Below are 72,089 nucleotides of genomic sequence, written 5' to 3'. Positions count from 1 at the left end.
CCACTGATGTGATGTACCATTTTGAAGGCACTTTGTTTTGCAGTTTCATTGATCCTCCACTGAGGCAGCTTCCTGATGGTTGCCTTTAAGCTGTTGTGCCCTGAGGCAGGTTGGTCAAGCAGTTAATGATCTATAAATAAACACTTTAGGGCACTAGGGGAGATGCTTTTTAAAGGAACCCCACTGCTAATCCTTTTGTACTGCCAAGAACCCTTTTGTAATGGACACAGACACCCCTTAATGGAACTGTTTGGTAAATTCAGATTTTTATTTCAGGTTTCATGTGCATTATCAAAGTGACAATGTATGGAAATGTGTACTGAATGTGTAAACAGTAAGCACTCAGTAAACAGTAGGTGACACTATCATTTCTTCATTCGTAGTCCGCCCACATTATTTTGAATTCAGATCACTTTTAACGCTTGCCCAGCCACCCTGGGTTTGAATCTTGCTCTTCTTCCCTCCCATCAGCCTGTGATCTCTCCAGAGCCTAGAGTTCTTTCTATTTCTTTGACTATAATTTCTTTATAAAATATACTAAGTTTCACTCCTGCCAGAGAACCAGGTAGGCAGACTGCCCATCTTCATCTCACCCTGTTCCTCCGGACCCAACCCCTCAGTCTCAGCCCCAGCTCTGCAGCAGTACACCTCCTGCACCCTTCCCTGTCCCCCTGCCCTCACCCACTGTGGATCCCACAGATCTTCCTCCTAACCTCCCTCCCTGCGACTCATCCCAGTATCCCAGCCTCCACCACCAGCAGGCATTCCCTGCAAACACACCAGCTGAGCAGGTCAGGGAAATGGTTAAGCTAACTGCAGGCCTTCACCATGTCCTCCTCTCCTCCAAACTCAATTCCCCAGTCTCATCCCTATCTCAGCAACAACACATTTGCCGCAGCCTTCCTTCCCCCTTGCCCACATCTTCAGTGGATCCTACAGATCTTCTGCTCCTTACCCTCCTCTCCCCACTTGTCGCTTTATCCCAGCCCCCACATCCAGGAGGCACTTCCTGCTAACCCACAGGCCGTCTTGGCTAGGGAAGCAGATAGGGAAGAAGATAGGATCTTCCCCTCTCCTTCTGTTCCTATAGATCCAATCCCCCAGTCTCATCCCCAGCACCATAGCAGACCCTCTGAGGTGACCTCTTTTCACTGTTCTTCATTCCAAGGAGATGAAATAAGCAGATCCTGGTTGATCACTCTATTTTCCTCCCTCCTGTGAACCCCTTCAGACCCCCAGCCTATCCTTATTCCTAAGTGTCAGCTCCCAATACCTAGAAACACATTTTGCCTGGAACCCCCAGTGGCCACACTTACCAGATCAAAAGGAATTTCCCTGCCAGGCAACACACAGCCATCACACAATCCAAAACTCCAGAAAAGACACAGAAACTAAGGAACAAAATACCCACCCAACAAAGACAATTCCAGAAATCAGCACCTAGACCTATAATCATCCCAATCCAAGAGGCCAGAGTAAAAATGCAGTCAATGACAGCCAGAGCAATGTGTCTCCACTACAGCCCTGTTGTCCTAACACAGCAGGCCCTGACTATTCCAAGATAGCTGAAGCCAAGAAAAAGACCTTAAAGCTGCCCGTATGAGGATGATAGAAGTCCTTAAAAAGGAAATTAATAAATCACTTAAAGAAATCCAGGAAAACACAAACAGTGGAAGGAAATGAATAAAACTATTCAAGACCTTAAAATGGAAATAGAATATATAAAGAAAACCCAAACTTAGGGAATTCCGAAAAATGAAAAATTTTGGAATTCGAACAGGAACTACAGAGGAAAACTTCACCAACAGAAGACAAGAGATGGAAGATAGAATCTCATTCACTGAAGTTACAATAGAAGAAATGGATGTATCAGTCAAAGAAAATGTTAAATCTAAAAACCTACTGACACAAAACATCCAGGAAAACTGGCACACTATGAAAAGACCAAACCTAAGAATAACAGGAATAGAGGAAGGAGAAGAATCTCAGCTCAAAGGCTCAGAAAATATCTTCAACAAAATAATAGAAGAAAAATTTCCTAACCTAAAGAAGGAGATGTCATATAAATATCTCTCTCTCTCTCTGTCTCTCCCTCTCTCTCTCTTTCTTTCTCTCTCTCTCACACACACCCCACATATGCTTTCTCTCTCACACACATGCTTATACTCTCATCTACCCCTCTCTCTCCCTCCTTCTTTCTCTCTTTCTCTTTCTCACACACACACTCCACACATGTTCTCTCACACACACATGCTCTCTCACACATACATATGCTCACACATACACATGCTCACACATGCACACATGCTCTCTCTCACACACACATGCTCCCTCTCACACACTCACACATATGCTCTCTCACACACACATACTCACATGCACATGCTCTCTCTCACATATACATACACATGCTTTCTCTCACACATACATGCTCACATCCACATTCTCTCACACACATACTCACACACACATGCTCTATCTCTCACACACACATGCTCTCTCTCTCACACACACACACACATACTCATACACACACATGCTCTCTCACACACACATGCTCTCTCACACACACACATACACACACATGCTCTCTCTCACACACATATACACATACATGCTCTCTCTCTCTCTCTCTCTCTCTCACACACACACACACACACACACACACATACACAGTCCTTTTCTCAGTTATTTCATCAAAGGCTAATCTAATGGCGGCTGTAATGGATTTTACAGATGTAATTAATATCCCTAGCCAGCTGACTTTATGTATAAGAGATTATCTTGGTGAGACTGATCTTATCAGTGGAGGAATTTAAAATAAGCTTACTCTGTCCCTGAGGTAACTTGAGAAAGAGGATAGGCCTATAATTATTCTTCCCCTTTAGATTGCCCTGTCTATAGAGAACAGCTTTGGTGTGTGTGTGTGTGTGTGTGTGTGTGTGTGTGTGTGTGTGTGTATTTCTCATCTGCTCATGATCTCTTCTTGATTACCAGACACATGTCTGTCACACTTCCTTTACCAATGCCACAGTCAGCTAAGCTGGGACTCACAAGTCAGTTTGCCTGCCTTCCAATCTTGGTGTTCACATGTGTGCCCATGCATGTATGTTAACGTGTGAGTGCATGAATGTGCACAAGTCTGTGTGTCTTGTGCACACACCTGTGCATTCTGCTGCTGTTCTTCAATAACTGAACACTGGATGACACAAAGGGAATAAAAACTCAATGAAAAAGGAAATTATGTTCTTAAAGGACCCCAAATAAACACTTCCAAATTGTGGACTTTAGCCCTATAAGTAACTTAGGAAATTGGACTAATAGTGTAAAAATTTCTCACAAAGACAGTCCTAGCCTTGGAAATTTTTAATGGTGAAGTCTATCACATATTTTTTAAAATAAATAATACTCTACACATTTTCAACCTTCCTAATGCTGCAACCCTTTAATACAGTTCCTCACATCATGGTGACCCCAACCATAAAATTATTTTCGTTGCTGCTTCGTAACTATAATTTTGCAACTATTATGAATTGTAATGTAAATATTTGATATTCAGGATATCTGATATGCGACCCCTGTGAAAGGGTCATTCAAACCCCAAAGGGGTCTCAACCCACAGACTGAGAACTGCTGCTCTACACAAACTCAGAAAACCACAAAGGAAGAAAGGCTTCCCAACGTCTCCTTAAAGCCAGGTTACACTGCCATCAAAACCAAACCAAGGTATTACCAGGCAAAAGAAAAACCATACACCAATGTTTCTCATGAACAGAAACTTTACAAAAACAGCTGTAACAAATCAAATCCAATGATATATATCAAGGACAGCAATTGTGCAATTCTAGAGATTCTAGCCAGTGCAATAAGACCAGAAAACTAAACAAAGATATCATGACTTGAAGCAATGGAATCTACAAAAAAAAAAAAATTCCAGAATTATTGAGTTTAGCAAAGAAAACACAAGGTCATATAAAAGTAATTTGTAATTTCGCATACTAACAAAAACTTAGAAAATAAAATTAAGAAGTCAGTGATATTTCCAATAGCAACAGAATATAAAATGTTTAATGATATATCTGAAAAATAAGATTGTATGATCTATATAATGAATATCCAATCACTGAGAGAAATTTAAAGATCTAAATGAGTGGATAAATGCCTTTATTCATAGATTTGGAGACTCAGATTTATCAAAGAATCAATTATCTCCAAATCGATGTATAAATTCAATTCAATCAAAATTCCATAAGTTTTGTAGAAATTCACAGGCTGATTCTAAAGCCACATGAAAATACAAAGGATATGGAAAACATAAAGAACTCAGAAACAGGACAAGATTTGAAGGGATCCCATTTCATGGCTGATTATAAAACTGCCTTTTATAAGCCCACCAACCTAGCTACCCATCCCACAGGCTCCTTTTCCTCCTGGTGCCGGAACCATAAAGCAGACACAGAGATCCACAGCCAAACATCAGGCAGAGAGAAAGCCCAAAATGGAGACCTCCATCTGGTCCCTCCCCTTTGAGCCTGAGCAACCTCACAGAAGAGGGGGAGAAAGGATTGTAGGAGCCGAGAGGGGTTGAAGACACCAAGAAGACACAGCCCACAAAATCAACTAAGCAGGCTTCACAGGGGCCCACAGAGTGGGAAGCAGCAATCGTGGACCCTGCATGGGTCTTAGCTAGGTCCTCTGCACATATGTTATAGTTGTTAGCTTGGTGTTTTATGGGACTCCTAAAAGTGGAGAGTGGAGGTATCTCAGACTCTTTTCCCTGCTCTTGGAACACTTTTCCTCCTACTGGGATTCCTTGCCTAGCCCTGATACAAACCTGAGGGTTTGTATCTAGTCTTATTGTACGTTATACCATACTTGATTGATATGCCAGGGAGGTCTGCTCTTCTCTGAAGGGAAACAGAGAAGGAGTGGATCTGGGGGAGAGAAGTTGGAGGAGGGGCTGGGAAAGTGAAGGAGGAGAAACTGCAGTCAGGATATATTGTATGAGAGATAAATAAATGAATCTGCTTTTGACATCAAAATAGACAGATAGATTAGAAGACAAGAGATAGACCCAAATATTAGTGGGGAGCTGAACTTTCATAGTGGTACACAGGTAACACAGTCTGGAAAAGGCTGACTTTTCAACAAATCCTGCTGGACAGTAGATATGCACAGTCAACACAAATGAACACACACACACACACACACACACACACACACACACACACACTTTGGTCCATTCCTAGTGTCCCATGAAATATTTACCTAAATGAAATATCAAAACTATAGATAAATCTATGTGTTTTGACATGTTTTTTTTTAATTTGTACACACAACTTTCTCAAAGTTAAAAACTTTTGTTTTTTGAAATTCACTATTAGTAGAATGGAAAGGTAAGCTACAGAGTGGAGTGAAATATTTTATAACTCCAACAAACTACTTAAATCAAAATATGTAAGTAAATCTTAAAATTCAATAATAAGAAAAAAATCAACCCAAGCTTGATGATACATACCTGTAATCCCAGCACTCCAAAAGCCGAGACAGGAGGATGGCAAGTATAATACCATCTTGGGCTAGAGCATGAGCTTCTGCCTAAAAAACAAAATTCAAAAAGTGAGCAAAATGATCAAAAATTAGTTTGCTTTTCTGTTGTTGTGATTAAAACACTGACCAAAAGCAACCTGGGGCAGGAGATGCTTTTACTCACAGGTTATGGGTCCACCATCAAGGGAGGCAAAGGCTGTTACTCGGGGCAAGGACTGAAGCAGAGACAAGGGAGGAACATAATTTACTTGTTCACTTCCCATAACCTGTTCATCTTACCTTCTTATATAATCCAGGACCATCTGCCCAGGGGTGACATGGCCCACAGTTAGCTGATCCCTCCCACATCAGTCATTAATCAAGAAAATGACCCAATGAGCGTGCCCAGAGACCAATCTGATGAAGTCAACTTCTCAGTTGACATTCCCTTTTCCCAGGTGAGTCTAGACTGACAAAAGTTAAACAGGACACCAGTGATATCCTGGCTGCAGTATTTTATATATTTTACAAATATTCAAGGTACAGAAGAGATGGATCATCAGTCAAGAAAACTCGGTGCTGTTGCAGAGGGCTGGTGTTCAGCTCCTAACACCCATGAATGGTAGCTCACAACTGCCTGTAACTCCAACTCCAGGAGGTCCAACCCCTCCCCTGCCTTCTGTGGGCACACACATGCACATACATGTGCTAAGACACAGAAATGCACACATACACATAAAAATACCAATCTTCAAAAATGTTGTGTTCAATGTCATTAGTCATTCAGATGCCTGAATGAAAATCACCATGACTTACTACTGCGAACTCGTAGGTGGCTAGCGTTAAAGGTGAGCAAATGGTGACAAGTTTCTGGAAGAGGTGGAAATCTTCTTTACTGATATCACAATTGGCACACTGCGTGCTCCGACCCCTTCAGAAATAGCCTGGCAATTTCCCCCCAAGTCAAGCTTACACCGGCTGGAGGAAGGATGAATCATCTCACACTTCGGTTCACCTACAAAGGCTTGTATACAATGTTCATGGAAGCGTTACTATAGTAACCCCACACTGAAACATCTACTGACAGATGAATGAGTAACAGGGTGTGTGACAACCAGGATGGAATACCACTTAATAATTAAATGGACTGAACTACTGGTACACTCAAAAATGTGCTTTCAAGGATGGACACTAAAGCGTATAAAATTAATTTCAAAAATATACTTAGCCCAATATATCTAAAACACTTTCAGTTTTACACACAACAAATACACAAACTACCAATATAAATTGAACATGGATAATTATGACTAAAGTTGAACACCTGCTCCTCAGTCATGTGAGCTACTTTTCCCAACAGTTCTCATGGCACATGGCTACTGTGTGAGAGAATGCAGATTTGAACCATGAGAGAACACTCTGGAGTCACAGTGCCATCTGTATTGATGTGAAAACAAAGCCCTGTGTCCCTTCACCACCTACCACAGATGACTGAAGCTTCCATCCATAGCAGCAAAAAGTGAGGCAGCCACACCTTTTCTCCTCTCCGTGTCTTAACACCTCATTTTTAGAAAGAGATTGCAGCGGACACATGGGAAGCAGCTGGGTGTGTTCTGCTGATCCTGGTTCTTCAGACTCGTCCTCCCTCACCACTGGAAGGGACCCAAGCTCCCTGAGAATGGCCATTTATTTCTGAGAGTTGTGGTTCCCCCAGCACAGTCAAAAGTGAAGCTCCCATGCTCCAGAGGCACTTTACAATCCCACAGAGGCTTTCCATCTCCCACTGCAGGGAAATTCTTACAGGAAAAGCTACCCCATTGGAGTTCTCTTTTATTATTGTTGTGTTTTGAAATTTAGCCAGCTGTCTAGTGGTTTCCACAAGGCTTTTTTATACCCCTTAGTTTTGGCTAATCCACCCACCCGTTATCCGCCCCCACTTCCCTTCACCCACAATAGTGGCATGACTATTAAGGGATAACTAACTGCTTTCTGGTTGCATATGAGGCCTGCTCCACAGAAGGGAACTTTATCCCTGGTGCTGTAATCCTGATAAAGAACCTGCCATTGTTATTTAGCTAAATGGTCACACTGTCAAAATGCCTTCTAAGTATTTGCATTTATAGACATAGATCTGGGCTGCTCTCAGCCTCGGTCTGAGAAACTTCTTCACGCTGTGGGCAGCAGTCAATGGAGAGAAGACTAACTGGTCAAAGTGTTGAAAATAGGAGAGAGAGTGCTCAGTCCTAAACAGCAGGTCTATATCATTCCCACACACCAAGGCTCAGGGACTGCCACACAAGAGGAGGCAAAAGTGGACGTGCTGTAAACGCTGTCTTATAGACATAGTAGAAGTGTCAAAGGCATGGACTCACAGTAGCCGTGGTTGCCTACACAGCCCTGCACAAGATCAAGGCGGCCCAAACCCTGGCATTAGTGGTGAAATGATCTCCAGGCCCTGCTGAGAAGCTATCACAGTGGATACTGCTGAGGGAAAGAAGGAGCACCACTCTTGTGTGAGAACTCGGGAGGTTTCCCATGCTCGAGCGGATGGCCCCACGCCTAGGCACATGTGGGCAGCACTAACCGGGCTTAGTGGGTGCATTAGTCAGGGTTCTCTAGAGAAACAGAACCGATAGAACATCCCATTTATATGGGATCTATTTGAGTGAGAGCAAGCAGACAAAAAGCAAGAGCTTCCTTCTTCCATGTCCTTTAGCTGAGCTTCCACCAGAAGGTGTGGCCCAGATTTATGGTAGGTTTTCCCACCTCAAATGATTCAGTCAAGAAAAATCCCTCACAAGTGTACCTAGCTGCTCAGGTTTTAGTTAATTTCAGATGTAGTCAAGTTGACAACCAAGAATAGCCATCACAAGTCCACCCCTTGTCACCTTGACACATAATCATAGCTCCTTATGCCATGCTTAATTTCAAAACGAAAATAACCAGGTCACAACTATGCCTAACATGGTATGACTATCCACATACAACTGCAAATGCATTATATATTTAACCAGGTCAGAGGGCTATAAAAACAACAACAAACAAAAAAAATTATGTGAATTCTGGGAGGTGGATGTGTTTGGGGTGATAATGGAGGGAACTGGAGAAAGGAAATGGGGGGCGGTATTGACCATATCTAGTAAGATCTATTTCATCATACACATTATGAAATTCTCACTAATAAAGAATTTTTAGAAGCTAAAACTGCCCGAGGCTTCAACACCTTCTCAAATAAACCCTGCTTTACCCTCTCCAATGCAGTCCCCTGAATGCAATTCCACCCAAACAGTGAATGAGACATAAAATGAGAGAGATTTCCTAGAGAAATCCAATAATTACATGTTCTGAGTCACCAAGTCAGCCCCGGGCAGGTGGGTCAAAGCCTGGCATTAGTAATGCAGAGTTGCTGAATTTGATGAGCAGTTTATAAGGTAAACATTGTCTCCATACACTTGCTGTGGCTCTACAGGCTGGTTTGTGTGTCAACTTGACACAAGCTAGAGTCATCAAAGAGGAAGGAGCCTCAGCTGAGGAAATGCTTTGATGAGCTCCAGCTGTAAGGCATTTTCTCATTTAGTGGTCATTGAGGGAGGGCCCAACCTATGGTGGGTGGTGCCATCACTGGGCAGGTGGTCCTGGATCTATAAGAAAGCAGGCTGAGCAAGCCAGGGGAAGCAAGCCAGTAAGCAGCTCCCCTCTATGGCCTCTGCATCAGCTTCCACTTCTGGGATCCTGCCATTTTGAGTTCCTGTCCTGACTTCCTTCAGTGATGAACAGCAATGCTGAAGTGTGAGCCTAATAAACCCTTTCCTCCCCGGCTTGCTTTCTGATCATGGTGTTTTGCTGCAGCAATAGCAACCCTGACTAAGACAGTGGCTCTTCCTTTTATTTATTTCCCTAAATGGAAATGCAGGCCCACCAGTGCTCAACAGGAGAAGCACTGTTATTGGGTCCCAGTTTTTGTCTGTGTCCTGGGGTTTGCTGTCTAAGACATTTTTCTCAACAACTAAAATCAGATTCTGAGCCCCCCTCCTGCCGTCTCTCTCCTGCGTGGCCCTTCCCAGTTCACTTCTCCAAACGCCCTGGGTGGGCCCTTCTCATCTCCCTGTAGCTGGACTTTCTTTTCAGACTTTCTTTTGGACTGCCAGATCCCAAATAATTGAGACTTACTACTAATTATGAAAGCTTGCCCTTAGCTTAGACTTAGCCCCAAATAGCTCTCATAATTTAAATTAACCCATTTATATTAGTCTACATTCTGCCACATCACTTGTTACCTATCTTCCATAATGTACGTCCAACTTCTTCAGTGTCCCACTGGGGTCTCCTGTGCACTTAGATTCATCCAGAGTTCCTCCCTCTGCCCAGAAGTCCTGCCTATTCTCTCCAGTCTAGCTATTGGCCATTCAGCTCTTTATTAAGCCAGTCACAACAATATATCTTCATACAGTGTAAACAAATAGCATGCAACATTTCCTCCTTTTTGTCTAAATGAAAAGGAAAGGTTTTAACTCTAACACAGTAAAACTATACACAGTAGGAAAATTATCAAGTAAGGATTACATTCACAATGTCAAGTCATTTGTATTTGGCAAATTTTGAGAAATACCTTTATTAGCTATCCTATCTTAATGAGTCCAAAGTTTTATATCTAAACCATTTTCTATCATAACTTGTATTGCCATCCTAAAAATACCTTTTTAGACTTTAAAACATCTTAGATAAACAACAACTTAAGCTTTGATGTCTCTCAATCTTAAAACCTTTACATCTTTTTTTTGTAAGTTTCTTTTCTGAATTTGGTAACAGAGAAAACTGTAAAACTATAACTATCTCATCTTCAACTCCATCAGAGACCCGAAAAAATATAATATTACCTAAGTAAAATAGGAAGTGCAGAGCAAGCAACTTTCAAAACTATAAAAATGACAAAGACATCTGGCTGCCTGAACAGTCACGCAAGGTTTTTCTGCATCTTGGGGCATCCATCTTCTGCCTACAGGACCAGAATATCTGACACACTTCTCTGTGAAGCAAAAATTTTTGAAGGACTGTCCTACCTTGTCTTGGCCAAGTTTGGCAGTCACCTTTTGTGTTCTACTTGTCCAATTTGGACAGCATACTGTCAGTAGTTAAGGCAAAGACAGTTTCTTGACCAGTGGCTAACTTTGCCACAATGAAAGCAAACCCCATATGGAGGTTCTTCAATGCCCATCATCCTTTTTTAAGTAAATTGGTGCTGCCAGGAGCAGATGTGTATTATTGTCACGAAAAGCCTTATATTATTAAAACGTCTTAAATGACATATTACATAGATCTCTGAAATGTTTGCATACCATCTATCTATCTAAAACAAATCTATGTTTGACCCTGAAAACATACCTAACATGACTACAAGTTTGATTGTTATAAATGACTAACAACAAACATGCACTTTTTAATTATCCTAAATAGTTTATAATAATAGCTTTCAAGGACTAGAACTACACATTACATTTTTAAATGAGCTGCATAGGTACAATACCTTAAACAAGAATAAAAACATACATATAGTATGTTATAACAAAAATAACCTTAAATTTCTATTAATATACAAAAATCCATACCAAAGTAAGATATTTGATATTAATAATTGCTTTTTAGTTTAAAAGGAGATTCAATAATGTACCCTTTTATTCTATCATTCCTATATTCCCCCTTTCTTATATTCTCAGAAAGAGATCCCTGAATCTAACCTTCTTTGCTTAGTTTCTTCCCTGACCGTGAATGACAACAACTTGCAACTAACCTCCCTAAACAATAATAAACATCCATAACCTACCAAACAACCAAAAACCACGTACCCTACCTCTTGAAAATGTGGATGTCATGTTCTCTAGACTGCTTTCTGCTGGGGGCAGTAACATCTTTAGGGGATCCTGAGATAATTGGGATAATGATCAAGTCCTGGGAAAGCTAACTGTATCATTTTTTGTCTAGTCTCTGTGTGATGGGAAAGTGTAGAGCTTATCTGAAGTCCTGGCTAGAGTAGTCTGTGAGGCTGGATCATCTCAGCTAGCAGCTTCAAAGTTGTTCTGGATACAGATTGTTGAGGAAACTTCAACAGAGGCATTCTGAGAGGTTGGATCACTGGGGCTACTTGACTTCAGTGGTGTCTGGTCCTTTTTTTTTTTTTTTTTTTCCTGAAAACACACAAACTTTTAAAGCTAACATACATATCTACATTAACACAAGTATGGAATTGCAGTGTACACAAGTTAGTTAAAGATGATTTTTTTCTTTGTTTGAGCAGGTAAAAGGCATCTGTCAATGTTATAAGTCTGTTTGGACTGTATAACCAAATTGTCATGTGGACTCTGTAGCCAACAAGATTTATCATGTCTGTCTTAGTTATGGTTTCTATTGCTGCAATGAAACACCATGACCAAAGAGCAAGCTGGGGAGGAAAGGGTTTATGAGGCTTACACTTCAATGATACTGCTTATCCACTGGAGGAAGTTAGGACTGGAACTCAAACAGGGCAGGATTCCAGAGGCAGGAGCTGATGCAAAAGTCATGGAGAGGTGTTGCTTACTGGCTTGCTTCCTCTAGACCACTTCTTATAGAACTCAGGACCGCCAGCTCAGAGATGCACCACCCACCATGGGCTGGGCCCACCCCAGCTGATCACTAAAGGAGAAAATGCCTTACAGTTGGATCTCATCAAGACATTTCCTCAACTGAAGCTCCTTCCTCTCTGATGACTCTAGCTTGTGTCAAGTTGGCAGACAAAACCAGCCAGTACAATATCTCACTCAGTCTCAGAGCTGGTCCCATGTTTCCATCAGCCTATACATTGCCTGTCTTGTAGTTTGTCTTGGCTTATTTTTTTCATGTCTGCAGCCAAGATATCCAGGGGGTCTCCCCCAATCAAATTTTATCTTTATTAATTTTTAAGAAATCCATAGCTTTTTGTTTCTTGTGGTAACAAAAGCATAATCTCTCCTCTAATGCAATACATTTTCTGACTTCCATTCTGAAGTTGAGACATTCTTAAAATATATAGGCTGGTTTAATTCAGCCATTTTCATAATCCAATGTCTCTTAGCACCTCCCACTAGAACTCAATGATAAAAATACATACAGAACACAGCACAAGTTAATAGGGAGGGAAAGCAAGCAGGAGGATGTGTGAAAGCTAACATCTTTGTTATCTGTTGAGTTCAGCCCACTCCCAAACAACCCAAATCACGGACCTCCTGAAATTTCCCCCTTCCTTCCAGACCTCAAATCTGAGAGTGCATGTATCCTGAAGGCTCAGGTGTTCTGAGCAGACCCAATGCCCAGTCTCTTCTCAATTCTAGCCTGAGTTCTACCATGGGTGACTGAGGGGCCAGCACAATTAATATGTTGCCTCAAAGGAACCACTTGGACAGCTTGGTACTCACCCCCTGAAATTTGAGGAGCAGAAGAGCAAGAACTTGACTCACACACATCTGGACAGGCAAAAGTCAGGATGTTGTCACCAGCTGGTACCTTTGCCTGCAGACAGAGGGTGAGGTGGGAAGTGACTGAAACTGTTACTCTTAGAAGCCAGACCCTGGAGTTTTGGAAAGGGCTGTGCTTGATCCTCAGCACCTAAGCAACAACTCACAACAACTCACAACCACCTTTAACTCCAGGCTAAGGAGATCTGAATATGGAGGAGCAATTATCAACATCTGTGCCAGCAGAGATTGCAGTCAGCAGTAACAGGAAACACTGGGCTATTTCTGTGCCTCAGCACATACCTGGAGCACTGTTCAGTCCGGTGTGAGCATATGCTGAGGTTGACCAGTTGCTGATGGGATGTTGAGCCAAAGTGGGGTTGCACAGGAAAATGACGGTGGTGTCATGATGGCCTCAGTGATTCCACACACTGAATCGGGGTGTTAAGATAAACATCTAATGTCCTACTTCCCACCTGTTCAGGAGGCTTAAAAAACAATCTAGAACATGTTAGCACAGCCTTGAATGACAAGACAAAGTGCAGTTTTGGAGATAAGATGGCAAAATCCCAAGAACACATTAAATCAGAATAAGCCTTGTTCTCACCCAAGACATTCCCTGCAATGAACTTTTACTATAGCAACAATGTTCCCTGGAGGCTTATTGTGTGGAAGGATAATCCATGGGCAAAGTTCAGGTATTTCTGGTTTTCAGGTATTCCTATGGTCATAACTCTTTTTTTTAGAAAGGGCTGGAGAGATGGTTCAGAGTTAAAGATCACTGGCTGCTCTTCCAGAGGATCATGGTTTGATCCCCAGCACCTAAGCAACAACTCACAACCACCTTTAACTCCAGTCTAAGGTGATCTGAAACCATCCTCTATACCCCTTCTGGACTCTTGTGGCATTGTATGCATGTATTGCTCAGATATACATACAGACAAAACACCCTTGCACACAAAAACGATAAAATAAAAACAAAATTAAACCCTCTTTTTTTTTTTAAAAAAAAAAAAAAAAAAAAAAAAAAAAAAGCTACACAGTTTCTCTGTGTAGCTTGCACCTTTCCTGGAACTCACTCTGTAGACCAGGCTGGCCTCGAATTCACAGAGATCCACCTACCTCTGCCTCCTGAGTACTGGGATTAAATGTGTGCACCACCACTGCCTGGCTAAACCCTCTTATTTATACCAATATATTCTCAATAAACAAATCTTATTTCCAAGTTCACCAACTCCTTTATGAAAGATATATACCTGTATTCTGTCATCTGCCTAGATATCTGTAGTGCACTGTTCATAAATGAGTAAATAAATGACTGTTGGTCTGTAATCCATTTAGCTTTCTGTTCTGCTCAACCCTCAGCAATATGTGTTAGTGATGCCACACTGTGAGCATAAATCATTAATAATGGAAGGTGATTAAATGCACGGGATGATTTATGATATTGCTATAGTATATGGAGTATACCAATTGCCTAATCACGTGCTCTGCAGGTGCCATCAAGCGACAAGAATGAGGCAGAGCTGGTGGGAACAAGGAATGGAATTAAAGTACTAATTAAATAACTTCAAGTCCCAATGATAAACCTGCTGTGGGATGGTCTGTATGTCAAATGTGTTGCTCTGATTGGTCAATAAATAAAACACTGATTGGCCAGTGGCCAGGCAGGAAGTATAGGTGGGACTAACAGAGAGGAGAATTGAGAGAACAGGAAGGTGGAGGGAGTCACTGCCAGCCACCACCATGACAAGGAGTATGTAAAGATGCCGGTAAGCCACGAGCTATGTGGCAAGGTATAGATTTATAGAAATGGATTAATTTAAGATGTAAGAACTAGATAGCTAGAAGCCTGAGCCATTAGACCAAACAGTTTAAATAATATAAGTGTCTGTGTGTTTATTTTATAAGTGGGCTGTCGGACTGCCGGAGCTTGGCGGGACCTGGAGAAAAAATTCTCCAGCTACAATAAACTGTAGTGAGGTAACCATAGCAATGGGGTACAGTGTTGACAGAGGCTAGGTATATGCCCCATTAATCACTTAACACCAGCCTTATGATAGAAGCATCATAAAATATTGGAAAGGCTGAATGCATGAGAGCTATACAGTTAGTGAGTGAATGAGCCATGATTTGAAGGCCCTTTTCCCGAACCCAGGTTCTAATTCTGCCTGGGGTCACCTTCATTACAAGTTAGACATATTTCTAAAATGAGTCAGTTCAAGAATGAATATATATATTTTCATTATATATATAATCTCTGAGTGTCTATCCCTCCAAGGACTAGATGAGGCCCAGCACATGTAAGCAATCATCCAGTTCCTCACTCTGCCCATTTGTATCTTTTTCTAAACAGCAGGAGAGGTGGAGAGACTTGGGGTCACCGGAACACAGAGTTTTGCACCAGACACTCACTAAACTTTTCAGCTCATGAGTAAACACACATCTCAACTTCAAAATACATGTAGTGGAGCAAAGCCTGTAAGACAGGTAGAAGAAGTTTCTAATGTTTCTAAGTGCGTCTCAGTCAATTACCAGCCACCAGGGGGAGACCTTCTGAATGTTTCTGCCTTGTGATCTAGAAACACACACAGAAACCGATCAACTCAGTACAAAAGAAAAGCATGCTGGGACGGGAGAGACAGCCAGTTAAGAGCACTGGCTGCTCTTGCAGAGGTCCCAGGTATGATTCCAGCATCCACATGGTGGCTGACAATCATCTCTAACTACATTCCAAGAAGAGACAGACCAGTTAAGAGCACTGGCTGCTCTTGCAGAGGTCCCAGGTATGATTCCAGCATCCACATGGTGGCTGTCAATCATCTCTACTACATTCCAAGAAGAGACAGCCCAGTTAAGAGCACTGGCTGCTCTTCCAGAGTTCCGAGGTATGAATGACTCCCGCATCCACATGGTGGCTGACAATCTTCTCTAACTACATTCCAAGGAACCTGAAGACCTCCCCTGGTCTCTGCAGGCACCAGGCATGCACACAGACATACATGCTAGCAAAACAATAAATAAATAAAAATAATAAAGTGGTTTAAGGAAAAAAAGCATCTTGTGTTTAGTAAAGCTGGGAGGGAAAAGTCTGGAAATGAATTCTACTCCACATCCTTCCCTTGTGAGCCGACAAGAACAAGGAAGTAAATGATCCCTCTACTGTCTTCCCACCCAGAGCCTTCCCCATCTGGAAATCGGTCACAAACTCCATAAACTGTAGGTGACACCTCCTTGAGTAATCTACTTGGTAGTGGAACAAATAAAACACTCATAGTGTAGGATTTGAATGCCCGCAGCCCTTCTCTATGGGCTAGTGAAAGCTTTACCATGCCGGGGTGTGGGAGGAGCTCAAATCTGCTCTTGCGTGAACAGGGTTAGCATAGACAGTGCTGTCTATATTCATTTTTGATTCATTTTGAATATAGAAAACACTCACAAAAGTGTTTTCAGGAAACGTGTTTGTTGCTGTTACTATTCTCAATTTGGCAGAGCAATGGCATCTCCCTGGAACATGAAACAGAACTCAAGAGAACCAAAAGGTGAAGGAAATGGTTCTCATTCCACACAATGGCAAGGTGACAGCTGTGCCTCTCCAGCCCCACACCTGAGCCCAATGAGTATGGATAAAGTGAGACGCTTTTAGTAGCCAGCTTTTATAGTTTCATGATGTGTTGTGATCATATCATCAACTGGACAATTATTCTTTTACAACAGCTTACTTTAATTTTATACATTGTGTGTGTGTGTGTGTGTGTGTGTGTGTGTGTGTGTGTGTGTGTGTCCTGCACACACATGTGAGTATGCCATGGTGCATGTGTGGAGGTCAGAGGAAAACTTGAGAAAATCAATTCTCTCCTCTCACCATTGTGGTTTCTGGGGATCAAATTCAGGACATCAGGCTAGGTGGCCAGTGCCCTTACTCACTGAATCTTTTATCTGGCTTTTTTATAACACTCTTTAAGTGCTGTTTGGTATCATTTTACAGATGCACCATCACACACATATATATAATTTCTTCAAAAAACCTTTTATTGTTGTTTCCAGACTTTCTTCTCCTAAACAGGAGATGGAATAAGAATCTTTGACTCAGCTAAATCTTTGCATGTGGTCTTATTTCCTTAGAATAAAACCCCAAAAGTAGGCTTTCTAGACTTGAGGATATTTTCATATGTATTAATTTTGATACATATTCATGAATTGCCCTTCAAATACACTGTATCAAAATACACTGTATCAGTACAAATCTTGTACTGATGTCTCTTTTCCAGTTCAATGCATATCAACGTGTGCTTGAATCCGTGGTTCCTCAGTATGAGGAGAAACATCCTACTTTGATTTGTATTTTTGAACTGCTTACTACCTTTTATAATTCTTCCCTTGCAAAGTGCCTGGTTACATTTGTCCCTTTTATAATGTTACAGTGTGTTCATTATTTCTTACTTTACGACATTAAAAAGAACCTAGGGCTGGAAAGGTGGCTCAGCAGTTAAGAGCACTTGCTGCTTTTCTAGAGCCAAGTTTGGCTACCAGCATCCATATTGCTTGTCATAGTTGAAGTTTCTATTGCTATGATAAAGTGCCATAACCATAAACAACTTAGGGAGGAAAGGATTTGTTTCAGCTTACAGCTCTCAGGTCATAGTCCAACACTGTGAGAAGTCAGAGCAGGAACCTGGAGGCAGGAGCTGATGATGTAGAGGCCACAGAAGAGTGCTGCTTACTGCCTTGATCCTCATGGCTTGCTTAGTCATTTTATACACCCCAGGACCACCTACCTGGCACCTCTCATAGTGGGCCGGAGCCTTCCCACAGCAATTAAGAAAATGCTTTGCCAACTTACACAAGGCCAATCTTCAGTCTAACGCTCTCCCAACTGAGCTATCTCAGCTGCGTTCTATAGGCCAACCTTGTCTCAATTAAGAACCCCTCTTCCCAAACGACTCTAGCTTGTGTCAAATCGACAAAAAGCTAACCAACCAACGCAGTGGGCAATCACAGCTTCCTGTTAAGTAATTCCAGTTCTAGGACATCTGACCTCCCTTCTTCTAGACTCTGCAAGAAGTTGCACTACTGTGTTCATGTCCAGACACAGACACGTTTTTTCAAAACTTACCCAAAATGGTTGTAAATGTTAATATATATTTATGTATATTACATATATTTATATGTATTTAATTATATATTATAATACATATATTTATATATTTATTTATAATACATATATTTCCAGGCTCTGTATATGTGGTGAGGTACAGGAAATGTTACCCTTCTGTAAAGCACATTGGTATTCTGTTTACCAGGATGGAACTAGAGAAAAGTACAGAGGCAAGAGGGTTTCTGTGAGCAAAACTGCTGAAGACCCTCAAGTGACAGGCATCTTTCCCCACGCATAACTTCCCACAGAAGGTCACCTGAACCTGAGCAAACAGGTCTGGCTAAGTTCCCTTCAGGTATACCGCCATGTCCATTCATCCTTCATCAAGTCTAAGGGCACAGCGCTCCTGCCTCTTAGATCCCTGTTTCTGAGCCCTGGTGTCATGTAAAACTTTGGTTAAATAAGTGTGCCGTTCTTGTCTTCTGTCGCAGGGTGTGAGACATCGATCTCACGGTGGTTGGGACAGGAGATTTACTTTCACTCCTCTGTGTATTTTAAAACACAAATTTTAAAAAAACACACACATATCATAAAAACCGAAAGGGCTCATGGGATGAAAGGGGAAGTATGAGGTCAGAGCTAAGGTACATGGGGCACTTCTGTACTTTGTTCAGATCTGAAAACTAAATAGCTTTGGGTTCAAGAGTTTTAAGAGTCCAAATGTCATAACAAACAGAGGGAATAGAAAGATACATGGTCAAGACACTGAAGAAGTATTTATAGTAAAAATTATATAGTTCATGTCAAAGCAGGGGCATTACAAGATGTTAACTGTTAAGAGTAAAGGCATGGATGAAGGAACCCTGCAGAAATGCCAAAGAATAAAAATTTTAAAAAAATAGGATGACAATGTGCAAAAAACACTGATTAAGACAGAGCCACACTACATTCTGAAGGGTCCGATTCAGTTAAACAAGAAATTCTTAATACAATGAATGTATCGTGATATATTCCTGATCCTCATTATATTAATGAATATCTTGTACAAAGCAAAAAATACAACAGATCAGAGGACAAGTCAGCAAAAATACCATAAACTGAAGGAAAACAAGAAATATGAGTGCTAAAAACGCAGCAATGACAAAATTAACATTTTTAGATCCGATGAGAGAAACGAAGCACTATCGGGCCTAGTATGGGGAGAAATTAAAGACGAGAAAGCACAAATGTGCACGGTTAGGAGCAAGAACATTGACGCAAGAAATTAGGGTGCCTGTTACAGTGCCTAGGCTGCCCCATGAAAACAAACTTGGAAATACAGACACAGTCTAGTGCTTCCTCTAAAACACACTAAGTGTCAAGGTACGTTAAGAACTCCAATGCTTAAACAAGACACAGATGATGAGTCCAGGATTTGAGAAAGGGGTGGGGGTACCAGCCTCTGCAGGATGACTCCTCAGCACCAGATCCTATCAAACCCTCAAGAAAACCAGCCCTACTCACCACCCCCTGCTTACATATATTGAAAACAAAACAAAACAAAAACCGTTGAATTTCTGTCTTCAAAATGGAAAGTCCTGTGTGAAGCCCCATAGCAGATAGATTCGTCTACTTAAAAACTACCCCCAAATCTGGATTAAAAACAGAAAACAAAGCAAGACCAAAACCAAAACAAAACCTCACTTGAAAACATAAGGGCAGGGTGGGGTGGGATTAAGACCCTCCGCACCTGAGGACCAGCCAATCAGAAAATGAAAAAAATCCTACTAACTCTAGTTAGCGCAATAGTTTCATCCAATACCTCCTTCAGGAATTTTCTGGTCTGTGAACAGCAGACAAGGCTATGGAAAAGCTATGCTAAAGGAAGAAAAATTAAGCAAAGAATTAGGCCCCCCAAAGGAAACAGATTTCAACGCTGTTAGAATATGTGCCCTGAACAGCTGTAGTTGAAGATGTTGCCATTCTGTAGACAGTCGCTCCAGGAGTCCCAAGCAGAGCGGGATGCTGTGACTAAAGGGGCAGTTTCTAATCAAAACTGTCCTGCTGCAAATTCCTGAGGTTGAAATATTTCTCAGAAGTGCTCAAGATGGAAAGAAAATGTCACAAATTAATCCCCTGGGAAGACCCAAGATCTTGTTGCTTAAAAAGAAAAAAATGTGCTAACTGTTCATCTCCACAGTTCTGCTTGGCTTTCTATTGCTCTTTCAGAAGGAAGAAGAATGTCATCTCTTTAAAAATAAATAAACAAACAAACAAACCAAGAGCTGGAGAGATAGCTCCATAGTTAGGAGCACTTGCTGTTCTTGCAGAGGACCAGGGTTTGGTTCCCAGCACCCATGTCGGGTGGCTCTAGCTCTAAGGGACTCAACACCCTCTTCTGGCCTCCGTGGGCACCCTACAGGTGTGCAGAAACCCACACTCAGAGGCACATGTGATTTTGTTTGTTTGTTGATTGATTTTCAAGACAGGGTTTCTGTGTGTATCTCTGGCTATTCTGGAACTTGCTCTGTAGACCACACTGGCCTTGAACTTAAAGATCCACCCGCCTCTGCTGGGATTGAAGGTGTGTGCCATCAACATACAGCCATAATTTTTAAAAATAAAAATAAAATCTTTTTAAAGTGGCTTTTTGAAAAATAATAGTTAAACCCACCAACATAAAAGATATTGTATTTTTTAATGAACAGACTCGATGAGACAATGAGGAACAGTTGAGCATACAGCCACATCTCCCTGTCATTAGTGAGAGCTTTCACTCCATGGGAGTGACCCACTGCACATAAAAAAATCATTGGTTCTTAGTATGTTCAGCTTCGATAAGTCAGTGTGTAACCACTGCCACCTCAATCTTAGAATATCATCAACACCTAGGAAGGAAACATTATACCCTTCACCAATCCTTTATCCTTATCTGCCTTCCCCAGCACTACACAACTACTAACCCCTCTGTGTAGATCTGGTCTTGACCTCACTATAAATAGTATCATACAGTAGACAGGCTCTTGTGCCTTGCTTTTTTCACTTAACATCATGTGTTCAAGGTTCACCCATTTAGTATCACATTGTGATACATTACACCTTTTTACAAATAAACATTGATGTGAACAGACCATACCTCACCCACTTCTTTGTGGCTGTTGGTTTGTTTAGAACTGTTCTAACATCCCTGTGCACGTTTCAGTACGGACATTGTGTTTGTTTCTCTTGAGATTATAGCAGACAGATCTGCTAGGACAAGCAGTAACCCTGCTCAATCCTTTGAGGAACTGAAAATACGTTTTCAAAGTAGACACACTGTTTATATGTGTCTCACCAGTAGCCTGTGAAGGTTCCAGCTCTCCCACATCCTTGCCAAAGAGTGTGGTTGGAGTTTAGATTCTAACTAGCCTGGCAGGTAAAAAGCAACATCTCACTGTCCTATTAACATTTCCTATGACTAAGACTATCTATGTGCTTCTGAACCAATCCTGTATCTTCCTTGGACAAATACTTCATCATGGATTATTGTCTTGGGTTTTTGTTTGTTCGTTTGTTTTTATTTTGTTAAGGGGAGGAGAGATTGAGAAAAGATCTTGTTCTGTAGCCCAGGATGGCGTCCAACTTGCCACAGTCCTCCTGCTTCAGCCACCTGAGTGCGGTGATTATAGGTGTGAACAAGTCTTTTGACAATTTTTAATTGAGTTATATATTTTTTAATTGAATTGTAGACATTCACTATATAATGTAGGTATAAGTCCCTTATCTAATACATGATTTGAAAAATATTTTTATTATTTGGTGCATTGTCTTATTTTCAGTCTGTGTCCTTTGAACCACAATAGATTTTTTAAAAATATTTGATAAAATACTACCTATTTTCACCTTTTCCCACTATTTGTGTAAAATATCTAAGAATCTGACAAATTCAAGATCCTACGTTTTCTTCTGAAAGTCTTACTATGGTAACCTTTTTTTAAGGTTGTTGGTCCATTTCAAATTAGTTTTTGTGTATGATTTTGTACAGGGGCCCCAGACTACTATTATAATAATTATTACTGTTGGGCTATTGAGCTGGGGATCTCATTATGTAGCTCAGACTGACTTCAGATTTACAATGCTTCAGAGCCCCTTATGTGCTGGGATTCCAGGCATGGACCACCAGATCCACATTGACATTTGGGCATCTTCTTAGTATATTGACCTCAGTATATTGAGTATCTGGCCTGCCAGCCTCTCACTCCCCTGAATACCACTGCTTTGGAGTGAGTTTTGAAATCAGGAAGTTTGGATCTTAGTACTTTGTTCTTTTGTTGGATTATTTTGGCTAGGTTATCCTATGGCCCTTGTCATTCATTAGGATTTCAGAGTCAGCTTGGTGGTGTCTATAAAGATGTTAGTTGGGATTCAGATGGGTTGTATTGAAAGTGAGGACCACACTTGGAAACATCCTCCTCTTCACAGTGTTCAGTGTAGTGCCTCATGATGGTTTTCCAGCTAACAAATCTTGATTAATATCCTCAGCAAATGCTTTGCAATTCACACTATGTGCTCTAAACTCCTTTGGTTGCAAAATTCTTGCTCACAAACTTTCCTTTCTCAGTTATGTTAACTTTTGTTTTGTGATATCTTCATGATGGCTGTTTAGAAGTCATGTGTGTATGTGTTCTCTTAGATTAAGAATGGGTAGCTCTTGTCCGAAGTTTGTTTATATATTATATAATTTAAGTTACTTGTTGTCAATAGCAGTCTGGAAATGTTAAATAGAAAATTCCAGAAATGAAAAATTATACCTTTTTAGTTAGGTGTCACTCTGAGTCATGTAATGAAATCTAATAGTGTACAGCCCTGTTTCTTCTAGGATACAAATCTTTTTGTCTAGCATCTCCACCTCATCTATTCTACCCACTTGCAAGTCCCTTGGAGTCATCTTCATTATTGTTCTGTTCATCCCAGTGTCGCAGTACTTATTTTCAAGTCCCCTTACATGGTGGCCTGACTCTGCTTCACATTCATTTACTGTGTCTGACCATGTGGGCATCATCATCACACACAATTAAGGAGAACTGAATATGGTATAGTATTTTGAGACAGGACCTAAATTTATGTAACTTTTGTTATAGTACATTATTAATATTGTTTAATTAAATTATTATTAGTACCATACTGTACATAGTTTATAATATAAACTTCATTGTGAGTATATATTTACAAGAGAGTATAGCATAATATACATTAGTCTGGTTATGCTATAATAATGTAATTATTTTGTAATTATTCAGTAATGTCTTCTTGTGTCCACTAGGGGTTCTGGGGCAATATTTCCCATGGGTAAAAAGAGACTATTATACACACTATCAGCTTTATTTCCAAAGAGCCTGGGTTGCATTTTTCATTTTCATTTCACATCTCATGATTTTTCTATGTGAGAAATTAGATTTGATATTTGTATATTATATTATAGCAATAGAGTGGAGAGTCTACTCTCTTACCACTTAGAGCTTTGGGTCATTATTTTCATGTTTATTTGTTTAGTGACTAGCTGAATTATTTAGGTGGGTCTGTTTCTTGTTTACTGTAGTTTGGATTAAAGTATTGTCATTCCCCACTCCCCAAGGCTCATGTGTTGAAGCCTTGGTTTCCAGTTGTGGTGCTATTGGAAGGTGATTGGACCATAAGGATACCAACCATCAATAGATTAACACACAGATGAGTCTGTAGCTAATTGGACTATTAGAAAGTGAGGCCTGATTTCTGGAAAGAGGTCATTGGTGTTGTGGGATATTCGTACACTGTGTGAAGCTCTATTGTTATGACTGTTGTAATAAAAAGCTGAATGGCCAATAGCTAGGCAGGAGGTATAGGTGGGATTTCTGGGGAGAGAAAGGAAGAGGGGGAGAATCTAGGCACACAGGAGACCCCAGGAGACACGGAGAAGAAACAGGAGGTGCAAGATGGAAGAGAGGTAACAAGATGTGACGGAACATAGATGGAAATAAGTGGGTTTGTTCAAGTTATAAGAGCTAGTGAGGAACAAGCCTAAACTATAGGCTGAGCCTTCATAATTAGTAAGAAGTCTCAGTGTCATTATTTGTGAGCTGGCAGCACAAAGAAAAATCTGACTACACACTGTGCTGTGGCTTTAAAGAATATAGCTTGTCCCCTGTCCCTTATTTCTTCTTCTTTGCTTCCTGTGGCAAGAGGGTATGGGGGCGGGGCGGGCACGGGTTGGAGCTACATCAAGCTTAACATATAAAAGAAGCCAGTTGTCAGGCAAAGATTGGAAGCCCTTCCTCACCCATTTCATACATCAAGTGGAGAATGCTCAAGAAAGCCCACAGGATACAAACGTGGGTGAGGCAGGGGCAGTGGAGGGATCCTACACAGGGTCATGTGGCTCACGGCCCAGCACTTTGGGGCTTTTTCCTTAGCTCACTAGTCCACGCCCATTCTCAGGAATGGTCTCTCTTTTTTGATCATCCTCTCTAGTCCTATTTCTAACCATGTACCCCTGGTCCAGTTCTTTGCTGCTGGTCACACAAGCTGGTGCCCAGGACTCAAACCCGCTCAAGCCCACACCCCTAACACTCTTGCACAGGCAATACCTGCCCTGATGTTCTACCTCAGCAGAGGCCTGGACTAGTCACAATAGATCCAGCCAACCAGGAACAGAACCCTCTGAAACTGGGCCCAAACAAGCCAGTTTTTCACAGCGACAGAAAGTTGACACCACAGTGTTCCGCCTCGAATGTTCTTTAGAGAGGCACAGCTTGGGTGTGTCGACAGGCACCCATGTTGACAGTGGATCAGGAGGAGGCACAGCTTGGGTGTGTCCACGGGCGCCCGTGTTGACAGTGGGGTGGGAGGACTCTCTTCGGTCCCTTCCACACCCAGTTGTTAAACTCCGCTTGTTACCAAATGAACCCTCCACTGTTTCCAACAATGTCCTGGGTTGTAAATTGTTCTCCCAGGAGCTCGCCCAGATTCTGACTCTTTTGAATAAATAGTTCCCATGGTCAGGGGTTGGCTTGGTTCAGACCCACAGCCTCCTCCTTGTCCGTATGTCTGGATCTCCCTCACGAACCAGGGTGCCTGCATTCCAGTTTGCAGCTTGGATTCCGCCCAAATGTCTTTGCCGTAACCTTCATTTTCCTTGACTGTGCCTTTGGCCTTCAATCTCTTCACTCTGGGACAAATGCAGTCAGTTCCTTGGGGAGAAGAGAGGAGCTGTTTGCTCTGTGGTCCAGTTTTTCTTCACCCTGGTACTCTTGGAGCCAAGGCTGTGGTGTTTGGAGTAGGAACACAGCAGTCTCCTCTCAGATGGCTCCTCAGCAGTTCTGGGTCAGGTGCCTTGAAGGACAACTCCTGTATTAATGCTTTCAATGCGACATCCCCTTTACCTTCAGCTACACCCTCGTGACATGAACTGAGGATATCTAGAGGCATTCCTGTCCACCCTTGTAGTCTCTTAAACAGTGCTCTATGACCTTGAGCTAAACACAAAACAAAATCATGTTCTACCTTCTTATCTTAATACCTTGAAGCTGAGGATGAGCTAGGATGTATTCCTTAACTGAGCATGCTCAGACATGTGCCCACCCCCAGAGTGGTCGGGATGTGAATGAGTGTAGGCTCCTAGAATAAAATCTCAGTGCTTCATTGGAGGGAATGTGTTGCTTCTGGAAACAGCTCCCAAGATCTTGTTTTCTTCAGGGAATCCACCATCCCTTACTTTCATGCCTTGGCCATGCTCAGTTCAGCTTTTCTTTCACCGAAATGTGAACCCCCTGCTCTCAGGGACAGCCTCATTCCTCAAGGATCTGAGCATTGTGAAAGGCAGGAGGCCCTGTCTTCCTGGTTGAAACAGGGCAAGAATGAGCAGGACCCTGTAATTACAGCACTGAACTCCTGTGCCTCCACCTCAAAAGGAGCCTGCGTGAGGAAAGGAAGCAGCCCCCTCCACCGCCCCCACCCCGCCGCCACCTCACACGGCACTCAGCTAGGGCTGGATCTCAGGAGTGGGTAGGAGGGTAGAATGAGAAATGCCAAGACTAGCTCCCCAGGGAAGCAAGCTCTTTGGCTAGATATTGGGGAGGTGGAACCCTGTGTTTGGCTCTTGCCATTCAGTATGATCTCAACCTCAGGGAACTGGGATAAGGTGGGTAACAAGAGAGCAATCTCAGTTCGAACAGCAGACTCTCTCAACTTGGTCACCTAAATTTCCTGAGTGTTCTTATGTCACTTTCCTTGCTATCTCATTGATACCATCTGCGGAGTGTTCTTTCTCTGGTTTGACTGAGGAGTGGGTTGGTAGGGATCCTGGCCCTGTGGATCGGAAGCCAGTCTCTGTTCTTGCCAACTTCATACTTTGAGTAAGGAAAGAACAACCCTGTGAGACCATAGCCAGATTGTGCTCAGGGTGATCGCTGAGCAGACAGTAAGGATTTCTGTGTGGTTTGGGTGTGCCTCCCAAAGGTTCAGAGCTCCCTAACTGCAATGTTCAGTGGTAGAGCCTGGTGGAAGGCGATTATGTCTCTGGAGGTATCACTATGTCAGTGGATCAATGCCCTCAAGACCACAGGTTGCCATAAAGTAAGGCCACACTACATACCCACCCCACCCCCCTTTTATGCAGTCATTTGTCTTTCTGCCATGATGTGGTACAGCTGTGGGGCCCTGACCAGAGACAGCACAAATAGCATCACCCAGTCCAGTTCAAACTAAATAAATCTCTTTTCCTTATGAAGTACCTAGGCTCGGTGTTGTAGAATATTATTTTATGATGTGTTACATTTGTTTATGCTGTGGAACATTTGCTTTAATGGTGCAAAGATGTGTTGCATTCTTTTATGTTGCATTTGTTTAACTCTGTAAAGCTGTGTTAATGTGCCTGTCTAAAATATCTGATTGGCCTAATGAGGAGCTGACAGCCAATAGCAAGGCAGGAGAATGGATAGGTGGGGCTGGCAGACAGAGAGAATAAATAGGAAGAGAAATCTGAGAGGAAAAAAGGAAAGAGCAAGAGAACAAGGAGAGGAAGATGCTAGGAGTCAGCCACCCAGCCACCCAGCCAGCCACAGAGTAAGAGTGAAAGTATAAGATACACAGAAGTAAGAAAGGGAAAAAGCCCAGAGGCAAAAGGTAGACAGGATAATTTAAGAAAAGCTGTCAAGAAACAAGTCAAGCTAAAGCTGGGTGTTTATAATTAAGAATAAGCCTCAGTGTGTGATTTGTTTGGGAGCTGGGTGGTACCCCCCCCCCCAAGAAAAAGCCAAAAGAGCAAAAATAGCCAACAACATTTTGGTGCCCAACATGGGGCTAGAGTAAAAGAAAATCCAACAACAGCCGAGGTAATTATTACAGAAAATGGACTAAGACAAAAACCACAAACTACGTAATGGCATTTAGTGCTTAGAGTTGCATGCCCAATGCCTCGGTGTCCAGTCCCTTTGTGAGACTCCTTGTTTGCTGTATATCAGGTCCTAGACCAGACTCAACATACCACAAGAGACAGGGTAGCAAGGCAGCAAGACTGCCCCAGGATGGGGGAGCCACACAGACCTCTCCCATGCATCTGGGGACAGAGAAGCCATTTCTAGCATCTTTACTGCAGCCATCCTCTTCTTGTTGAACCCCAAGAGTCAAGAGAGGAAAGTAACACTGGACTCTCAAACACAGGTGGTACAAGTTTTCTGGAGATAAAACAGGTCATGCCAACCAAGTGTGTATGTTTGTTTTCTAAACACAACTGCCCTTGGTCTCAGTACCTTCCCTACCAGGAATTTGACATGAGGGCCAAGTTCAAAAACCCACCAGTACTCATGTGTGAGGATGTGCATTGAAACATTTGGGATAACGATAAAAAAACAGGACACAGGCTCAGTACCTATCAATGGGGGAGAGTAAATCAAGGTTTGTGCAGCTACATGGTAAAAGACTAAACCAGGGCTCCTTAAAAGAAACTGGGGTGCATGCTGACATAAAGTGAGCTCCAGCTTTTACCAGAAAACAAGATACAGAGAAGTGTGTGCCATCTGACCACTTGGTGCTCACTCTATAGGCATCGATGTCCAACGTTAAGTTCAACAATGTTTCTGGAATGAATCCTAAGCAAGTATCTTACTTTACTATCCCTCTGTTACTGGTTTTGTGGGCACTATGTCAAAAGACTATGAGATGGGGGAAAATTTTTTCCAGTTTTATTACTGTCTAGATATGGCTAGGATGCTATAAGCCTAGATGTGTATATATCATAATGTATATATTATAATTTATATTAATCAATGGAATTACTCAGGTGGGGAGAGTTGGGGTCCATTGTTAGCTTTCTTCTTTGTGCATTATCTACACCAATTTAAATAAAATACTTTAACGTTTTATTTAAATTGTCTTTTAAGATAAGTTTTATAGAATGAGTGTCTTCAGACTCCAGGCTTGTGGAGTCAGAGTCCTGGTTTTCTCAGTCACTCTCGTGCATCCCACAGCTGGTTGTGGAAATGCAGCCAAAGTCTTTGTGTCATACTCACGAGTACAGGTCCTCACAGAGTCACAGATGAGATTCACAACTCTGCCACAGGTGTTCAGTATCAGGTGGCTGCAGTGACTGCCCTGTGGGCTGCTGATACTCAAAACACACTGGGTACACCAGCTTCACCCAGGTACTAGTTGGAAATGCAGGATCTCGGCCCCACTCATATGTGGATGTCAGTCAGCATCATCCAGGGCTGCCAAGTGACTCAGGAGCACACTGAGGTCTGGTGAGCCTGGCGTCGCCCTCCTGAGGGACTGATGCTGGTTGTAAACAGCTGATCAGCCCTCAAGACAGCAGGTTGTCATCAAATCTGGCCACCTCACATGTGTGGCCCCTTCTGTATGCCACCATTTTCTTTCTGCTGTTGCATCATGAGGTGATGTTGGCATCCCAGGCACAGGGAATCCAAGTATCTGGGGTGGGACCCCTGTAAAACAAAGTCTAATGTGCAGGCTGGGAGCCAAGACCCAGGTAAGCCATCAGGACGTCCTCCCATGCTCTTTCAAATATTCGTCTATGATGATCAGTGGCAACTAACTCACAGGGGTGCTTTCTAGAGTGTAGTCACTACGCTGAGTATTTTGTTCCCATCACCTCCTTTTGATTCTCACAACCTGAGAGCCTTCACGCCAGAATCCATGCCTTACAGACAAGGAAGAGGACGTGCTCCTGTTGGGAAGCAGCGGAGGGCAGGCTCCCTGCCTGGGCTGCTTACCTGCCATGGTCTCACACCATTGCTCTGGCATACCTTGCTCATTAAAAGTCAACGATGGGAATTTTCTCACTCTTTCTTGGTCTTCGCGTAGTTCAAAGGAACAGTTCAATAAATGTGGATGACTTTCGTAGCCCAACATGCTGCACCACTGCAGAGGGCCAGGGAATGACAAGCCTGGAGCTGGCTAATGCTTATGACCTCTGCCCTCCTGGTGGGATCAGAGGCCCTGCTCTCCCCACTTTATTACCATTACTATTCCAAACACCATTCGGACAATAATTCAGAGGCTGATGCTGCTCATGCCCATCTCCTCTGCATAGGAACACAATTCGGCCGTGCCCATGTTCCCTATGTATGCCATCAAAGAGTGGGAGCAAATGAACACTGCAGTTCCTTCCAGGCCACTGACAGCCTTGCCCTCTGGCTCCACGCCCCAGCTCTGTGCACTTGGCAGACACTGAAGACGCTGAAGGCATCACATGTTCCAGCTACCTGTGAGATGGCTGTGAGCTCACTCCTGAAGCGCTACACTGCAACCCACACCATTAACTGCACCTCCCCCTCCACTGAAGCGCTCCACCTCACTCCCGTTTGTGCCTTGAACCCACACCCAGGACCCACAAAAGCCAGGGAGACACAGTGAGTTACTCTGATGTTTATTTTAATGTATCTTAGTCCACACAGTTGGTATAAAATCAGAAAAAGCAAGCAAAAACAGAAAGGTCTGGAGTCTTAGCATCAGAAGGGCACCGTATATACATCTACAGTTGGTGGCCGATACAAGTCATTGCCAGACAGTCCTTGGAGGCACAGAACACTCTAGACCCAGCAAGCCAGGGAACTCACAATCCCAAGGGTCTAGACACTTGTCCTGATGCTCCGACCGTGAGAAAACTGTGGGAGCGATGGAGGCTTCGAGATTTATTCATTGTAGTAATAACAGCAGCCTAGCTAGGTACGAAAGCAGTTATGGACCGCTTATGTCACACACAATTATTCAGGTCTCCATTCTGCCTTATGTCATAAAACTGTTAATTGAGTTTCCAGTGAGTGGTTTAAATGATTAGTAATAACGAGGAATGGTAAATCCATAGCACCATTTCACAGACTCCTTGTCTCTGACTTCTCATTTAAATGCGTGGCCCTGGTACTCTGCCTGCAAGGACAAGGGTTCCAGAACTACCATCCGTGTTTCTGCGGAGGGCTCTGGTTCAGGGCGGTTCGTCTGTGAGTGCTTCGGGCTCCACACAGCCATCCAGGCAGTGGGTAGTCCTGCTAAATGCACCAGGTCACCCACAGTGTGAAGGCCTTTGGCCATTTGGGGTGTGTCCCCACACTTTGGTTATCCTATGAGGTTGAGTGGGAGGGAGGTATCTGCTTTTAGATGAAAGGGACCATGTGGGAGTTTTTACTTCTGAGCAAAACAAAAGATAAAAAACAAAAATAAAAACAAAAACAAAAACAAAGATACTGAGCTTGGTTATAGTGTTAGAATGTAAAGTTCTTTAAGATTCAACACGAGGCTGACAGTCAAACATAAAAAGCAAACAGTCCTATGTACATATATGTAAAAAGTGTTATAAATAGGTTTTATAAACCATAGATATTATATACATCTTCAATTGACAGCGATCCCCACTCAACTGCGTTCTGTTTGGTTGGACTTGAGTTTGGATTTGGGGCTAGCTCTTTTTGGTTTGTGGGGCTTCTTTTCTGGTTTCCTACCTCCCTCCCAATGTACCCTATGCGCGCTCAGAGCCTCGACGGATGGTGCGTCGGGCGCCTCATTCACGTTTCCGTAGAATCACGTAGATAATGCCACTGAGGAGGGCCAGGGGAAAGGCCACCCAGGCCAGGATGTAGGCGAAGCCATAGGAGTTGCCAGTGTTGACATGCCACTCACTGTGCCTCACTGTGTAGATGGCCGCGGCACTCATCACGCAAAGACCTGGGAGGAGAAAGACAGCAGGTAACTGGCGGTTCACCGTGGGGCTGTGGCGCTCTGCCACATGAACATCCACAGTGCTAGGCAGGGAGAATGTTCCTAACCTGACTGGGCCTCCCAGCTCAGAACTGGGAGGAGACAGCCGGAATACACGAGTAAACAATGAACAGCTTCCCATGCCCGACCCTGGCCACCCACTCCAAGACCTCTTCTGAGGCTCCTCAGCGTACTTCCTGCCTCATGCCTCTCTCTTTCCGTCATCCTCTCCCAGGCCATGCAAGATGGACAGTGAGGACTCGGGCTGCCAGAGAAGCCTGCCTAGCTCTCCCCAGAAGTGACTGGGTGTGGATATGCTTTGTGAAGCTGTGATCCACTCTACACACGGGCCGTGTTGTGTGCGACCAGAAACCAGTGGAACCGAAGTGATACTGTACCACTGGCGGTGTCGTGGAATAACAGAAAAGGCTTGACTATTTATAGTCAATAACAGAAAAGGCTTGACTCCCGGCTGACCACAGGGGACCAGGGTCCCTTAGCGATGCTGTCCCGTGGATGTAGTGAGAAGTACCCAGCGGTGATACAGGGCGGATGGAGGGAAAGGGAGAAATAAGGACAGTAATGAGGGAGAGAATCAAAGCTGCATCGAGAGGAGACAGATAAAAAAGAGCAGCTAGTTCCATTCCACTTGGTGACCCCACGGTCTGCAGCTCAAAACAGATGAAAGAATATCAGACACAGAGGTGCATCAGGCCACCCCAACTCTTTGGTGCAGCCACCGTGCTCAAGTTTGAGCACCTATGCCCACGTGACAGCCGTGTCCCTCCACAGAGAGGGGTCCAATGACATCAGCACCCCAGCCTGGAGCTGGACAAAGCCAGATCTGTTCCCTTCTGAAAACAGAGCCTTTGAGAAGCTCTGAAAGACTATTATAAAGGCAGCAGGCTGTGTGGGATTCATGCGGTCCCGGGGCTCCAGTCCCTGGGCCACCTACAGCTAACCTCACTGCTATTTGTGCCGATGACATGCTGGACAGTCCAACTTTGTTTGAATAAACAGTAGAAGGGGGATGATGTCACACCATCCACCCTGATCAGATTGTCCTTTGGCAACTCAGAGGAGAATATGCCCACTCAGCTTGCCCCCATTGGAAAAGCCAAACAATAGTCTTGGGACCGCCGTGGGATGGGACCTAGGACCTGCCACTACCTACAGAAAGTGCAGAGACAGTAAAGCTGGCCGTGTCATGGGAAAACACAGCCTTGCTGAAGGACAATAGCAGTTTAGATGTCCCGAGACACACTTGATCAGCCTCGATCCAGGGTCCTCAGTTATCTTGCTCTGCTGCTCCCTGGGCACCCGCTTCTTGTTGAGAAATAGGGGATAGGGATGTGAATTAATGGTGGTATGCTTGCTGAGTGTGGGCAAGGCCCAGCTCCAGCTCCCCAAGTGCAAAACAAAAGGAGAATGCAAGCTAGGCCTTTGCAACACAGGCCTGTAAAGTCTCAGCACTTAGGGAAGCTGAGACAGGGGGAGTTTGAGTTCAAAGCCAGCCTGGGATATGCTATGGGATCCTGTCCCAAGACATAAGAAAATCAAGACAGGAAGTGAACAAAGAGGAACAAAAGGGAATAGAAAAAGAGAGAGGGATGAAAATGAAGTCAGGAAGGAAGGAGGAAGACTCACATTGACCTAAGCTGCCTGTGGCCTAGGCTGATGAGGGCAGGGCCACAAGAAGATGCACACCACAGAAGAGAGCAAGGTACGGCAGAGAGCCAAAGGAGGAAGAATGATGCTTATCATCTGGACAGGGCTTCCTGAGGCAGCTCCTGGCCACAGGCATGAACGATGCCTCGGTAGCCATGGGAATCTGCTACGTCTCCATTCTCTGGCAAAGAAAAAACATCAGTTTCTGTCCCTGACCAAGAGTGACTCGCAGCCCAGCTGATGGAGATGTGTCATTCAAGTAAGTGAGGTCCCCAGGAGAGTGCCAAGTTCATCCACAGGCCAAATTAAAGCCATCATGATGACACTGAGCAGTCAAGTCACAGCAGTTTGTATCTGCCTCACAATGGCTGGGTCTGCAACAACCCTCTGCACACGCCCCCTAAAGCTCCCTGAAAGAGAAGGTCTCTACCCTTAAACAGCAGTGACCAAGCAATCCTAACCAAGCACTTCAAACCCAGGGCCAACTGAGAAACTCTTGGTGATTGCTCATCAGCTCCTTTCCTTGGGGTTCCTTCAGCACGTAAGGAGTGCTTACTATCTGCATGTGCTGTTCTAGACAGCAAAAGTACCAGGATTTTATGAGACAAGGCTCCGACCTTTAAGGGATGCCTGTCCAGAAAACAGCCATCCCTTTCAATACTAAATAGTGTAGAAAGGAGAGGAATGTCCCCAAGGCCAAGAGATGAGATGGGCTGAGCTCAATACAGCAGAATATAAGCCTTGAGGTCAATAGCAGTTCATCTGGGTCCCAGGGATATGTAAGAGGTGGCCAGGTGAAGAGGAGCAGGACAGAAACTCCAGGAAGAGGAGCAAGGTCAAAGGCTAAGATGGAGAGAAAGCATTGAAAATTACCAGCAGGAGGTGACACCAGTCTCACAGGACTGGAGGCTGGACCTCATCCAGGGCCAGGGGACGGTGAAGGGGAAGCCCTGTAGAGATCTCTAGCATGGCAGGAACATAAGCAGACTCGGGACCTGGGAAGCCCCACCCCCACCCCCAGGCCAGATGAGATGGCAAAGGTCTGAGTCCCAGCACTCAGGGGCTGGCACAGAAGGATCTCAAGGGTCAGCCTGAGCTACGTCATGTCTCAAAACTAAAAAAAGGGCAGGAGAGATGGCTCAACAGTTACGAGTATTTGCTCTTTCGGAGGACCTGGGTTCGATTCCCAGAACCCACATGATGGTTCACAATGATCTTTACTTCCAGGTCCAGAGGGGACTCAATGTCTTCCCTGGGCCTCTATGATCAAGACAGACAAGTGGGCAAAGATACACGTGCAGACAACAACATCCATACAATAAAATAATAACAACAAAAAGTTTTAATGTAAAACCCAAAAAGGCAGAAGAGAGATCACTCTAGCAGCTGAGCGGAAATGGAATTTAGGGGTGGGTGGGGGGCAGGAGGTGAGGAGGTACAGGGGGCAGGTTTGTGCACCATGCAGAGGTGTCCGTGAGGACAGAGAAAAGAGCTGCCACAGCACCCATGGAGGATGCCACACCCCAGAAGTAGCAGGCTGTAGACTGGACGGGGAGGAAGAGGAAGGAGATAGAACAGGGCTGTCCATTGTGCACGCACCCGGGACCTGACACCTCAGCATCTGAGAGAAGGGAGACGACTTAGCAGTAGGTCTAGTCACCCACAGTCCAGACAGCTGTGGTGACATCCAACCACGGAAAGACTCCCCAAGACCTGGGAGGCCTCTCCAGAGCATTTCCACTGCAGACGCAGGGGCGGAAGCCACAGTGAGGCTGGCTAGAGTGTGGACCCCGGAAGCCCACTCAGAATAGCTGAAGGCACAGCCCTGGCTCATCTCCTCACTCCCCTCATCATCCTTAAATAAAACCAACAGGAAGGATGAGACTCACGCTGGAGTCCACGGCCTCTGCTGGCTTTCTGTCCCCCTTAGTCACAACAACTGGGACCAGCCTGGCAGAAATGAAGCTACTCCAAAGAGACACTTGAGTCTCTCAGTCTGACTATCAGACTGTTGAAACAATAGACCCCAAAGAATTTCCCTAGAAATCTCATGCTGAGAGAAGAAAAGGGCGCCAGGAGGGGAGAACTTATCTCCCAGAAAGAGATTTCACAGGGTTCTATCAACGTGTCAGAACATCTTACAAGGTGAGTCTGAAACCCAGATAATGATGGGTGAGTGATGGGTGGGGCCCACCTTGACTGGGGTTGCTTAGGTGTGCGCATTCATGGCCTTCTATTTGAACTTTGGATGTTACTTCAGGACCCAAAGACGGACTTGGGAGAAAGAAGCTTTTGATCTCTTTGTCCCTCTTCCCAATGTGGCCACACTGAGTAAGTCTTTTTCTGCTTTCCACTTTTAATGTGGTCCTTTTGAAATTGGCTTCTTGAGCAAAGGTGGCTGGACCTGACATGGGACACAAGTTGTGGTCTCCAAGTTTGATTAAGGTACCTAGATATTTTAGTTGATTTGTATTTTATCTCAGGGACACAATTACCTAGGACGCCAATGGGGGTTGAGGGTCTTCCATGTGCCTACTGGGGCTAGTTAGCTGCTGGACATTAACACACACAACTCTACAGATTCTAACTTGGTGTCTGTGTGGTTTTCTTCATATTCTCCCACCTAGTAAGCCTGATCCAACACAGCAAAGGATAACAAATGTGTAGGAACAGTGGTGCCCAGAAAACAGAAAATTTGGAAGCAGGACCAGGACATTCTCCTCTAACAGGTTTAGAAGAATGCACAGCTCATGAGCAGGGCTTGCTATTAAGTGAGAAGGTCCTGGAGAACCTCACAGCAAGATCAGGGTGCTTTAATGGTTGCACAAAGTCCCTAGGGAGAGAGCCCACATGGAGGCACACACATAGTGTGCAAACACGCATGCTGGGAAAACATTCATACATGTAAAATAAAGTCTTTAGAATTAAAAAAAAAAGTAAAAGTAAATTATAAAGAAGGAAGCATCATGATACCCCAACCTGTAACAGTACCTTATGAAACTCACTCAATTCTCTATTAACTTCTGCTTAATGTACTTGAGTGCTCTGCAGACCTGCCGTTCATGGAAACGGTAGCCGCCTACTGTGGTAGCCACACGAAGGTTTCATATGCCCTGACCACAAGGCTACTTTCTCCTTCTTTCTTCCATCTGCCTCCCCATACACCTCCTCCCTGTCTTCCCTTCCCCAGCTGCTTTATAGTTTGTCTGGCTTCTTCCTTGATGCTGAACTACCAACTCTCAAGTACGCATTAATTCTCACCTCCGGCCACACCACTCTCCTTGTCTCTCTCCAGCCTACCTCCTTCATAAACACCACAACCTGGGGGAAAGCTCACGAGCTTGACTTAGAACTGCCACCCTCGGAAAGACTCGGGAGGTCTCCGGGTAAAGCCCCGGTTCTTGGGTTTCCAATTTGAGTAGAAAGACCTGCCAGCAATTTCAAATGAACTTTCTGGAGACCCGAGATTCCTACGAGAGCGCCCTTCAGATCGTCTGGACTAGAGGTGACTACCAGGTACAGAACGTTCTTAGGAAATCACAGCCACGGTTTCACTTCAACATTTCTAACTCCCCAGAACTACTTACTTAAATAAGGGCCGCTCAGCTGACGACCCATGACTGAGTCTTGTGAGAGATGAGCAGCTAGATTTGAAGGGCCTAAGGAAAAGCAACTCACGTGTTTTCAAAGCCAGGGGCACTTGAGGCAGTGTTCTAGAATGTTCACAATGAGTTCAGAGGAGAAACGAAGGTGTAAAGCAAGTACCACAGCAGACAGACTCTGAACAGTTAGAGCAGCTCTGAGAACGTCCGTGTGGATGGAAAGGCCTTAACCTAGAGGCCACATGGACCACCCCGATCCTTATCTCTGGACTTCACAGCTCTTCTCCTCAGCCTTTTGGCTAAGATCAAGGGTAGTGACCAGACTTTGTGAATTTTCACAAGGATGGTATTGTTAAAAAAAAGACCCTGAGCCGGGCGGTGGTGGCGCACGCCTTTAATCCCAGCACTCGGAAGGCAGAGCCAGGCGGATCTCTGTGAGTTCGAGGCCAGCCTAGACTACCAAGTGAGTCCCAGGAAAGGCACAAAGCTACACAGAGAAACCCTGTCTTGAAAAAAAAAAAAAAAAAAAAAAAAACAAAAAAACAAAAAAGACCCTGGATAACTGAAAGCAGCCATAATTAAGTGGAAACAATGCAGACGCAAAGGCTGCTGCCCTGTAACTCAGCTCCACCCAGCCGGTTTTCCACTGAGCAGATCTGCAGGTGCTGCCACTCATAGCCGATGCTTCAAAACCTACCAATAACAAAAGGTGTGAATCTGAGTTTAGCAACCAGTGAAAGTCGGGTGCAGGACTGGGCATGGGGACACATATCTCTGATCCCAGCCCTCAGGAGACAGACAGACTGGCAGATCTTCTAGAAAAGGTATTAACAGCCAGCCTCAGGCCATGTGTCTCTGTACAAGCATCCACCAAGGACTTGGGGGTTGTTTCTAATCCCCCAGGGCTGCTTCTGAGCATGGGTGGTGATACGACCCCAGTGACATTCTCACAGTAAACGTGGGGCACTACATCTTTGACTATACAGAGAGCCAGGATAGGGAGGGTGTCATGGTACCTAGGCACGTTCTGGGGTTTACTCTCTGCCTCTCACTTCTCTCCAGTTCCCTCCAGTCTTGGTCAATTGGCGAACATCAGACAGAAAGATAGACGTCAATGAAGCAAGACACTGAGCAGACTCCAGACAGAACTGTAAGGTATTTACCTCTGTGACAGACACTTCTGGGCCCTACATGCCATCGCACAGACCACGGGGAGAGGGTGGAAGCCTTTCCTGTGTGTGTGTGTATTACCACAGTCTCATATTTGGAAGCATTAGCACGGAATGCTGGTGAAGACAGCAGAGAATGCAGCAGGAATCCAAGTCCAGGGGAGGGTGTCAGTGTGACGATCTCCACTTATAGGCACAAGACACTTTCCCGAGAACACTCTCAACAGCACTCTGCACAGGGCCATGTTCTGAACAGGGCCAAGACAGTGTCTTGGGTATCATAAAGCAAAGGAAATGGTCCTCTAGGCTATCCTTGGCTCAGTGGGCAGCCTCAGCATTTACTTCTAATGATGTGCTCATACTACAGCTTCATTCATGGTGATGGGTCTGGCATGTTTGGAGGTTTTTCTTGAGACCTGAAGACTCTTTCATGTGTGTATCATTCCACAGAGCAGTGGAATGCTCCCAAGTTTAAATATGTATGTACACACACGCACACACACACACACACACACACACACACACACACACACACGATGAGAGCTGGAAAGAAAGAGAGGGGGAAGGAAAAGCTTCAGGATAAGCATCCAATAGTCCAATTCACAAACAACCACCACGGCACCGTGTCCTTCAAAAGGCCCATATTCCAGATGGCCGTCACCGTCCACAACTTACCAGCAAGGATCTGGAAGAATCCAGTGATGTAAAAGCGGCCGCCTTTGGTGAGGGTGAAGAGCTGGCAGAAGAACAGGAACAGAGACAGGACGCTGAAGATGACAGACAGGACCATGGTGGCCTGGACAGACTGCAGCCATTCTAGGAGAAGGAACACTTGGTTAGACAAGCTGGGAATGGCCAGGGAAGACTTGCCACAGGCGCAGGTGGAGTCAAGGGGGCCCGATTCCTGAGAACCCGCAACCTGGTGGGAACAGTTCATTCTGCACTTTAAAAAGACAATCAGCAAGCCATCTTTTCTTGTTGCCATTCAAAATATACTGAACTGCCTTCCCATGTTTTTGCCAAATGGGCTGCTTAAGGTAGCGGGCGATTCGGAACTTGTATAGTCCTACGTTGTAATTTTCGACTTCACAATGTAAAGTAAAGCATGAACAGTAAAAAACTGTAATTCACACTTGGAACTTGGAGCTCTTCCTGGGCTGGCTGTGCATAGTACAGTTCTCTGTCACAAGGAGGACAGCAGCCGCGGATGGCGGTGAGAGGCGGCTCCCAGGCAGCCACCCAGCCACCATCTCGAGCAGAAACAGTCCATACTGCAATGCACAGGGTGCTCAGCTGCTGGGTAGCTTGGGTGTTGAACGCACCTTTGACTTACATTAAGTTTCAACTTAGAGTGGTTTTACTGAGCCGTAAACCCCATGGTAACCAAGGAGCTTCCATCTGTGTGTCTATGTGCTCGACGATGTATATGAGCCATTTCCACTGCTTCCCAATATTCAAGGGCATCTCCCCACATAGGTTTCTGAAGGGTGTGTTGGAACCTCTCCAACTATATTCCAAAAATAATAGTTCATAGCCAATATTCAGTAGGTTGGCATCCCCCACAGAGAATGGCTGTTAAAGAGAGAGCACGCCACTCTTACAGAAAGCAGGAAGAAAGTGCTAAAAATGCTGGGCACGTCAAATTCTCTGCCATTTCCATTCTTTTCTTGGTCCATCTTGACCGTGGCCTTTGACCTCAGCACAGAGCTGTCTCAGTTCCGTTAAATCGCCAGATAGCATCATGGCTTCCCTGTTCTCCCTGTGGTCAGCCTGCCATGCTTCTGGTGAATCTCTAAACTTCCAACCGAAATTCAGGAAAGGGAGGGCATCCCCAGGTCAACATCTGCTGCAAGCTAATTTGACTCCAGAGGAAGTGAAGGAGGAAGTGGGCTGAGCTCCGTGTGACAAGGGGACATGTACAGTGTCCACCAGATGGGTTATACCATGTCCAGATCCTCCTCTCACCACAGAAGAGAGCTGACAGAGAGGGTTTTAGCTTCTCAAGCAGTAACTAGTTGGTGTGCAATAACTTAAAAGTGTACACATCACCCGGTGGCGGCAGACATCTGTAATTCTAACACTGAAAGAAGATCAAGGTGAGTTCAAGACCAGCCTGGGCTACACAGAGGGACCCGGTCACCAAAAGACGTTTGCACCCATGCTTAGCACAACATCCAAAGCTATGGACTCTGGATGGTTTATAAAAGTTAAGCCCCCCCTTACCTAAAAACCTGCACAAAAAAGCGCTCCGAAATATGTAAATTTAAAAAGCCAGAGATACTGCCCCAAGTAGACAATGCCACACCAAGAAATGCTAACTTATGCACAAAGTTATTAAACAGACTATATGGAACTACTTTCAGGCTACCTACATCATAGTATACGAATTCTACATTTAGACTTGGGTCTCATGGTCAACACTGTATATGTGCAAACATTAAAGATTTTGAAAGCTTCAATTTTCAGAATTTCTGGTGCAGGACATTTTGGATAGAGGATATGGAACCTGTGATGGCTAATTGAATAAGATGGTCCTGTTAGGAGTTCTGAGTAGCTCAGGAGAAATCTTTGAGGTGCATCCAGTGAACCACTTCCAGAGTTCCCAACAAAGCTTCTGCAGACCCACACTGGCAGCATTATCAGACGGAGGAAACTCGAGCTAAACTAATCTAGCTTGTTTGTACTGAGAGAGATTTCCAGAGATGTTTGATGAGGCCAAGTGTACCTCCCTATCTGAGAGGCCCTGACTCCAGACTTGCGCTCTTCCACCACGGCAATACATGCTGCTGCTTTCTCCAATTTCTTTCTCTGTTAAAGAACAATGTCTGAGGGGCCAGGAGCAGCCCCAATTTCAGGTCACACAACCTCCACCCATGCGTATGCCACTAACCATTGGCGTCTTTCCCTTACAGTGCGACTATTCTGAAAGATCATTCTGCAACAAAGCTGATGTTACCACGGTACATTAAAACACCCTCTAGCTCCGTGAGATGAAACAGAAGCCACGGATCTAAGGTCTCAGTGTGAAACTAGAGCTGTGACCCAGCTGTGACTGGGACGTGTCCCCCAGAGTGCGTTGTCCTAAGGGGCAAGGCTGGAGCAGGTGCCACCCTGGGTCTCCCTCTCCAGCGCTAAGATCTTTCACTAACACAGTGTGAATCACCACTAGATCTCACACAGGATACATGTAGGAAAAGCACCCTGACCTTCATTTATTGACTTTTGAACCCCATTATACACGAGTGGTCTGACCCAAAGTTGGTTCTCAAGTCAGAACAGAAGTGAGGGATTTGGGAGAATTATTTAGCGAGCATTTGTTGAGCATCGACGCTGGCTGTGGAGATCAGAAGATGAAGAAGGTGGTTTTCCACCATCAGTACAACAGATGAAACACACAGACCCTTACAGTAAGACCAACTCTATCCTTGGCCATGGGTTCAGATTACTCACGGACTCCGAGTCAAGTCAGTCCAGCCAATTACCTAAGAGATTCACCCATCAACCAGCAATCTGAGGACAATTCTAAAAAGAGACCTTAACTAAATGATAATCAAAATAAAAGGTGAATGACAGCACACAAGGAAACAGAATTTGAGCCGAAATATAATAAAGGGGAGCCAAAGAGAAAAGCTTTCTCCTTCCCAGTCTGTGAATCAGAAAGCCAAAACACAAGGTCAAGGGTATTCCTACAGCAGACGCTGTCTCAGTGCAGCAGAGATACAGGAAATGTATAGTCCAGCGATTAAAAACTATAAACTGTTTCCAAACCCATATGGGGCAGTCTCACAGACCGACTGTGTATTAGGTATTGGGGGGAAGACATCTCAGGAAAGCAGGGATGAGCTAAGCATAAAATATAACTCAGAGTTAAAAATAAAAAACCAGCCTGGGCCAAGGCCAAGGCCACAGCTGGGAGCACAGCGCTTGCCTTGCAAGTGCAATGCACACCGGCCTAGAAAGATAAAACAGAAGCCAAAATCAATCTGCACCTTAACAGAGGATTTAGACAATCCTTTAAAGAAGTGGAGATGAAAGGTAAAAAATTCATCAGCGGGAACGACACTGAAAATTAACATGTCCGACCCATGAGCTGCGGCCAAAGCAGCCTCCAGAGGACAATGTCTGCCTCAGACACCTTTACTAGGAAGGCACTAAAGAAAGGGGGATTGAGCTATCAACTCAAAAAGCCAGAAAAACAAGAATGAAACAAATCCAAAATTCATTGAGTTAGTACAGATGAATGAAATTGAAGAAATATGAAAACTGTATTTTTAATAAAATACTTGGCTGGGGGGGCGAAAATCAATATGGAATTGAACAACAACAATAACAACAAAAAAGCAACATTTTTTTTGGACAGAAACACTCAAAGCTGTAAGATTCCAATTTTATCAAAAATACGTTATTCTTGTCAGTATCTCAACTGGAACTTGACAAAATGATTCAAAACTTCACCTAAAAGGTAACTGTAGCTCGGTTTACTGTGTGCCTGCCCATGCTGCACACATCCCTGACTTCAGTCCCCAATACTGCTCAAACCAAGCATGGTGGCTCATCCACAGGTCAAGGTCATCTTGGGCTGCACAGCAAGTTCAAGGCCAGCCTGGTTTACGTAATACCCTGTCTCAATTTTTTTTTCTTCAAAAAAAGAATAAAAGCAAAAGAAAAAAAACAGCAGTTAAGAAAAAATTTTGAATCAAGCATAGTAACAACAAATAAAAGAGCTACAACAATATAAAACAAAGGGAAGAAAACCAGAAAAATAAACAAAAATTACCAGACATCAAGCATAGACCTCCAGTATATGCCTATTACCTTACATGCTATTAGTAATAAAATAAAATAAAGTATATCTATAATATATAATTAAAATATTTTACATGTAAAGCTTATAAAGTTTTAGCAAGTCAAACCATATGTTCTAGTCACTGAAAGAAAATGTTATCGAGTCTGGCAGAAGGAAGGCTTCTGATGTACCGACACAAATTTAGTGTACATTAAATACAGTCTGCAAGCCATAAGGAGGGGGAGATGTCAGCTGAAGTTAGGTCTCTAGCTCACAGATCCACAAGATTAAACTGCAGAGGGGTCGAAGCACCAAATGTTAAATTAAAAAGCCACATAGATATGGATCCACAAATGAAAACTGTGAAGCCAGTAAATATATGAAGACACTTAACGCCACTAGATAACCAGGTGGTGTACGGAGGAAACTCATGAAGACTGTGACACCAGTTTTTAATCTATCCAACTGTCAAAAAAAGAAGTTTTTAAAGATAGCGATCTGGCCTGGAGAGATGACTCAGGGGGTAAAAGCACTGGAGGAATCTGTAGCGGAAGGGGGAACCAACTCCCCCCGAAGCCACCCTCTTCCTTCCACACGGGCATCATGTCATATGAGCCCAGACACTAACAACCAATAGAATTTAAAGTTGTCACTTCGCCTGGCTCAACATGACACACTGTTCGCACAGCCCTTCACACCTAGAGATCTGAAAGAATCTATGTACATTTTTCAATGTTTGTACATTTTTCAATGTTTAAGACATAATGACTCACTAATTTAGTATCTGTATCTGGAAGTAAATACTTGAACATATACTCGAAAATACCCTTAAAAACTTCATCAGCAAAGAACGGCACTGAAAGTAAACATGCCAGACCCACAGGCTGCGGCCAAAGCAGCCTTCAGAGGACAATGTCTGCCTCGAATGCCTTTACTAGAGAAATACTAAATAAAGAGAAGAAGGTTTAACGCTCAGCTCCAGAAGCTGCAAAAACAAGAATGAAGATAAATCCAAAATTAACTGAGTTGGTATAAACTAAGGAAATCAACCAGGATGCTCACAGTAGTGTCAGTCCTATGATAAGGAAAAAACGAAATTGTATCTCTCCCTATAATGTCTTACCTACAGTCTCCCACAACAACACTAGGCTATCTACCTACAATGGACCTGCAGCACTTGAAAAATGACAACTAGACAGCAGCACCTTTTTAAGACCTCAAGACAATAAGGATTAAAATGTGCACACAGCACGGGGCCATTATGTAAATATATACCAAATGACAGGACTTGCTACAGTGCACGCCTACAGAAAAAAAAAAAAAAAAAAAAAAAAAAAAGGTCTGCTGATCTGATGCCCAGGGGACCTCCGGGAACTTCAGTCATAATGAGGAGTTTGGTCAAAAGTCTTTTCATTGGATCTATATTTTCTGACTTAATTTTAATAAGAAGATCTATATCTTCAGCTATCTGAAGCTTTCACATCCACAGGCTCAACCAGATAGGCCAAAGATGCTTTGCAAAGCTCTGCCTGTAGTGTACACGCACAGCCTTCCCTTACCCACACCTCCTGAACAATTCAACGCCAACTATTTACACAGGCTTCCCATTGTCCTACTGCTAAGCTGGCCGAGCAAACAGGAGGTGCAGAGGTTACGCACAAGTACTAACTACCCTACTGAATGTGAGGAACTTGAGTTTACGAGGACTGGGCATCAGGCTGGGAACAAATCCACACTTCCTAAGGAAAGGCAGCTTCACATGCATTGTGCGAGCATTTAAACAAGTTTAAAAACTACAAGGCAAAGAAGATATGACAGTGTCAATAGTAAAGGCTGGGTTCCCAAACCTTGATCAACTGCAGGATTCCTGGGCATAGAGAAGAAAGACCCTCTATTCACCAAGTGTCATCCATCAGGCTAGCTAAGGACAGCAGAGTTGATAAGCAGAGCCACGCCTTGGAGAAAGCAGCCTCCATGACAGTCCCAGGCTGACTCAGCCAGCCAGCCACTCAAGGGGAAGCCTGCAATGCCCTAAAGGGGCTGCTCAGCTACCCTAATGTTTCTCCCCAGCCAGACTCCTTCTCAGACTTAGAATAGAGGGGTGGCCAGGTCAGAAGGGTGGGTGCTTAAGTCCATGTGAGAACAGGCTCAAGCCATGATGAGCACAGCCAGGCTCTCCCTAGCAGTCATGTGCATGTGCTCTAATTGGAACAGCCCTGGAGTCGCTCTGCTGGCCACCTACTTAACTTGTCACTTGCCTCTTGGAGAACTGAATTGCCCTTCTTTAGCTTGGCTTACTATCCCAGATCATAGGGCTGCAATGATTCGGACTGATGTGAAAGCCCTGTTCAAGGAGGGTGCAGAAGTTGATCCAAGGGGCTTTGGGGTCCAATCTTGTTGGAAGGAGGGAGAGAGAGAGAGAAGGAAGGAGAAATGGGAAGGAAGGAAGGAAGGAAGGAAGGAAGGAAGAAGGAAGGAAGGAAGGAAGGAAGGAAGGAAGGAAGGAAGGGAGTTTTGGGAAAGAAAGCCAACTCCACTCAGACGGCGCTAGCAGCAGAGAAACAACCTTTCATGTTGTGACTCGAGGCTCCATTCTAGGTGCCTCCATCCGGGTCACACAAAGCAGTGCTGTACTGGGGACCAAACTTCACAGAACCGGTGTGACGGGGCACCAACCAGAACTCCAAAAAGCATCCTGACACAGCTTTGACGTCGCTGTGTTTCTCTTCCCCAGCACAGCAGCACTGTAAAGCGTCAGCAGACGGGGGATCTGTCTACACAGCAAGCTGACTGCAGTGAGCTGGCAGATCAAGCTTTGGAGGTCACTGGACCTCGGGCCCTGACTACTCAGCTGCCTTCTGTAGGACCAAGTCAGGGAGAGCGTAAACCAGTGGGTGCGGCTGACTTAGCCAACAAAGGCTTATCTGGTGAATCAGGTGGTGGCTTTACTTTGGCTCTAAAGCTAGCGTGCCCGCTTTTGCCAGAGCAAAGTAAGAGGCTAGTGACGGCAGCAGAGGGAAACGGAAGTCGGGGAGAAGGCTGTCCATTTGCAACTTGGGTTCCCAGGGACCTGCAAAGGCTGCTATTCCAAAGGTGAACAAGGCCCGCTGTGGCAGTTCTCTGCTCCCCGCTAAATGCAAGCCTGCAGTCACTGAGTATATAATCCAAGGAAACCTCTTGTCATTCTCCAGAGCTCACTTAGTATGGAATGCAGACTGGACACCCGGAGAACGTCGCTGGAATTCCCGGTGCCATGTCTAAGCCAGCCAATCTCAACCCTGGGTTGCTGAATCAGATTGAAAAAGCCTGCAGGCTCTCCACGGGCCTGCCGCTCCAGTGAGACTGCTGCCAGGTGCCAGGGCTACAGACAACTTTCTGTGTTGGGTTGTGGCTACAGACAGGCCCATCCCCCAGAGCACACAGGGGATGGCGGAGCTGGCTAACCCAAGCTTCCCTTCAAGGTCAGATTCCTGGCCAGAGCCAGCTGAGCAGAGAAGGAAATACATCTGCCCCCTCGGCTATATTCTTAGCCTCGGGCCTACAGTCTAGATGGTTAAGGGCTCAGAAAGCACGGACGGTTCATCTGCCTCTGTCATGACCAGCACTGACCCAGCCTCTCCCTGACCTCTGCTTCTCCCTGGGCAATTTGTGAATGGTTTTCTGATCCAAGAGAGAGAGAGAGAGCTCCCAGGAGCCTAGAATGCAGCTGATCGGTGACTAGCATACTCAATGCTATGGGTTTGGTCTCCAGGGCCACCAAAAACAACCCATAAATAATAAGTAGTTCTGTTGAAAATGTAAGGTAGATAAGATAGAACACGAACTGGAAAGATGGAAGAAAGCCATCAGGCCGGTACATGACAAAGGCAGGAGTTAGTGCCTCCCACAGGCACAGTGCTGCACTATTTTCAGAGTCACGTGACAGCCCCTAAGAGCAGGACCCCCACCTCCAAATCTCCAACCCACCACCATCACACAAAAATCACCATTTTCCCTTCTTTCTCAGTATGAATGCCATTCCAGAAATAGCTGGATTTCCAAGCAGCCTCCACCCTGAACAATGTGGCCTATGCTTACCCTTCGCCCACCAGCTTGGTGGCCCGGAGTCCAGTGTGGGTCCTGTCCCGGGGGGCCTCCCCCTCCCCCCCAGCAGTTTGAGACGAGAAAGGGGGCTCAAGCTAACTTTGCCCATGACCCCTGCAGCAAGTCTATCAATAGAAAAGCAAGGCAAGGCCCTGGGGCTCAGAGACCATGGAGGCTCACCTCTCCTGAGACCTTTTCAGCCGATAATTAAGGAGGTGTTTCAGTGGGAGCAACCTGCAGCTGGACATTAGTGAACACAAAGTGCTGGGATGGGTGGGAGGTTTAGAAAGAACCCTCCCATCCGGGGACTCCAATGATAGCAGGTGGACTGTCACTAATCCAAACATCCAAAATGTTCACAAAATCTGGAACTTGACAGAGTGGAAAGTTCTTCACCTGACCCAAAGTGATAGGTGCACTGAACATGGAGACGTCTATCTGCGGGCTACGACTATCAGCTGTATATAAACACATTTCCAGTTTAGACTTGAGTCCCTTGCCAAACATGGCTAACGCATATGCAAGTGTTCTAACATCCAAAAACACCCCAAACCAGAGCCGCCTCCAGCTTGTAGACCTTTTGACTAAGATGCTCAATTCACGCAAGTACTCAGATACCTGCACTCCTAATTAACAGGCTTGTGGAAGATAGAAACCAGTCTCTCAGTCTAGTTTATGCTCTGACACCCATGCTCTTCTGCACACTGGGTCTTGGATTTGTACAGGGATCCCCATGCACTCACTTGGGTCCCCGAGCTCCTTGAACAGCGGGAGGCTTCTCTGTACCCTGTTAAAAAGCCGGGGAAACAGGAAGATCTGCAGAAAATGTTTATCCCGAGACTCAATCCACAAGTCCACATCAAAAAGGGGGCGTGGGTTCCATGCTCCTGTACCTTAGCCTCTCTTTCTGACACAACATGTAGTGAATTATTAGAGGCCACAGCAAGTTGTGTTTGTTTAAAAAAAAAAGAAGAAGAAAAGCTTGATAAACTTCTACAGTTTAATAGTCTTCAAAATCATTGACCATGGCAGCCCACTTGAAAACACTGAGTTTGGCCACAGAAACAGACTAGAGAGAGAGAGGCGATTCCATTGCGGAGCCTAATCCTTGCGAACGGAGAATGGACAGGGAGTGGAGGGGCTGTCTATGACATCTTTGGGTTTTACGGGATTTCTCCATACAAGAAAACCAAAGTCCTCCACTCTCCCCCCCACCAGATACAAAAGGGCTATCATGGAGATTAGGAGCTAGAAAGAACACAGTCCCCACACTTACCAGGAACAGTATGCCACCCACCCCTTCCTATGCACAAAGGCCTTCTGTGTTCCCTGGGTCCCCTGATATTCTATCTAATTCCCAAGAACAAGCTCAAGGGTCAGTCACCTCCTTGGGTCCACCTACATACCAATTATGCCCTGGATGTCAGAGGCCCTGGGACCTGTGCAGTGAGGACTCTGACTGTGTGTCCTTAGCACAGATAACTGTTAAGTCATCAGGGTACCAGTCTGCCCTGCTTGCTAGAGATAGACCAGTGCTGGATTCCCGGGGTCTCATTGACTGGTTTTTCCACCACAATGCACTGGAGTGCCTGAAGAGTCAACAATGTACTTGAAGTCAGAGTCAGCAGCGTCTCCCCTGGTACCTTTTGGATTTGGACTCCACCAAAGGTCGAGAAGGGGGAGGAGAGATGACGTGGCATGGAGAGACAGCTCTGATTTTTTTAACCAGTCAGCTAAGCCAAACCCACGGGTTCATTTCAGAGGCTCTCAATGGCACACTTCTGCCTACCCAGACCAGCCAGTGGGGACCCTGGGACAATCCCACTAGCTCCAGGGAAGTCACGGGAAGGAGGAGAGGAAATGGCAGTCCTCCACTATTCCGTCAAACAGAACATAGACTACTGTCACCCCCGTGCTGGTTCAAAGGCCACTGGAAAGATTTCCAGTTCTTGAGGGTGAGCCATAGGACACAGTGAGCCCAAGTCTCAAATACCAGCACAGGGAAAGGCCACCAGGACTGACTGCCCCAGGCGACAGAAGCTGTGGGCTAAACAAGGGAACTTCTCAAGTGTCTTCCTCTCATGGACTTCCTCTCACATCCCAGGTTGCCCGTCCCAAGATTCCCTCCTTAGCGGATCCCCATTAACCTCTATCCCAGGCTCAGCTCAAGACTGTATTCCTCGTCTGCCCTCTCCTCTCCTCTTCAGCCTCAGGACCCTGAATACGGCCCTCACAGATTCAGGATGTCCAATTGTAGGGATCCAGTGAGACTGGTCCCTAGGGACTGCTAAATCCAAAGAGAGACTTTGCTGGCACTGCTGATGAGCATTTCCAAGTCTGGTTCTTATCCTCCGATGCCCATTTCCTCCATCCCTACTAACTCAGTCCAAGACCCCATCTCGTACCTATCTCCTGCCCCCACCAACCTAGACATCATTTCTAATCTTGCTTCCACAACCCTACATCTAATGCAGCAGCGAAGGCTCTCACCAGTGCTCCTCCTCCTCCCCCTCCCCACCAGCCCAGCCTCTACCAGTGTCCTACAGTTCCAATGTGGGTTCAATGCCGGACTCTAATAAGAATGCCTGGCATAGTGCTTGTATCATCTTTGTCATCTGGACTGTCACTGCCCATCATTCCCAGCCTGGAACATCACCACAGCTCCTCACTGGTCCTTTGCCTTTCCCCAGAATTAATTTTCAAAATGCCCACCCTTCACTGTGGACAAAGAGGCCTCCTAGGACCTGCTCCTTCCTCCCCAAGGATAACAATCTACCTCATTTCTACAACTTTCTGAACCCCACTTTCTACACTCAGGATTGTTCCAACTAACTGTGAGCTCTATGGGGGCAGAAACCTGGTCTTTCTTACGCCTCTGTGTGCCCAATTTCTGGAACAAAGTCTACATACGGTGCAGGATAGCCTCCACACACGTGAAGGACACATGGCTGCAGCTCACTGGTGTCTCCTCAGAAAGAAAAGCTTTCCTGGAAGCTGGGTGCTTCCTATCACTAATAGGACAAACGCACAGTGGGCTTATTGTAGAGGTGTCTCTAGACTGATGGGAAAAGCGATAGTCGGAGGCTCTTGCATGCCAGTGACTGTATTTTCAGTCCCTAGGCCCACACATCCTCCTCTGAGGCCACCATGCCCTCAAGTCAAGCTACAGCCAAGCTCTCCCTGCCTCTAAAATGCAAAGGATGTTTACTGGGCTCCAATGCAACCTGACAGATGCAGCTGATATCATAACCTACAATGCAGCACCATAATAACTATAATAACTGGTTATTATGAAAGGACGACTCACTGTGTTATCTGTGCAGGTCTACCTACACTCCTGGGCTCAGGCAATCCTCTCGCTTCAGCCTCACAGCTAAAGCTTTTAAACAGCAAAGACTGTGAATGTTCCATATTAACGTAGATACTGACATCCGATAGGAAAGTCAAGAGTTCAAGTATCACATCCCATCCCCTAGACTGCTTTTCCTGCCAGAGAACCCGTGAGATCCTGTAAAATCAAGAGCCATTACTGCAGTGGCATTAGGGGTTGGCCTGGGGAGCCACCAAGACTTTAAGCTGTGAAACATGAGCAGATAAATGCAGAGGGCCTCTGGGTTTCCTAAAGTCTGACCTGAAGCTGAGCCGCAGCAAGGAAATGCTCTGGTGTCCTTGCCAAAATGACAGTGTCACCAAATGGAAGAGTGAGATAAAGTCGGGCATCATTTTGGAGACAGGGACAAAAGAGGCCATCAAGAGCATTTGGTGGGACCGATGCTGGCGAGATACAGGTTTTCCCCGTTTCCAGCCCGATCAACGCCACCCACACCTGTGTGTTGCTGTCATTTAGAACAGAAAAGAAGAGCAAGGACGTCTTACTCTAAGATGGAGTGGTTCTCTGCAGCTGAGAGGTCCAATGTCACCAGGGGGCCTACAGGGCGTCTCCAACCACTGAGAAGGCAAAGCATGCCTTGGGCGTGGTTATTCCCTTCATGTTCTGGGTTGAGTAGACACTCTCTAAAATCAAAGATGTGTCAAGAATGGACAGACTTTCTGTGGTCACGGCCCTCGGTTTCCCATACAACAGAGCACTCTGTAAGTAGGAATGGGGTAGGAGGTAAGGCGTGCCAAAAGCAAGTCTGCTGTGCCTGACCTCAGTCGAATTCTCTGAAAGCAGTGAGGAGACCAGGGCCAGGCTGAGCCCTCCTAACCCTCAGGCAGCCAAGCAGCCTGGATCTAACCCTTCTGCTCCAGGACAGATCCACACAGGTGAAATCTAGAGCTGGAGATTGCTTCTATACATTTAAAAAAATATATAAATTCAAAGCACAAGGTACAGATTCACTTAATGGCAAAGCATGTGCTGCCCAGACCTGGAGCAGTGGCTCCTCAGCTCCCTCACGGGGACTCGGGAGAAGGCTCAGCACCCAGCAGAGCCTGAGTTTACAGACCTTGTTTATCTGAAAGCCAAGGCCCCAGTCACTTCTGCCTCTCAGCGATGCTGTGGACACCACCCTCTGGTCCTATTCACCATGCCTGCAGCTTAAAACTCATTTCTCCAACATAAAATCCTTTCTGTAATTGTTGTCTGATTATAAAAATAAATGTCTCCAGGGAGGAATATATGGAAAGCAGAAAAGGTTTTTTAAAAAAACAAAAAAGTATTAAGAATCATCAGCCAGACCTTTTAGGGTTCCTGGTAAGAGCCCAGCAGAGTCTGCCTGATGAATGCTTCTAGAAGAAAACAGATCCCCCAGAGTCTAGAGCAGACAGGGTTTCAACAGAACGGGGAGGGGAGATGAGCTGCCAGGGGCACAGCTCTTACTGAGTCTGGAAGGATCTTTGGACACTCCCCGTCCTGACCCACTCTGCCCCTCTGCGATTCCTCTCCTTCCTGTGATCGATCTTGTGCTCAGTGGTCCGCCTACCTAGAGCCCCTCCCAGATGTCCACACAGCTTACTCCAGGGTCATTCTCAATCTCCAACTCCTAAGCCCCGCCCCCCACACCCACCCACACACTCAAGTACACACGGCAGGCCCCCATGCTCTCAATCCACTGTTCCGTTCCCTGCATGGCTCCTGATGCTGCCCGCCACCACTTCAGCTCCCTGGATGGCTGCTCTTCAGCTCTCTTCTCTGTGTCACACAGCTCTGGTGAAATACCGGGGAGGGAGAATAGTAAGGACGAGAGGCAGGAAATGGAGAGAAGAAAGGAGAATCCTGGAGTTTACCTCCAAGGGACAATAGGAGTGCTAAAATTCTATGATGGAAGGAAGAAAGGTGGGTGAGGAAGAGGCCCTTCCAGCCAGTTCCCCTGGACCCGGCAAGGCTGTCAACTTGGAAATGAGGGCCAATGGGGCCTCGGGAAGCTTGGAAAACCAAGTGACCGAACCAGGCTTTCTTCTTAAAAACTTTATCCTAGAGTCCTAGATAGGAAGACCTATCGCAGAGGGTCAAGAACAGATATGCGCTGTCTAGTCAGAAGTTGCCTTGGTGGCTCTCCCAAGTCGGGGACTGTGACTGTAGACGTTAGAGGATGGGATGTCTTATGAAATGGGGGTTCTGAGAAGAAGAAGTGTGCACAGGCAGGACTCCAGCAGGCTGGGCGGTGGAGCACTCCTCACTAAGATAGTAGACAGTGGCAAACTTGGGTGGGGTCTCTGAAACAGCCCAGCAGAACTCGCCGGCAGGTGGCTGAACACACAAGTCTGGCGTTCGGAAGAGCAGGCTGGACTGGAAGAAACCGAGGATCCACAGGCGTTGATAAAGGACTCTGAGATTTCCTTACACTTGAGGAGGAGGAAGAGAGCATGGAAAGGGAGGGAAGAAGAGAGAGATGGAGGGGGAGGGATAGAGGGAGGGAGGGAGAGAGACATTTTTGACAGTTCTACTCCATTTCTCTGCCTTCTTGTAAATGAGTAAGGCACGCTCTGGTAACTAAGCTCCAACGAAAGGAAGGAACAAATGTGTGTTTCCAGGCACACTCCATTAAAAGGGGAAAGAGTACAATCTTTCTTTCCTGCTTTGTTCACCATGCTGTTGAGGACATGGATGAGATGGCTGGAGCTCTAGCAGCCTTTACATTCATGGGGGATGAGTACCAACCCCCAAAGATGGCAAAGTACCTAGAAAGTACCTAGTTTCCTAAAAATGTCATGAAACCCGTGCATCTCTCGGGCTGCCGTGCTCTGACTTCCTCAAAAGAGGGGGAAATAAACTCATTTGCGGCACTAACATTTGAAGATGTTCTGCCCGGTGGAGACAGTCCTAACCCTAACCAGAATACAGTCAACTGGTCTACCACGTCCCGTCTTCTTGCAATAGGTCCCTGTCCAGACAGAGCCTATCTCCCCGCTTGCCTGTATTTACTTAAATCCTGCCTGCCCTTTGGAGGAGGGATCATATTCTGCCTCCCACTGGAGACTGCCCCTCCGCTTCCTCCTGAACGCTGGCGCTGTCTGCCTGCCCCCTCTCCTTAGGCACCTGGCCCAGTGTGCCTTCACAGGGAGTGACTCATGCCCCCACACTTATCCCGACTCCTCAGTGAGGTTCAGCAGCAGCAGCGGCAGCAAGGTCCCTGACTGCCAAAGCCAGGCGCTCCCCAGCCTTGGGGTGGGCCCCACGGAGCCGCTCACCTCTGCCTCCAGCAGGGATTAGGCAGGGGCCAGAAAGTAGTGAATCAGTTTGGAAACCAACTGAGAGTATGGGAAGAGGTTGAGGGCCTGAGAAGGACAGGTAAAACCAGATCCAGTGTGAAGAGATAGCTTTGAGAAAAGACCTGATACACCTTCCGCCTGGATAGTGTAGACACTGGGCTGCCTCAGTCCACATCCACATAGCAGTGGCTTCTATGACAACAGAGAACCCCCCCTGCCCCCAGAGAGAGGAAGAGAGCATCAGTTCCCTTCAGAGAAAGAGTTTAACAGTGGCATATGGCTATGGTATCCCAGCTCCTTGAGGAAGCTGAGGCAATGGGGAATCCCTTGAACCCAAGAATTCAAGACCAACCTAGGCTGTAGCAAAACCCCAAGGGAGGTAGGAAGCCTACCATGTACATGGAGGTACATGCTTGGTACCTCTTCTTTACAAATCACTATCAATAATGATTACTCAAAAAAAACATGCTTCCAACAGCCTAAGAACAAACGCAGTTCATTTAATTCGGAGAACAATGCAACACAGTTCATTCAGGAAGGTGGCCCAGTGCTTTAAAAGTAACTTTGCAACGCTATTGTCCCACAACTCATTGTTGAACACCATGGAGCAGGCAAAGCAGGCCCAGGGGACTGATCACTCAGAGCTTAGTTGGTAACCTGCTGACACACCGGGAAGACGTCATCGAGATAATTACTACTCGGGAAGTTTAGATGGAAACTCTTAATTTAGAATAAGCCCAAGTGGAAACAAGCCCGGCTTCTTTGGGACCTTTCCTGGATGCCTCAAAAGCCCGTTATCGTCAGACCTATGACCTGGGGTTCCCAGAAAAGCCATCTGGCAGACTTGGAACACACTAATAAACTGAGCAGAATCACTGTAGGCTAGAACCCAGGAAGACGAATCTGCCAGGCATGGAGAAGTTGAGAGGCAAGTTTCCTCTTTAAAATAGCACTAGTGTCTCTTTAACCTGTGCTTCTGGCATCAAGGGACGGCTATTTACCGTGTAGGATGATACAGCAGAGTTTGGGCCAATTAACGGGTGACCCAGCTGTACTGGCCATTCTCTCGCAGACAGTTAGTGCACAATTTAGCAGTTCCTCTGCCTCCTCGCCTCAGCTGAAACTCAGGCGGTTTTAATATGCCTGCCAAAACTGCTCCTTCCGGGCCTAAGAGTCTCGAATTCTGTGCCAACCCCACGTGGCCAGATGCCACTTGGGGACAGCGCCTGTGGACAGCAGGCCCAAAGCCCCAGAGAAAGCTGACTTTTCAGACTGTCTTGCCACTTAGGACCACTAGGTGTCAGCGGTGAGCCAGAAGCCTCACATCCTGAATGTCTGGGGCGCTTCTGCCAGACCCTAAAGCTGAAGTGGTTGAAACCTGATGCTGTGGCTTTGGGGGGTACCAAGAGCACTCTCATCACATTCTCAGGCGCTCATGAGCGGTGCTCATCTACTTGGCTGCCAACTCACCATGCAACCTCTAGGATGGTTTCAATTTAGTGTGTCCCACACACCCAGATGAAGAACTACCCGTTTCAAAAGAACTGGGGTCTTGGCCCTGTCCCCAGCCCCAGAATAGGGAAATTTTAAAACAGCTTTTTACCTGTCCTCCCTACGAATATGTTACCAGTTCCCATTTCTGCTGAGTCTAGGGTCTTTCATTTGCTACATTTCAACGATACTCTTGCAGAGTCTATAAGGAAGAAAAACCCAACCAAGGGACCGGACTGCACAGAGCCGAGAGTCACTTCACTGCCTGCTCTGTGGGGCTGGATACTAACTGGTCCCTCTCATTGAGTGTGGCATCTTCAACTAAACATGAGAGAGCGGTTCACAGTAAGATTGGAGGCTGTCCCTAACTGGCCCTTTCAAAGCCAGAGTTCCAGGCCTCCCTGGACCCCAGGACCCCATCCTTGGGAACATGAGACCAGGTCTTGGCAGAATTCTCGTGACTAACACATCCACCAGAACAGTCACCTCTACACAGGCTCCCCGCGGAGCCCGCCTAGTGTGTTCCCTCAATGTCCTTCCCAGCCACAGCCAAAGATGGTGAGAGCAGAGGAGAAATACTGTCTATGGAGAAGGGCCCACAGGCTCAGCTTATGATGCTAAATGGTACCACTGAGGCCCAAGACCTAGGAAGGCAGTCTGGTAACGGGGGGGGGGGGTGTGAGGGTAAACCTGGCCAGGCCATCTTCCGGAAGTCTCAACCGCCTAACGCTGCAGTGGAAAGACGCGGGACATTTCTGACGGAGAGTCACCAAACCAAGTATGTCCACAGTATCACCTGCTGCCATGGGATCGACTTTAGGTGAACCGGCATGGTACCACCTCTGCTTACCTGTGTCCGTATTTCTTTACCCACAAAGAACATTACACGAAGTGACCGGGGACAAGCTGAAGGCATGGCTCAGGTGGAGGCACGGTGATACCAAAGACACCCCCCACCCCCGTGAGACAACTGTCCCCTGCCTCTCATGTTGGCTTCGTGGCTCTGTGACACATTGCACCCCACCCAGTAGGGCCTTTCTAGACCAGAACCTCAAGAATGGATATTTTTGGGGTGCAGAAGAAGAGCCCTCAGGACCACTCCGAGCAGAGCACAAAACTAGTCTCTCACCACTTGCCGAGGATGAGGAGCAATGCTGGACGGCTCCAGAGAAGGACGTGGTGCAGTTCTGCCAGAGATCAGTCGTGTGTCCATTGCCCACAAGCCATTGCTGCGAAGAATCAAACGCCCCAGTCAGTGTGGCAGTGAGGAAGGAGGGAGGAAAAGGGGCAGGGGGAGGGTGGTAGAGCAGCCATCACCTGGAGGCCTGCCCTACCCCATCCTGCCCAGTGAGATCAGCATGGGCCACTCCCTAGCCTCATCACCTGGAGGCCTGACCCTCCCCCTTCCTGCCCTCAGCACAGGCCACTCCCTGGTAAAGTTAACAACTGTGATCCAGGGATAAGAGGTGACCGACAGTCTGATATAGATACCACGTCGAGGTGGGAGTCGTGTTACGTGTGTGAAAAGCACTTTGGAAATAGGAAGATATCACACGCAGAGACACCCATACATACACATGCCACCTCATGAAGAGGTCTGTGGCATAGTAGGAACCAGGGACTTGCACGCACGCTCTACCCCCACTACATATGTATCTTCTGGGCCTCATCCCTAGCCGTGAGCTCTCTGAGCCTACTTCTTTACATACATATTTCTTAAGTAGGCATGGAGGGGTCTGGGTTTTATGTAGCCCAGGCTGTCCTCAAACTCTCTACACAGCCTTCAACTTCTGACCCTTCTGCTTCTACCTCAGGAAGTGCTGAAATTCCAGGCATGCACTGCTATACGTAAGTTCAAGCCCTGCTAGGAACTGAACCCTGGCTTCGGGCTTGCTAGCCAGGCCCTGTGCCAAGGGAGCTTATCCTTCCCACTGCTGTCAAGACGAGCATCAACCATGGTCATAAGGAAGATCTTGTAAGTAACAACGCAATTTACAAATCCCAAGCCTGATTCTCAGAAACCACCCTTCCACCTTGCCTTCCACTAAGTCATTAAGGCCAGAAGCATACATCTTCATTGGCAAGAAAATAAACGTACACATGAATTAATCCACCGTGTTTGACGGCTTCCTAACCAGTCATTTCCCTGGCCAGCTCTTATCAGTGGAGGGCAGTCCCCTAAGATACTACAAGCCTGCTGCAATACTGGCTAGAGACTTGCCAACATTTTTTTCCAGATAAGTCGATTTTAACTTGATAACTCCAAGTCTTCACAAGTTTTATAAATGGAACAACTCGTCTGAGCTATGATTTGGGGGGTGGGGTAAGACTTTATAAATTGCCCACCTAGTTCAAAGAGGCTACATCAATGGGGGGGGAGGAATGCAGTCCAGTATGTATTATCAACTGGCGGCCAAGAACCATGGATCTGCCCTGCCGTCCTTTGGCTCAAAAGCCTGACCAGCTAAGTTCCTGCAGTTCTTGCTCACTTTCTACCGCTGACTCTGGCCCGACTTTCTCACAGGACTGAAAAGAAACGGGTGGCCAGAAAGTGCAAAAACAAACGTCCCTGGGCCTCTGAGATGTTCAGCTGTCTGCAAATATCATCCCAGCTTTGGCACTTGGAGAAGCACCTGGGAACCCAGAGCAGGGATAGCTACCACCCCGCGGGGAGCCTCCCCTGCCCGCCCGCCCTCCCGCCCGCACTCACGCTGACGATGGTGGAGACGAACAGCAACACGAGCACCGCGATGTGGAGGAACAGGATCCCCAACAACAGGAGGAGCATGGTGACTGGGAGCTGGGCTCGGGCTCGGTGGAGCGATGCCTGCACGGAGAAGGAGGCGGGTGTGAGGCCTCTGGCCCTGGCCCTGGCCCGGGGGCCCAGCTGGCCGGGAGGGGGCGGCAGCCGCCATCCCTATCCCCGCCCAGCGCCCGCCCGCGATCAAACATCTTTTGCCTTTGGAACAAAACAAGCCAGTGGTACGCACGTCTCGATCACCCCGGGAGGCGCGCGCTGGAGAGGAGTTTCCAGAAGGATGAGCCGAGGCCACAGCAAGCCTCCGCCCAGCCGGGCGCCTCTCGGGGCTCGTGGGACTCGGGAGGCCACATCCCTGCCCTAGTCACGGGGCGGATTCTCCCGGGGGGTGCCCCCCCGGAAGGCTCAGCGGGTGGCGCCAGGATTGTATCCAGCGGCTTGGGGTCGCCTGCCGCCCGAGGCTGCTTTCACAGACCCCAGAGTGCCTCGCGTTCCGTTACTTGCCTCCAAGTTTCCACCGGGTTTTGCCAGAGGAGAGGAGCCGCCCCGCCCTGGGCTCAGCCTAGACGCTGGCAGCTCCGGGATCGGGAGAGCAGGCGGGCTGGAGGAGTGCCCGGCTCCCGAGCTTCCCGCGCGCGGGGCTCCGCGCCTTCCCTGCGCCCCAGGGGGTTAAGGGCCTTCAGCCTCGCCAGTTCCACGCTCTCCCCGCCGTCCCCAACGGCCCCACGGACAGCCAGACTGAGCCCGCCACAGGCAGGGCCCCCACGCGTACCCCGTCCAGTTTTCCATCCCGAGTGGATGCTCCAGGAGCCCTATCCTGGGGTACCGCTGACTAGCGGGAAGGAGACTGTAAAAGGACTGGTTGAGTCTGAGAATTCCCACAGATGAGAACTGGCAAGGTGTGTTTCTGAAGTCCGGAGATCCTATCCCTCCACTTCACAGACTTTAGGGAGCTAAAGCTTGGGTGATCAATAGCGAATGTGTACAGCTGTGAAAGACCTGGCAGCAGCTGGGTGGACCAGTTAAGAACAGAACCTTGGGCCAAGGAGACTTCAGAATAGTTTTGACAAATATTCTATCCCAAACACCTCCCTTTTCCTCCCAAGGAACACATCAAAAACAAAAACCCAGGAATGCACAGAAGATATAAATAGGATTTTTCCATGCTTTACAGAAAATTAAAACTACAGCGGATGGCTTCAAGGAGCAGGGAGCAAGAGCAGATAAGGCCTGTGGCTAGGACCTGAAGGGCCAGAGGTCTGGGATACTATCCTAGGTATTTTAACAGTACATCGTCTGGAAAGAATTGCATGGCTGCCCCAGCCACGCTCTATCCAGACACCGCTACCACCCTGAGGTCTGAATGCTATGGAGGCAAGTCCTAGGTGTGTCCCTGGGGTAAAACTAGGAAAGTGAGCAGGCAGGGGTCTCAGCGCTCCCGCCACAAGGCGGCCCTGTGGAAGGCTGGAGCCCGGTCACCACTCTAGGGCACCATCTCCAGATGATGCACAGGTTTATCCCCCCACCTCCTTCACTTTCCCTACCAACTTACTTGCAGTTCAAAGAGACAGCTGTCTCAGAGCAGAGTGGCCTCGGGCACAAACTCCGGTGCGACCTCTGGGTTGCTGGCGTCCCCCAAAGACAGCTGTGCTGCGGGGCTGCGCGCGCGCAAAGCAAGGGGGCAGTGGGAGGCTCCCGGCGTTCCCCTTTAACGGGAACTACGCCCTGTTTGCGTCGCTGCAGAAGGGTGTGTCCCGGGGTCAGCGTGTGCGGGAGGGCGGGCCTCCCCGAGGAGAGGGGGCAGGCGGGCGGGGCGCCGACTGCCCGAGACAGTTACTTGGACTTAAAAGACACTCCGGAAAAAGCAGATCTCGGCGAAACCTAGACTTTTACTCGAAGCTGGAGGCCCCTGGGCTTCTCACCTCTCACCTCCCACCTCTCCTAGCTCTGTGATACTTGGACCCTGTTGACCAATAAAGCATACCTTCGCCCCCCCACTCTCACATGGGTAAAGCTTGCCGGGCATCATGCCGCATGTGCGCAGGGCTCGGTTTCCGGGAGCACCGAAGTGGACTGTGCCCATGCGGGGTTACCGGGACTGGATCCCCTCTCCTACCGACAGCCCGGACCTCTGGGGCCTTGCGCACCTAGCTCGCTTGCGCTGGGGTCTTAACTGGGCTTGTCCTCAAAACACCCATCCCCCGCCATGCTATTCCTGTTTGTACCTAGAAAGTGTGCTGGCTTCTTGGGATTCAGAGGACCCTGCTGGGGCCAGAATCGGAGGGCTAGGGGCAAGTTGACCAAGAGACAGGGAGCCCTAGGACCCGGTTCCTCCTAGCTTTGGCAAACACCAGATTACAGCCGCATATAAGCTCCAGGCGAAGTTTGCCTGAGGCAATCTGGCCTGGCTCCCAGCTTGGCTGGAGTCCTGGCCACGAGGGTAGGGGGGTGAGGGAACTGGCCCTCTGAGGTGCAGAAGATCAGCCAGAGAAACTAGCTGATTCATAGCCGCCTGAGTGTGGCCCTCCCAGAGTTATAGAGGGAGAGGCTAGCCAGCTCTTCTTGGAGATGTGCCCAAGTAGCCATCAGGTCACCTGTATCCTGTCCGGCTGACTGAGCAAGGAGCCAATGTGTTAAAAGTCTCTACCCGCACATCCACACCCTCCCTACCTATTATGAGTAGTGAGTGAGTCGTGTGTCATCAAGCTCTAGATGACTCAAATAGTTCCATATTATTTTGCTATTTGAAAGTAGCCACTATTTGAACTAATTGTAGATCTTGCTCATGAAATAAATAAATAAATAAATAAATAAATAAATAAATAAATAAATAAATAAATCTGAAGGGTTCTTCAGGCAAACGATCTTTTAAATCTTCTTACCAGATGAAAAAGAATACTTGCGAAATTTGTATTCAATGGCCTGTCTGCTCCAGGTGTTTTACCTGGGCTTGGCACCCACGGGGAGGAGGAGGAGAGATGAGGGGTGCAGTGGCTGAGGTCCCCGCTCTGCACTCAGGTCCGGGCTCTGCCCTCAGGCACACCTAATCAGCCCGCTCCCTCCCCGTTGTAAGCACTCACTGAGCAGCTCCAATGTTTTCAATGTTTCTGGGAAGAGCTACTGGTGCCCGCGCTGAAAAGGGCGTGGTGATCCATCAAGAAGATATGCTCAAAGCCCTTAGCGGTGTGTCTGGAACAAAATGCAGGCCCAGGCCACAAACGCACCACTATTATAAGAATGCCACATTTAACGTTCACGGCCCTACAAGGCAGGCCTGTCCACCTCCGTACTAAAATAGATTAGAATACCCAGAGCTATACAGCTACATGGAGTGCACGTGGCCTGGGAATGAGGGAGGAAATGGATCCAAGTCTTCTATTTTATGGGTCATTTTCAGGTTGGATGTGTCCTCGAAGTCACTGCTGAGCTCCTACTTACTTAAAACCTTATTTGTTCTAAGCATTCTCGGTGGCGGCACCGTGTTTAACTCTGGATTTAACTCTGGATTCCCTTCCCTTTCTGTCTCTTCAGGGAACTTCTAAAGGCGGTCTACTACACCCCCTGAAAAGGGGCTGGTTGTAGGCGCAGCCACAGCCTGCTCCTCCCCGTTGTTGAATCCCGTAGTTTAGTCAATAATCTCCTGGGTCATAGACACACCACAAGCTGCCAGAAAGGTGGCCCCATCTGTCCCTTGCTGCCTCTTGCTTCCTGGCCATCTCTCGGTGCTCTAGAGGAAATGCTACTGAGGAAGTGCTGAGCAAGCCTAGCCACACCCAGAGCCTGATGGCCACAGGTGGAGAGGCCCTGTCCCAGCCCAGAATGCCAGCAGTGTGAATACTGCTACTTGCACTAGGGTGTGTGTGTGGGGGGGACATCTAGGCGCCCCTTTCCCTTCCAATCTGGATGTGTTCAGGTTCTGGGTGCTCTCAGACCACTCTCTTGCCTCCCTAGCCAAATACACACCTGGATTTTAAGCAAAAACTTAAGAACTCCAGGGTCCCTGTCATTTTCAGTACCTTTGTGCTGTCTCCATTACAGTCGTTTCCATTGGCAGGCTACAATGGATGGGAACTGAATTGCCACTCACACTACCCAGAGGCACCATTTGCCAATAAAACTCACCAGAACAACGGTGTAACGCCTTCCTCCACACGGATTTCTTTGCAGTCAAATGCAAAGGATGGAAGGCAGCCCTCCCCACGGGACAGCAGATGCCTACAGCAGACAGGAATCTGAGCTCTGCTGCTTCCAGCCAGGCTCCCTGAGATGCTCTCTGGTGGAGCTCCCTGTGACTGAGACTGGACTAGGCGTCTTTCCAGTTTATTCAGGGGCTGGTCCAATGCTGGGATATGTCATGGTGGCCTGAGAGGTTCTCAGCCTCTACTATTTAAAGAGACAGTATTCGCTGTGTATCCTCTGGAAGAGAGTGATCCCAAGAGGCCCTGCAGGAAATAGAGAGCTTAGAAAGAATTTGGGGGTGTTCCTGAACCTGATAACCCAGGGCTCTTCTCTCTGGAAACACTAGCTTATGTATAAGCAAAGAGGTCCAGTTGGCTCTCTGTAACTCTGCAGATTCTGCAGGGCTGAAATCTACTGTGTAATGGGTATATACACACAGTGTTAACAGTGCAAGAAAAACAGCATCATTTTACAGCATTCCAGCATGACACAGATTAACCCCTCAGCACATCACACTAGAGAACCAAACATGTATGTCGGTATTACCCAAGTCAGCTCCATTTTGCTGTGTGCCCCGTTAGCAAGGGTCCATGCTACCTGCTCTTTCTGCCTTGACAACATACCGTGCTCCAACATACCATGCTGGCAGTGTGTTAGAATGGAAGTTAAGGAAATGTGTCTTCCAGCTCTGTCTTTAATATGTCTTCCTCAAATCACTATTAAATATTGACCTTTGTGAGATCATTCATTTCAAGTAAACAACCCTCTGCAGAAAAGGTTTCTGACCTATCAGGCGGACTACACTGGAAGAGCAATTGGGGAGTTGAGAGCCTGGTAAATGATGTTCATTGCATTTTTTTCAACTTACCCCACCCCTTCCAACTCATAGGAAGGGTCCCTACCACTAGCAACTGCCTTGAAGCAGATACTCGTCTAAAATAAAGGGAAGAGGTTTAATTGAATAGATTTCCTGGAATCCTGGCAACTCCCCAATCTCTTATGTCAGGGACTCCCACTCTGAATCAACCCAGAGTTTGAGGAAGTCCTTGTCTTCCACTGAGACCTTTCGTTTTGTTGGGCTCCCTCGTCAGGAGCAAGTCCGAATGGTCCAATTGTTCCGTCACAGACAGCATTCTTCTAGTTCCCCCAAAGCACTTCTTCCTCCCTTTGCTTGGCCATTTCTACCCCCCAGCACCTGTTCTCAGCCCTGACTGCTGCTCAGAAGCAACTGAGAACTTTGTCAATGATCTCACCCGGGCCCCTGCCAGACATGCTGACATTAGTGGTAAGGGACTCAGGGGCAGGTCGCGTGTCATATTCTGCTTCTCCAGCATGTCCCATGGCCCAGCTGGGTGTCCTAGAGTTAGTTCACTCTTGCTTTTCCTTCCAACTTCCATCTGTGGTTCAGTCCAAACTGGGTCAAAGCTCGGGTAGGCTACCATTATGCGAGATATGGGTTAGTCTTACCAGGTGAAACTGGGAGCGGTGTGGACAAGAGAGCCCATCCCAATCCTCCTCTGACATGGCCTACACAGTGTTCTGCAAAGTGAGGAGCACAATTCCTTCAACCTTTACAGACATCCCCCAGTGGGTGTTCCCGTGATTAAACTGAAGTTTGCAAGGCAGAGGCTATTGGCCCTTGGTCCAGGACAAAATAGTCACATTAGGGAAGATTACTTATGACCTCAAACCCTGGAATTTGAGGTAGAGTGAGGGTAAGGGCTAAGGGCATGGATTTTCCATTTGGACCAGTCAGGTCAGCCAGTCCTTCCCTCCATGGGCCACTCCTCCCTAGATCCACCGTCTCAACCTGTGTCTCCTTTGGTCCCTCCAATCTCAGTAGCCAGGCCCTGGAAGACCTGCTGGCTATCCGCTCCATCCAACACTTGTCTTCACCCATCAGGACTGGGTTGTCTCCCTTCTCCCACCAGAGCCACCTGAGGAAAATGTCCTTCTGGTTCTCTCCCTCTCTCAGCCAACTAGGATTTCATCCCAGCCACAAAGAACATCCCATTGAACCACTTGCCACAATAATCACATAGAACGGTCACCCAATCATATTAATCAGTGTGGATGTTGCCTCCCTTTACACACAGGGAAAATAAGACTTGTGCAACTTCACAGAGGAGACAGTGAAGTTCCCCCAGACTGGCTAATTCTACCAGTGGAATGTTTCGGCTGCACTTGAGTTTTAGTCTCTCGGGAGTGATCTCCCCACTCAGAAGTCATGGACTAAAATAATAGCATTAGCCATTCATATCTACCAGATGCCTATTAAGATCAAGGACCGCCATGAGCATCATCTGAATCAAATCACTAATCTTCGCAGTGACTTATGAAATGGGTAGCAATGTCACCCTCTTTTATAAGAAGGGGCACAGCATGACAGCAAGTGACTTCTCTAGAATCTACTGTAGAGCCCACACTTAGGACCCATTCTATCTTACTTCTTGCTACATCTAGAATATTTCTAGTACAACTTTAACATTAGGCTTCTGTCAACTTTCTATAATTCAATCTCCTTTTTCATGAAAGATACTCTTTATATATATTTAGTCAGTCACATTTCTTTTTCCGTTAAAAGGGAAGATTATATCAGTCCCCTTGGTACTAATTTCCAGCATCCAACCTCATTCTACTGCGAAGCCAGGCACTTCTGCATGGAAGATTGTCCATATCACACACATCTGCCGAACACCTGTACCAGGGCAACTCCAGAAGAAACAGTTGGTTCCATGAGACTGTCACTGTTGTCCTTGTAGACTAGGACTTAAGCAGACTCCGGAGGAGGAAGCCCTTTGTGCATTTGGCAACTGATAAAATGTTGTTGTCTACAGCATCCTACCCAGAGGGAAGCAGTATAACCATTTCCATGTGAAGGAGCCGAGGCATGAAGAATTCATGTGTTTTTCCCAGGATCAGCTCCCAAAGGCCAGGCAGGGACATAAGGCCAGATCCCTGCTTCCCAAACCTGTGACTTTCTGTCCCACACACTCCCCAAGAGCAAAGCAGAGGTGAGCCTGGACTTGGCACGTGACCAGATGATGAAGCGCTCCCTGAAGCATCTCTCCCCATCACTCTCTGGACAGTGTTCACACAGCAAAGGCAGCCTGTGCTGCCTGCCTCACAGGAGCCTGTGTGGGAGTTCTTGGCCCAACCTGGATGCAGCTGGTCTGGAAGGGTTTTCAAAAGTCAACTCACTGGCTCTGGCTGCATCTGTACTGTTCTGACCTTGTGCAAGAGCAGCTTATTAAAACAAGCAAAGAGAGAGAGGAATGGAAGGAAGGAATAGGCCTGAGTGTGACTTCCATCGACCCCTCTGTCAATGCACACGTTTGAAATTTGGTCATGTCCAAACCTTTCCAAGATGGGAAGATGTCCTATATAAACAAAGAAGCAGGCAGAAACCAGCTCACCACACACACACACACACACACACACACACACACACACACCACACACAAACACATACCCCATACCACACTCACACACCAAACCACACATACACACACATGCATACACACACACACACAACACCACATACCATATACATACATGCCACTCACATGCTCACACACACCACACCACACACATGTACCCCACATACAAAATACACATGCACACATATACACACTGCATGCGCACATACCCCCCCCCACACACACACTTCCTACCCTGGCAAGGGACAGTTTTATCTCAGAATAAAGTGCATCTTCAGCTCCTTCACCTGTGGGAGAGAGAAAGCACAGAATAATTATGTTGTAGACACACAAAAACGACAGAGTATAAAAGACTCTTTGTGCCTGAATGTGTTGTTGCTTAGGGAAGGCAGATTCCAGAGATGCAAGGAGAAGGGAGAAAGCTGCCTTTCTCTGACAACTCACAAGCTGGCAGAGAGCCGTTGGAGCGAGAAGGTCAGAAACAGACGTGTATTTGCAATGCTGAAGCTTTTCTAAAACTCCCAGTCCTCGGTGGCAGGCTGCTGCTCCGACAGAGGTGAGGAACTGGGGCAGTCTTGCTGCAGAGCCTGGAAATGCGGAAGGGGGCAATGGTGGTCCAGGCTCCTGCAGACCAGCCGTGGCTCTGCTTAGAAAGACAGCCTGGACTTGATCTGAGATACACAGAGAGAGGTGACAGGAACGGCTGCTTATCCCGAGAGGATGCCTGAGGCAGGCTGGCCAAGAAACAGTCATTCACCCCCAGCTAGAGCAACTGGGGATCTGGGGAAATGACCCCATTATGGTCCCATGGCAGCTCATTCTGCCTACACCCCTGAGTCTGAGGCACAGCAGTTGGTCTGAGGATGAACCTGAGGGCAGATGTTTGCTCCCTCTGAGATCCTCCAACTACTTCCCAAGTGTGAAACCTTAGCTACACCAGGAAAGTCACAGGCAGAGGTCAAAGGTCAAACCCTTTCAAGAGGTTCAAAGGAAAAGCGGGCAACATTTCAAGCCATGTTTCCTCCTCATTGTTACAGACCAGGAAATACTTAATCCAGGGAACTTCAGTGGCAAGCTGGGGCTTCATGTTGGTTGAGAATGTTATAGAAAATTGAGCTCAGAATTTTAGAAGTTTTTTTGAAGATAGACTTGGATATGTGAAAAATTGGCTGTCAAATGTATTAATTATGATACTTCCTATAATGGAAGAAGTTATGAATATTCAGTAAATTTCAGTACAGCCATAAGCTCAGCTATTATAGAAATCTTAAAAGTAAAGAGGGAGAATAATGAAATGCAGAGACGTGCATAATAACATATGCAATATTATACTCATAATTTATTGAACATTTTCTGTGTGTCAGTGCTAATCATCTCATTTAATACACAATTGGCAGACAGTTGGGCCCAGATATAAACTTTGGCCACCAGGCCACATTCTTAACTACTCAACTCCATCAAGTGGACAGCTGTTTTTTTTTTAAGGTATTGAGGATTGAACCCAGTCCCTTTCACAGGCTAAGCAAGTACTCTACCACTGAGCTACATTCCTAGTCCTCAAGTCCCTTTCAAGGTTTTTGTTTGTTCATTTGTTTGTTTTAATTTTGAGTCAGGGTCTCACTAAGTTGCCCAGGGTGGCCTTGAACTTACTCAGTAACCCAACAAGACTTGAACTTGCAATCCTCAAACTTGCAATCTTTCTGCCTCAGCCTCAGAAGTAGCTAGGAAGTAGCTCAGAAGTAGCTAGGCCTGTGCCACCAGGCTCGACACATATATAATCTCACACAGCTCCACAGTAACAGCAGTGAAAGTAAAAACCATGATTATATGGAGCTAGGAGAATGCATCACAGCTGACTTCTGTAAGTGTCATGTGTTGTGACTGGGAAAATCATTCCTCCAGAGAGTCATATGCCGAGATGCTGTCTGTGGAGGAACCAGCAGGCAGTAGGACCTAATGGAAAGATGCTACGTCGGTGGGGCCTCGGAGGCAGTAATGGGACCCCGTCCCCACACCCTCTCTGCTTCCTGGCTGGCCTGAGATAAGCAGCTTTCCCAATGCACTCACACCGTGGTACTCTGCCTCATCATCAGCCCTAATACAATAGAGCCAGCCAACACGATTCCTGAATCCTCCCTATAAGTTGATTGCATCAGACATTTTGATTCGGCCATGGAAGAAGGGTGATGAACAGACTGTGTTTCCATGCTCTGACATAAAATGAGAGAAGCAACTATAGGGAGCTAAACACACCACGGAGCTAATTGTTGTGACTAATCATATATCTATCTCCACCTCGGGTTTCCAGCACACTGAATCTGTGGTCTTCTGGCAGTGGAGGAAATACAAACTGAGGCCACCCCAGGGAAAGAGGGAGAGGGCCAGGAGCCAGGTCTTGCTCATCTCACATCTGGACACAGAGGTAGAAAATTAGAGTTGGGCTAATTATTGAGTATCACAATGTTGATGGTAAAATGCTAAGATTTGTATACATTACGAGTTTGATAACCCTATTTTTTTTTTTTTTTTTTTTTTTTTTTTTTTTTTTTTTTACTTTTAACAATACATCAGGCACTTCTGAAGAAAAGAAATAGCCTAGATCTGTTTTTAGCCTGAGGGGTCCTGACTGAGCCCAGAATTCAGTGGTTTAAGTACATGGCTTTGTGAAAATAAGCCACAGAGTGTGGTGAGGCACATGATTCAGATGACTGACACAGTACGGAAAATGGTGGTTAGTTTGGCTCAGGGAGAAAGCTCTGTGTGGTCGCCATGGTTTCCCACCTACTACCATGTTGTCTTGTTCCTCAGCTTCGTCCTCTCTCTTACTCAAGGCCCAGCCACACAGTATGTGTCCACACTGAACTGTGAATATCAACATCTGAATTCCTCTACCTTGTGAACGTCTCAATTATTAGGAGACCTAGGACCTTTGTGAGTTTTCTGTCTCAGCAAAGTGTTTTCCTGGGTCTTCCCCAGGGGATGGGTTACATGACATCCTCTCCCACCTTAGTCCTATCTAGTCTTGGGTCACTTAATATGTCACTATGTCACAAGTTCCTAGGAGAAGATTGGATTCCAAAGCATTTCCTAAATGTATCGTACCTCAGAACTGCTCCCAGGATCAAGATCACTGAACATCACTGTTGAAAACATTGACCTACATGACCTTCTCTGGCACTAATGCCATAGGCTTCATCAATGGAGGAAATGGACATATGGTCAGCTTAGAAAATCAAAAGGCAGATTTTGAGGTGGGAGGCATTGGCTAAAGACTCTCAACCAGATAATTTTCTCAAGACAGGAAACAGGGAGCATCAACAGTACTCAACACTGAGGAGTCCCAAACAAATCCCCGGAAGTGGAATTGGGGAGATGCGTCTGGGATCATATAGTGATCAAGTGTTGGGAGCATGAAGGTCCTTGCACCCACAGACATCAAGAGAAACCGGGAATTTTAATCACACAAGGGTGTCTCCTCAAAGAAGGCTGTCTTCCATCCAGAAGGCTGGCAATTGGAGGCGATTAATAGCCTGTGTTATCTGTTGGGCCAGGCCATATCAAGTTCCTACAACCAGGACCAGGGATGGCTAGTAATCTAAATGACCCTTACAGCCAAGGCTTCCCAAGCTCTCACAACCAGGACCTAATAGTCTAAATGACCCTTATCTGTATAGCCAGAGGCTCCTCCAAGCTCCCACATCCAAGACCAGAGGTGGCTAATAGACCAAATGACCTCTAAGCTTTCTGTAGGACCAAGACCAGGCCAGACCTTCCCTAGGCCCTTAACCTAGTACAGGTAGCCTATCTCCAGAACCCATCTTCTTAGAAGAAATGACACATAGTCTGAGTCAAGTTTTGATGGAATTATACTTCCTTGTACACTGGGAATTGTATTACACCAGGAGAACTTTTTTTTTTTTGTTTTGTTGTTGTTTTTAAATTATACTGTATTTAAACTTGTTGTGGATAAACCACCTGAGATCAGACTCTTCAGAAGTCTTGATCCAGGTTGATGAAGTCAATCTGAACTGAGTTTTCAATCTCACCTCTTCATGATTCTCTCCCCTGCATGGACACCTGCAGGGTCCCCCTTAGTCAACACAGAGTGATACTTTGTTGCCAGGCTTTTCTGGATCTGCTCTCAAACATTCCCTCCTCATTTTACAGTGTTTCACCTCAGTGAGTGGCCTTGCTGTGGTCTTTCACAGAACCCAGCTAGGACAGACATAAATGAGCCAGGGAAGGCCACTGGCTACTGGATTGGTTAGTTCACTCTAAGCTGAGACTCATTAGCTCAAAAGCCTACTGGTTGCCAATTCAAATTTTTATACATTTTAGGGATGGACTTTTACCTATGGACAAAACAGAGCCTTACAGTAAAACCACAAGCTGCTATGGTCCTTCAGAGTTCTCTGATGCAGAAGACCATTGAGTGATATTGGCATTACCCAGATATGGATGGCCCATCTCTGATGTCCTCCTCCTCAAGAGCTCCTTGTCCTCACCCGTTAGTGCTACAGCCCTTGGTACACCTCACGTTATCAAGACTTTTTATGTGGTCCTGTCCACACACTGCCAACAAAGTTTGTCATGTTCTGCAATCTCTTGCTGTCATGGGTTTCTGAAATGCCCCTTACCAAAGTGTTTTGAGTAAAGTCTCAAATATGGATAGGTAGTGGTGGAACACAGAGGCTCCCTAGGTCTGGGACAAGAGCTCAGCAATGTCCCAAGGATATTCTCAGAGGAATTGAGCCCTAGGGTGCTAGCATCCCACAGCTTCTTCCAATAAACCAGCAGAAGGATTTCTGCCTCCAGTGCTGTGTTAGAAAAATTAATAAATACTGTCTTGGTTTGCTTTCTATTGCTGTGATATAACACTAAGCAAAACCGGCTTTGGGAGGGAAGGGTTTATTTCATCTTACAACTCTTAGGTCACACTCCATCACTGGGAGAAGCCAAGCAGGAACCTGGAGGCAGGAATTGAAGCAGAGACCATAGCGGGATACTGATTACTGGGTTGCTCTAGAGAAAGAGCCTTCACTCCAGCAAGCTGGGGGTGAGAGCATGAGGTTTTCGGCTTGGGGCCAGGAGAAGAACGACCAGGACCACACACCTATACGTAAGCTGGTGGAAGGCCATGAGATCAGGACCCCAGGAGGACACAGCAGGCATGCCCCTCTGCCTGAGTTGAGGAGCCATTTTTACTCTGTAGCTTCAGCATCTGGTTGTCAATCCTCATGTCTTCACACACAGCGTGTGAATTCCTGGGTGGAGCTGAAACAGGCCGGCCATCTACTAGAAGCTTCACACCAAAGTATCCGTTTCCTGTCCCCACCAGTGCCGCCGTCCATCAAGGAAACAAAAGCCACATGGTCCTCCTTACTAAGGTCGCTGGACTCTGCTGACTTCTTCCATGGTGAGAGAGATCTGACTTTTTCCAGATGGTGACTAAGTGTATTTGGCATCCACGGCACTCCAAAGAGCCAGACTTGGGGACAAGTGTGCTTTGAACATCTTCAGCTCGACTATGTGAAGAGAAGACTGAAGACCTCTTAAAACCATATTCATTCAATGGATATTTATTGAGCGGCAACTGTAGCTAGGAACAAACAACACTGTTTGTTCGGCCCCTCCACCTTCTTTAGAATATAAAAATAACTACAGATGCTGGCCATCTCTAAATGTACACCTCCCTCAAGAGATGGAGTCTATTCTTCCGTTCTTTGAGCTGGCGCCTGTCCATGCTAGTGTGATATTAACAGTGCAACACAGTAGAGGCTGTAACAGGAGGCCCAGACAAGCTTCTGGAGAGAAAGACACCACAACACAAGAAGAGGTTCCCAGCCCCAGCCACCTCTGCTAAGATCCTCCAGGGAAAGTGCACCAGAGTCTGGCCTGGAGCACAGGGATGCCAATGACGTCACAGGAGAATTGTTGAGAGCCAAACACGTGCTGTTAGGAGGTGGTTTGTTACACAGCACAAAGTGGCTGATACATTAATAATCCTTGATCTGGGGGTAGGTGCCAACCACGGTACATTTAGAAGCAGGACTCTGTGTCATTGGAGACAGACATCTCCTGTAGCAGCGAACTGATTTCTCCTTACTCCTGTGTCTCTGAGGCTTAGAAAATTGACTTTAAGAGTTGACTCAGCCGCATCTCCAACGAAGGAGAGTAGCAGAAAGATCTAGAAGTGTCCTGAGGTCCCGTGGTAATTGCTGGACTTTCTGAGAGTCTAGTTATTCTCCAGAACAGCTTGTGAATCTGGCGAGTCCTGTGGGTTTGTGGTGCGTTCTGAGGCTCCGTGGAGAGCAAGGCTATGCAGGGAACTATTGTTACCACTGTGTGCTTGCTCATGATTTCTAATTCATCGTAATTAGTTACATAAGCCTGCAGGACACGGCAGACAAAAATGCCCACTAAATGTCCCGAGACATCAGAATGCTAAAGAACTGTAGAGGAGGGCAGGAGGAAGAGGAGGAGGTGGCGGCGGTAGTGCCTAACTCTTCTGTATCTCTGCTTACCTCGGGGTGGGGTCTAAAACAGTCTATGAACTCTCACAGGTCTGTGTACATACGGCATGCATCTTGAGTAGTTTTGCTGGAAAATGAGCTGAAGATGAATCTACACGTGTGTAGTCTCAGGCTCAGGGTCACGACACTACACCTGTATCACACACTAGACTGTTCACACTATTCTTTGACCATGGAGCCAAATGACACTTCTTCAATCTGTGTGGCAAGTCCTATGGGAAACCAAACGAGAAAAGGTTGATGGAGAACAGAATCCTTTACTTAGAAGAGGTACTTAGCAACAAGAAGAAGAAGCCTCAAGGCTTAGATCTTCGCAGGCTAGAGGCTGGAGCAGGAAGCATATAGCTCCCACAGCTATCCATAGGCCTCCATTCTTCCCTGAAAGCTGCGTCAAGGATGCTATGTGAGGTCTGACAAGAAATGTGAAACA

At 46.3% G+C, this 72,089-nt stretch overlaps 1 protein-coding gene across 3 annotated transcripts; it reads right to left on the bottom strand.

Annotated features, from left to right (window-relative positions):
* Positions 1 to 29,955: 29,955 nt before the first annotated feature.
* On the bottom strand, positions 29,956 to 61,803 carry Pmp22 (peripheral myelin protein 22). 3 transcript variants are annotated; one of them, XM_028869337.2, is made up of 5 exons: positions 61,630 to 61,803; positions 57,460 to 57,576; positions 55,879 to 55,978; positions 38,411 to 38,551; positions 29,956 to 31,263 (listed from the first exon to the last, which is right to left on the bottom strand). In XM_028869337.2, the coding sequence occupies exons 2-5, from the start codon at positions 57,535 to 57,537 to the stop codon at positions 31,100 to 31,102; spliced, it is 483 nt and encodes a 160-aa protein (XP_028725170.1). In that variant the 5' UTR covers positions 57,538 to 57,576; positions 61,630 to 61,803; the 3' UTR covers positions 29,956 to 31,099. The 3 variants fall into 3 exon arrangements, with proteins under 3 accessions (XP_028725170.1, XP_028725169.1, XP_028725171.1); XM_028869336.1 differs by lacking the exon at positions 61,630 to 61,803 and adding an exon at positions 59,060 to 59,253; XM_028869338.2 differs by lacking the exon at positions 61,630 to 61,803 and adding an exon at positions 57,740 to 57,832.
* Between the last annotated feature and the right edge of the window lie 10,286 nt (positions 61,804 to 72,089).

Source organism: Peromyscus leucopus, chromosome 8b (assembly GCF_004664715.2).
Source record: "Peromyscus leucopus breed LL Stock chromosome 8b, UCI_PerLeu_2.1, whole genome shotgun sequence".
NCBI lineage: Eukaryota > Metazoa > Chordata > Mammalia > Rodentia > Cricetidae > Peromyscus > Peromyscus leucopus.
The sequence above is the reverse complement of the archived record's forward strand: the minus strand, read 5'-3'. Positions and strand labels throughout refer to the sequence as shown.

What these genes read in the sequence shown, in the direction of transcription:
- Pmp22 (XM_028869337.2), bottom strand. Translation starts at nt 57,537, where the DNA reads ATGCTCCTCCTGTTGTTGGGGATCCTGTTCCTCCACATCGCGGTGCTC. An exon ending in CTCCTCATCCTCGGCAAGTG is followed by an intron (nt 38,552 to 55,878) that starts GTGAGAGACTAG and finishes TCCTTCTCCTAG; the next exon opens with AATGGCTGCAGTCTGTCCAG. An exon ending in ATTCTTCCAGATCCTTGCTG is followed by an intron (nt 31,264 to 38,410) that starts GTAAGTTGTGGA and finishes TTCTCCTCCCAG; the next exon opens with GTCTTTGCGTGATGAGTGCC.